This window comes from Manihot esculenta, chromosome 2, assembly GCF_001659605.2.
Source record: "Manihot esculenta cultivar AM560-2 chromosome 2, M.esculenta_v8, whole genome shotgun sequence".
In the NCBI taxonomy this organism is placed as follows: Eukaryota; Viridiplantae; Streptophyta; class Magnoliopsida; order Malpighiales; family Euphorbiaceae; genus Manihot; species Manihot esculenta.
The window spans coordinates 14,548,407-14,609,354 of NC_035162.2; the positions used below are offsets into that span (position 1 = coordinate 14,548,407).

General features: G+C 35.9%; 4 protein-coding genes across 5 annotated transcripts; 1 reads left to right on the plus strand and 3 right to left on the minus strand.

Annotated features, from left to right (window-relative positions):
• The first annotated feature begins 42,908 nt into the window (after positions 1 to 42,908).
• LOC110609686 (peroxidase 12) lies at positions 42,909 to 44,778 on the plus strand. The gene is made up of 3 exons (XM_021749453.2): positions 42,909 to 43,210; positions 43,702 to 43,896; positions 43,988 to 44,778. Exons 1-3 carry the CDS (start codon positions 42,974 to 42,976, stop codon positions 44,609 to 44,611), a joined length of 1,056 nt encoding a protein of 351 aa, XP_021605145.1. The 5' UTR covers positions 42,909 to 42,973; the 3' UTR covers positions 44,612 to 44,778.
• Positions 44,779 to 47,014: 2,236 nt separating this feature from the next.
• On the minus strand, positions 47,015 to 50,278 carry LOC110608199 (probable serine/threonine-protein kinase At1g54610). 2 transcript variants are annotated; one of them, XM_043954320.1, is made up of 9 exons: positions 50,109 to 50,278; positions 49,873 to 49,950; positions 49,222 to 49,686; positions 48,832 to 49,116; positions 48,441 to 48,758; positions 48,136 to 48,357; positions 47,948 to 48,042; positions 47,665 to 47,770; positions 47,015 to 47,511 (listed from the first exon to the last, which is right to left on the minus strand). In XM_043954320.1, exons 3-9 carry the CDS (start codon positions 49,633 to 49,635, stop codon positions 47,200 to 47,202), a joined length of 1,752 nt encoding a protein of 583 aa, XP_043810255.1. In that variant the 5' UTR covers positions 49,636 to 49,686; positions 49,873 to 49,950; positions 50,109 to 50,278; the 3' UTR covers positions 47,015 to 47,199. The 2 variants fall into 2 exon arrangements, with proteins under 2 accessions (XP_043810255.1, XP_021603109.1); XM_021747417.2 differs by lacking the exon at positions 50,109 to 50,278 and having other exon boundaries at positions 49,873 to 50,098.
• A 596-nt stretch (positions 50,279 to 50,874) lies between these two features.
• On the minus strand, positions 50,875 to 53,394 carry LOC110608221 (light-harvesting complex-like protein OHP2, chloroplastic). The gene is made up of 2 exons (XM_021747435.2): positions 52,734 to 53,394; positions 50,875 to 51,196 (listed from the first exon to the last, which is right to left on the minus strand). Exons 1-2 carry the CDS (start codon positions 53,180 to 53,182, stop codon positions 51,082 to 51,084), a joined length of 564 nt encoding a protein of 187 aa, XP_021603127.1. The 5' UTR covers positions 53,183 to 53,394; the 3' UTR covers positions 50,875 to 51,081.
• Positions 53,395 to 55,742: 2,348 nt separating this feature from the next.
• LOC110608210 lies at positions 55,743 to 59,902 on the minus strand. Its single transcript, XM_043954321.1, has 3 exons — positions 59,729 to 59,902; positions 58,081 to 58,749; positions 55,743 to 56,183 (listed from the first exon to the last, which is right to left on the minus strand). The coding sequence occupies exons 2-3, from the start codon at positions 58,629 to 58,631 to the stop codon at positions 56,114 to 56,116; spliced, it is 621 nt and encodes a 206-aa protein (XP_043810256.1). The 5' UTR covers positions 58,632 to 58,749; positions 59,729 to 59,902; the 3' UTR covers positions 55,743 to 56,113.
• Between the last annotated feature and the right edge of the window lie 1,046 nt (positions 59,903 to 60,948).

Here is a 60,948-nt window from a genome sequence, read left to right on the forward strand (position 1 = left end):
CAGATCTAGTGTTCTTCCTTCAAATCTCCACCATTTTTCTTGAGTTTTAAGCTTGCATTGAAGGTTTTGAACTTTTGAAACAAGTTTTGGAGCTTTGGGAACCCAGGAGCTCATTTTCGTGGATCTCCAAGTTTAGGTCGTCTCCCTCTCGATCTTCAAGAGGTAAGAGCCGATCTTAAGCTCCTTATATGTTTTAAGTAAGTTTTAAGTTGTTTTATGGGTAGAGATGCATGTTTAGGCTTGTTGATGAGTTTATGGGTTTTGATGTTTTGATGAACAATGTATGTTGTTTGTGTGTGTTTGAAGTGTTGTAGTTGGGGTATTTGATAGTTTGAGACCGCTAGGTGTGATGTATGGTGTTTATGCATGTTTTAGAACAAGTTTATGCATGATTGGTGAGTTTGGAGGCAAAAATACTTAAGGGAGCCAAGTTTCTGCCCTTTGGCAGAAACCAGGTTCGGCAGCCGAAGGAGCTTTCGGCCGCCGAACATGGCTTGGGAGGCAGCTTTAGGCTGCCGAAGCTTGCCCCCGAAAGTTGGAGTTTCGGCTCTGTCCGAGACTTTCGGCCGCCGAAGGTGCCGCCGAACATGCATGAGTTTCGTCTCTGTTTGGGAGTTTCGGCCGCCGAAGGTGCCGCCGAACCTACCTGACTTTCGGCTCTGGAGGGACTTCCGGCCGCCGAAGGTGCCGCCGAAAGTGCCCTTCCCAGCCTTTTCTTGCATGTTTTCTAGGGATGTTTTGAGGTGTTTTTAGGAGGTTTTTGGGGGTATGTTTAGAGTTATGTTCTTGTTGTTTGGTGCCTCATTTGAGTCCACCTGTGTAGGTTCGGACCCGAGGAACCGAGACCCCCGGTTGTGAGATAGTCGTTCAGAGTCCGTTGTTAAAGCTTCAGTCACCAGGTGAGTGGGATAACTCCCTAAGTTTCTAAGTAAAGTAATGGAATAAATGAACAAATGAATGAATCTGAAAGCATACTCATGCATCATTAATGCCATGAAATATTCCAGGATGTTTGCATTAGAAATTCACGAATATGTTGCATTGCATAATTTGATGTTGATGTGGATGGTTGTTGGGTGATCCATAGTCCTCTGATGTTATGTTATGATGATATGTTATGGAAGACCAGCGAGGCCCATTCTACGCCCCTGGCACTATGTAAGAGAAAGACCAGCGAGGCCCATTCTACGCCCCTGGCACTTTAGAATGTTATGTTATGTAAGAGAAAGACCAGTGAGGCCCATTCTACGCCCCTGGCATTTGGAGATGTTGAGGACTAATGGTGACAATACCATCCTTTATGTGATTAGCTGTGATGTGTTGCATTTCATGAAAGCATGAATAAGAAAAAGAAAAGGTTAAATAAATATGATAATAAAATAAAATAAATAATAATAAACATAAAAATGGTGAAACTAAATCACATGTTTTTATCTTTCTGCTCGCTGGGCTTTATAGCTCACCCCCTCTCCCCTAACCCCAGTCTTGCAGGTACAGAGTAGATAGAGAAGTCAGCAAGAGTAAGAGAAGTCTATGTAATAGTATAGTAGTGGACATGGTTTATTTATAATGTAAAAGTATGTTATGTAATGTAATGAAAGTTTAGAATGTGCTTGACTAGAGTTTGTTTTAATCCCTTGTGTATATGATCCAAAAATGTTTTTATGATGTTTATGTTATCTAAGCCTATCATATGTTATGTTACCCATTGGAGTATTTGATGAGGACTCCAATGAGGGGTTTATGATATGTTATGTATGCACAGGTTAGGCTTGGAAAGAAAAGTTTTAATTTTTATGTATGTTGTTGATCATGTATGGGATTAAACAGGTTCACAGGATGTATGTTTGGCTTGCTACGGGTTCTGGCGGCCTTAAGCCGACCTGAATCCTAGCGCCGGTAGCGGTCCAGTTTCCGGGTCGTTACAACCTGGAACAGCCCTACGGGGACCAGGCATAAAGACCTGGAACAGCCCTACGGGGACCAGGCATATGGTATAGAGGGAGTGTTGATCCGTCCATGCTGAGATGTGATTACTTGTGATGTGATACATTGCATGAAAGCATGTTTTATCACCTGTTCTTTATTACTGTTCTACTCACTGGGCTATAGTAGCTCATCCCTCTCCCCTAACTCCAGTTGTGCAGGTTCAGAATTCAGAGGGAAGTCAGCAGGGTACAGGAAGAGTATCTAGTTTGTAATAGTTAGTCAGTGTGGACATGTAAATGTAAAGAGATAATGTATGTGTACAGTGTATAGAATGGTGCTTGATTATAAGAGTTGTAATCCCTTTTTGTGTTTTCACATGATCAGTTTATGTTTATATATTGTTGTATGTTTATGAGAAAACCAGGCTTAACATTATGAGTTTTATCCGCCTAGAGCAATGAGGAGCTCTAGTAGGGATTGGTAGAGAACAGAGATAGTGCATGCACAGGTTAAGCCTTGGAATGAAGAAAAGTTTTATGTTGTTTTACAGAAAATATATGATCATGTATGGGATGTCACAGGTTCACAGTCAGGAGAGCAGGCTTACTACGGGTCCCGGCGACCTTAAGTCGATCTGGATCCTAGTGCCGGTGGCAGTTCGGTTTCCGGGCTGTTACATGAGTCGTGGCTGGAGCTACTGGCTGCGCTACACTACCTGAAGCTGTCTGCTGGGACTGTGCCATCGGGGCTGCTCTTGGACATTCTCGAGACATATGCCCCTCCTGACCACATCTGTAACAGGCTGTCGTCCCAAACCGACATACTCCCCTGTGTGGCTTACCACACCTTGCACAAAATGCATTATCCGCACCAGAGCTTGAGCCACCTCCAAATCCCAGACTGGACTTAACCTTGTTCCAGAACTTGTTCTTCTTCGACTTCCTAGAGCCTCTGTCCCACTTTTTACTACCTGAAGCTGCTGCACTCATTGAAGAAGAGCCTGGAGTCTTGGAACCAGAAGGCTGTGCCACTAACTGCTTGACTTTCCCCTCGATGATAGCACTAGCCTCCATCCTCCTAGCCATATCCACTATGGCATGGAAGCTCTCCCTATCTGCAGACTGGATCAAGGAGGAATACCTGGAGTGAAGCTTCATGATATACCTCCTTGACTTCTTCTGGTCTGTGTCAAGAGTTTGCCCTGCAAATGGCAACAGCTCCAAGAATCTATCGGTGTACTCCTCTACACTCATTTCCTCTGTCTGCCTTAACTGTTCAAACTCAATCATCTTCAATTCTCTTGAACTATCAGGAAAAGCCCATCCTGCAAATTCATTTGCAAACTCCTCCCATGATAGGCTGTCCAACCTCGGGCTCACATAGTTCTTAAACCACTCACGGGCCTTTTTGCATTTGAGTGTGAACCCAGCCATCTGAATGGCTCTGCTGTCATCCGCTCCTATCTCATCTGTAATTGTTTTGACCCTTTCAAGGTACACAAACGGGTCATCACCGGTTTCAAACTGGGGAGCACCCAGCTTCATGTAGTCGGTCATCTTGACCTTGCTCCCACCAGATGAGCTAGGCTTAGGCATGTGGGTTGCTGGAACTGTGGGTTCTGCTGATGGTGGAGGAGGTGCAACATTTTCTGAGGTAGGGTTAGCTGGATTTGGATAGTAGGTTGGGGGTGGATACATTGGGTGCTGTGGGTAGTAGGGAGGGTATGGCATGTGTGTGGGATAAGGGGTAAAGCTAGGGTAATCCGATGTACCTCCCATCGAATACCCGGGATTTTGTGAGAAGTGTGGGTAGTGGGGTGGCTGAGCAAATCCCGAGGCCTGAGTGCCTCCTTGGGACTCTCCCATACCCTCTTCTTACATGCTAACTCCCAGACTGCCATCTCTCCTCTGCTCTACATCCATATCATCCCCCATGTCCTCTGACATTCCTCCCTGAACTGTTCCCCTCACTGATCTGCTTCTACCCAGATCCAGAGACCTTCTAGGGTCTCTTACTGCTCTTTCTCTGCTAGCCCTACTAGACATTGCCCTAGGCAATGCAGGAGGACGGGCGCTCATGCCCTCATCCTCAGGTGGCACTCCAGTCAATCGTGCAGATCGACGAGTTCCTCTCATCCTGTTTTCTGAAAAACAGTACACATCACATAAACGTTAGCATCATATGGTTCATGTGGGCACACATGAATCCGCATCACATACATATCATTCATATCATAGCATTAATGCACATGTATATAATCATGGCATTTCACATCATCATACAAGAAAGGACTCCACATCCTATCCTAGTGGACATTACCTTTCCTATTGTGCTTGACCTTCTATAACATCTATGAGCCCGACACTCTAGGTCCGACCATATGAACCTAGGGCTCTGATACCACTCTGTAACGACCCGAAAATCGGACCGCTACCAGCGCTAGGATCCAGGTCGGCTTAAGGCCGCCGGGACCCGTAGCAAGCCTGACATTCAACCTGTAAACCTGTTTAATCCCATACATGATCAACAACACACATAAAAATTAAAACTTTTCCTTACATTCATACACCAAACTCAACCTGTACATGCACTAAACATGAACATAATCATAACCATGACCCCTCTGTGGGATCTCATTAATGCCCCAATGGGCGATACAATATATGTTGAGTTGGTTGACATAAACATCTAAGATCATGTATTAAAAGGGACACCTTACACATAGAGTCAAGCACAATCTCTAATCCTCAATATCATTATTACATGACATGACTACATAAGACATTACATTACAATTTCATCATGTCCACACGCTATCTATTACAAACACATGACTTCATTACTCTTGCGGACCTCCTGGTCTACCCTGTACCTGCAAACCTGGGGGTTAAGGGAAAAAGGGGTGAGCTACAAGAGCCCAGTGAGCAGAATAATAAAACATTTATATTAAAAGTTTATGGAATGCGTCACATCACAACTAATCATATCAAGGATGAACTTGTCACCATTTAGCCCTCTACATATTCCAATCATGACAGGGGCGTAGTGCAGACCACACCTGGTCTTTCTCTTATACATAACATAACATACATAACCAATAGTGCCGGGGGCGTAGTGCAGGCCACATCCGGTCTTTCTCTTACATAGTGCCAGGGGCGTAGTGCAGGCCACACCTGGACTTCCATATCATATCATCACGTCATAACATATGAGGGCTAATGGATCATTCAACATTCATCCACATCAACAACATATTATGCAATGCAACATATTCGTGATTTCTAATGCAAACAACCTAAAATATCACATGGCATCCGTGATGCATGAATATGCTCAAAACAGATTTATTTACTTGAAACATAAGGAGTTATTCTACTCACCTCTGGCTAGCTCTGACACTGACTGAAGCAGCTGACTCACTGCTGAGGTCCTCGGTTCCTCGGGTCCGAACCTACACAGGTGGACTCAAATGAGGGACCAACATACCATAACATGACTCTGAAAACATCCCCCAAAAACCCTCTAAAACACCTCAAAACATCCATGCAAAGACATGCAAAGGAAGGCTGGACAGGGCACTTTCGGCGGCAGGTTCGGCGGCCGAAAGTCCCTCCAGAGTCGAAAGTCAGGTAGGTTCGGCGGCACCTTCGGCGGCCGAAACTCCCAGACAGAGCCGCAATTCATGCATGTTCGGCGGCACTTTCGGCGGCCGAAACTCCCAGACAGAGACGAAAGTCCTCTTTCGGGGGCAGGCTTCGGCAGCCGAAAGGCTTGCCTCCCAGGCAGGTTCGGCGGCCGAAAATCCTTCGGCTGCCGAACCTGGTTTCTGCCAAAGGGCAGAAACTTGGTTCCTCATGCATAATCTCCTCTCAAAACCATCCAAACGTGCACTATCCTAATCTACAACATACATACACAAGCATGCAAGTTCCTAGGGGCATCAAACTACCTTAAACCCCATCTACAACACATCAAGCATCCACATTGCTCATAAACACATATGAAACCCATAAACCTAACCATGAGCTAAACATGCATTCTACCCCATAGATCTACTTAAAACTTACTTAAAACATGCAATAAGCTCAAGATCGGCCCTTACCTCTTGAAGATCGAGAGGAGAACGACCCTAGCTTGGAAAATGGGAGAGAGAGAGTTCCTTGAACCTCCAAGCTCCAAAACTTGCTCAAAAGCTCAAAACCTTCAAAACAAAGTTGCAAACTCATAAACATCATGAAGAATGGAAGGAAGAGACTCAAGATCGGTGAGGGACGGCGGAGAGCTCACCTTGGCCGAAAATGGAGAAAAAAGCTCGCCCGTTTTCGGCTAAGGGACCCCTTTATAGGTGGCTGGCCAGGCCACATTCGGGAGCCGAAAGTGCCTCCGCATGCATGCCATGTTCGGCGGCCGAACCTGGACTTCCCTCACTTATGCTTTCGGAGGCCTAAAGCACTCCCGAAGTGCATACATGTTCGGTGGCCGAACTTGAGGTTCGGCGGCCGAACCTGAGTTTTCCTCCAAGGTTGTTTTCATGCAAAAACTCATTTCCTTTTTACTTAAAATCATGAAATACATTAAAACATTTTATGAAAACATGTTTCTACCCTACTAGAGGCTTCCGACATCCGAGATTCCACCGGGCAATAGGAATTCCGATACTGGAGTCTAGCCGAGTATTACAGAAGGCTTCTTTGACTCCTAGCAATTGTGGTTATGTGGATTGTTTCGTTTTAATTCTTTTATAGGTATGGGCATTTCAAGTGAACCCCGATGAATGGAAAATAGTGGTAATAATTTGAGAAAGTAACTGTAAATTTAGAGAAGAAATTGATGCAATTCATTAATTGAGAATGAGTGTTTATATACATGTTTTGAGAGGGAAATAACAGAAAGCTCAACAAACTAACGGGTTGATGTCCTCTACACTATTTTGGAAGAATCTAGGAGACACTGTACTTATAAATAAAAATGACACATCATTTTATTTTCCCTCTACACTGTTGTTTCCTTTCCTTTGGTTTTCTCGCTTTTCTTCTGCGGCATCGTTTGGATCTTGGCTTTTATTATCTCTTCAGCCCCCCCGCAAGATGGAGATGTCCTAATTTTGGGTAATCCCATCTTGGAGAGAAGATTCTAGAAGTGCGCCGCGCCGAGAGATTTGGTGAACATATTAGCAATCTGCTGTCGGGATGGCACATGCACGATTGAAATGAAGTCTCTGGAGAGTTGCTCTCGTACAAAGTGGCAGTCGATGTCCAGATGCTTCATCCTTTCGTGGAATACGGAGTTGGCTGCTATATGTTGAGCGGCTTGGTTGTTGCAATGCAGAGGGATGGGGAGCTCCGACTGTATATGGAACTCCTTTAACAGATAAGTAACCCATTTTAGTTCACATACTGTAATTGCCATGCTTCAGTATTTGGCTTCTGCAGTTGATCTGCTAACAATATTTTGTTTTTTGATTTTCCAGAATATCAATGATTCACCAAGGAAAACGCAGTAACCGGTGAGGGATTTTCTGGTCATGGGGCAAGATGCCCAGTCTGCATCAAAGACAACTCGGATCTTGAAATCGTTTTATGTTGGAAAAAATAAGTCTCGTGTTGGGTAGTCTTTTAAATAACGAAGTATATAAAGGGCTGCATCCCATTATTGTTGGTGTGGTTGCTGCATGAACTGACTGAGATGTTATATTGCGTAGGAGAGATCTGGCCTGGTAACCCCAAGGTAAAGTAGTTTGCCTATTAATTTCCGGTATCTATCTGAGTCTGTCAAAATTGGACCAATTTCATTATCTAGTTTAAGTCCTTGCGGTAAAGGAAAGTCAGATATCTTAGCATGCATGAATCCGGTGTCTTGAAGAATGTCTAACGCATATTTTTTTTGGTGAAGGAAAAGATCAGCTTCAGAACGGGCCACTTCCATTCCCATAAAATATTTGATATAGCCTAAATCCTTGATTGTGAAGTGTAACGACCCCAAAATGGACCGTCACCGGTGCTAGAATTCAGGTCGGCTTAAGGCCGCCAGAAACCGTAGCAAGCCTGCTATATTCTCTGTGTACCTGTAAATCTCATACATGATCATACATTTTCTGTGAAAATAAAAACTCTTTTCTGAACCAAGGCTTAACCTGTGCATGCACTATCTCTGTACTCTGTACTCTGTACCCCTGACTAGAGCTTGCTCTAGATGGGTTAACTCATACCTGTTAAGCCTGGTTTTTCACATACTCTGTAAAACATAGATACATACAGATCATGTACATAACAAAAGATTTACAACACAAAATAACTAAGCTATAGATATACACAACTAATACATCTTGTAATATTACATGTCCACTCTAAGCTATTACAAATCTCTTTACTCTTTCTGTCCTCTGCTGATCTCTCCTGTACACTGTACACTGAACCTGCAAGACTGGGGTTAAGGGAGTGGGATGAGCTCTATAGCCCAGTGAGTAGAACAGTCAAACAAGTCATTAAAACATGATCGTATGTAATGCATCATATCACAGACAATTCACATCAAAGGTAAACCTGTCACCACATAGTCCCAGTAACTGTTCCGTGCCAGGCCGTAGACTGGGGTCCTGGTCTTCCTGTACTGTATATGTATACGTGTATATAACACCTGAAGAGTCCATCTAGGTAAGCTTTTACATTTGAGATGTCTTCTTCTGATTGACTTGCTATAACTATATCATCAACATACACGAGTAATGCTAAAAATTTGTCCTTTTCTGATCTTGTGAAAAGACCGTGACAAAAAAAGGATTGGCTGAACCCATATTGCTTCAAACAATTGGTGAGTTTTTTGTTCCACATTCTCCCTATTTGTTTTAGGCTGTAGATACTCTTAATTAATTTACACACCTGTCCTGGTTGAGCTTTGTCATAGCCTTTTGGGGGTAGTATATATAGGTCTTCTTCTACATGCCCGTGCAAATAGGCATTGTTGATATCTAACTGATGTATTGGCCAGTTCTTAGCAGTTGCTATGGCTATAAACATTCTTACAGTAACCAGTTTGGATACTGGAGAAAAATTGTCAATGTAATCAACCCCAGATAGTTGGTTGAAGCCTTTGGCTACCAATTGGGCTTTAAACTAATCAACAGATCCATCTAGCTTATGCTTAATCCTGTAAACCCATTTAGAATCAATAGCCCTTTTTCCCTTTGGTAGAGTAGTAAATTACCATGTATTGTTTAGCTTTAAGGCATTTAGTTCATCTTGCATGGCTTGCACCCAGTTGTTGTCCCCTTTTGCTTGAAGATAGGAATTTAGTTTATGAATCATAGATACATTTGCCACAAAATACTTGTGGCAGTATTGGGGGATGCACCAAGATTATCATGACATATAAAAGCTGCCACAAAGTCATTTAGCCATCTAGGTCTAGTTGAGAGTCTTGTGCTTCTCCTAGTTGGTGTTGAAGTTGTTATCTCTTTAATATTTCCTGTTGAGATGCTTGATGAGTCAGATGTAGTAGGCACTTCCTCTTCACATATGGGTGCTGTTACTCATGGGGATTCATGGGAATAGGTGTCTGTATGTGAGCAGGGAGTGTGTATTTGTAATACCCGGCTAGATTCCGGCATCGGAATCCCTACCTTCCGGCGGAATCTCCGTTGGAATATGGAATGTTGATGATGCCAGAGTCTTCTAGAGGGGTAAAATGTGTTTTCTAAAATGATTTTTACTGATTTCATGGTTTTAAATGAAAAAGATTTGAGTTTTGAAAAAAAAAAGAAAAGACTAAGGAGGTTTTTGCCAGGTTCGGCCGCCGAAAGTGAAGTTCGGCCGCCGAACATGAGTTGGTTTTGGGACCGCTTTTGGCCTCCGAAAGCTATGTTTGAACAAACCAGGTTCGGCCGCCGAACCTCAAGTTCGGCCGCCGAACATGGGGGTGTTTTGCATGCACGTTAGGCCGCCGAAGGAGGTTTGGCTGGCCACCTATAAAAGCCCCTCAGACCGAAAATGGGCGAGTTTTCTCCCCATTCTCGAGCTCAGGTGTGTTCATGTCCTCCTCTAGTCGTTTTCTTGCTTTTTCTTCAAATCCTTCACGTTTTATAAGCTATATGGTTGTTTTGAAGAGTTTTAAAGCTTGGATCAAGGTTTGGAGAGCTTGGAGACTTTAAGAGTTTGGGTTCTCCACATCTCAAGCTTTGGGTCGCACCAACCCTCGATCTTCAAGAGGTAAGTGTGGATCTATGCTTTTCTTTACGTTTCATGAAGTTTTAAGATGGTTTTGATGGGTAGATATGCATGTTAGGGTTTATGTGGGTTTTATACCCAATGTATGATAATGTATGTTCATGTGATGTTTGTGTTGGGGTTTAAGTTAGTTTTCAAGCCCCTTGAGCATATGGGAGAGAGTATGCATGATTGGGAGAGAGTATGTGAGGTTTGGTTTGTTTTGATGGTTTTGGCCTATGTGGGTCATAAACTATCTATGTATGCTTTAGATGTTGTTTTTGGGAGTTTAAGCTTGTTTGAGCTCCCTTGTGCATGGTTGAGGATGTATGCATGTGTTTGAGAAGTTGGATGCTTGTTTTGGGGTGTTAGGAAGGTTTGGGAGGCTTGAAATGCACAAAGGCTGAGTTCTGGATGAACTCAGGTTCGGCCGCCTAACCTGCCTGAGGATGCAGGGATTGGCCGCCTAACCTTGCCCCCGAAAGTTGAGTTTTGGCTTGAAAGCAGACTTTCGGCCGCCGAAGGTAATGTTCGGCCGCCGAAAGTGCCTGACTTTCGTCTCTGGAGTGAGGGTTCGGCCGCCGAAGGTGCCGCCGAACTTGCCTGACTTTCGTCTCTGTCTGGGACTTTCGGCCGCCGAAAGTGCCGCCGAAAGTGCCCTGTCCAGCTTTTTCTTGAGTATTCTGTATGCATGTTTCTTTGATGTTTTAGGGGGTTTTTGGGGAGTTGTTTATGAGTTGTTTAGAGTATGTTTGGCACCTCATTCGAGTCCACCTGTGTAGGATCGGACCCGAGGGAACGAGGAGGCCACCAGTGTTAGCCGTTTCAGAGTCGGCCCTGAGCTAGTCACAGGTGAGTGGAACTAACCCTTATGTTTTAAAAATTAAACGAATGTTTTAGTATGATCCATGCATCATAAAATGCCATGAAATATATAATAGGTTGTGCTGCACTAGTACTCACGAATATGATGCATTGCATATTATGTTGTTGATGTGGATGAATGTTGAATGATCCTCTAGCCCTCACCATGATAGTATATGATAATGATGATGATGATATGATATGAGATGAAGAGACCAGGTCACCCCTGGTACTATGTTTATGCAAGCGAACACTAGGTGAGGCCTAATCGCCCCTGGTGTAGTCGGACATGTTATGATATGAGTTATGTAAGCGAGCACTAGGTGAGGCCTAATCGCCCCTGGTGTAGTTGGACATGTTATGATATGTAGAGGGCTAGTGGTGACAAATTCATCCTTGATGTGATATGTTTGTGCTGTGGCGCATTTCATGAAAGCATATTGTTGGACCTAAATGTCCTAATCCTTGTTTTGATGATTAATAAACAATTGGTGTGCTACTAATTATCTTTAAAGGTGTTTGTATTGAGCTTGTAGGTCCCCTATTGAAATAAATGAAATTACTTCTGTCACAAAAGTGAAAAGTGCCTAATATGGAAGCATACCACAAGAAAGGGATAAGAAATTATTTTTGTTTATGCTTTGTTATATTCTATTCATTGTGAATTTCAAGTAATTGATTGTGATGGCTCAAGGTTCCTTCTTTTCTAAAAGTTCTTTTAGATATAGCCTTTTTTCTAAGTACTTGACTTTCAGGGATCAAAATGAAATTTTCCAAAAGAAGTGATTTTGAAATTATTTTTCATCAAAATGAAAGTTCTAAAAATATAGGTTATAAAAATTCAAACGGATTGAAAAATGGATTTTTGTAGCATAAGTTATGATTTTTCAAAGTTTTAAAGAAGGATTTTTTGTGCCCCCTAAACTCAACCTTCGGCTTCCGAAAGTTAGGGACAGAAACGAAAGTCCCCTATGTTCGGCCGCCGAACATTGACTTTCGGCCGCCGAAAGTGGGTTTTTCAACCAGCCCCCAAAGTGTAACCTTCGGCTTCCGAAAGTGAGGGACAGAGACGAAAGTCCCACACTTTCGGCCGCCGAACATTTAACCTTCAGCCGCCGAAAGTGTGTTTTGGGTCTGCCTCCGAAGCCTAAAGTTCGGCTTCCGAAAGAGAGGAACAGAGACGAAAGTCACCCAAGTTCGGCCGCCGAACTCTGACTTTAGGCCGCCGAAAGTTCTTTTTTAAAGAAATAGTTTCTTCACCTCAAATGGTTCGGCCGCCGAACTCTAAGCTTAGGCCGCCGAACCTGAGTTTTTCTGGGCACGGTTGATAGCGGTTGTCGAAGCCGTCAAAAATAAACCTATTAAACAATCAACAATAAACTTGCAGATAGTGGCAATAGGGTCGAATCCACAGGGAATTGATACTTACTTATTTTCCTTGTCAAGACCAAGTAAAGAAACAAACAATAAAAGTAAAATGGGGGTTTTGAGGTTTGATAAACTAAACTAATATTGAAAGCAATAGAGAAAAGCAAATAATTAAAGTAGAGAAATTAAATAATGAGAAAGGCCTAGTTGAAGAGTTGGATCCACTTTAGTTGTTGGGATTGATCATTGAAACTTATATTCTCTTATTTAACTCAATAAATTAGTTATGGAGGTGGAAGACGCTTCTCACCAACCATATCCCTCCTTAAGCATAGATTATTTAGGGAACGACCTCTAATTAATCACTAATTAACAAGTTGCCAAGGAACGTCCTTGGGCCTTTGGCATCTAACAACTGTTAATTGCATTAAGAAATAGAGAGACCTAATTCTAGCTACCCAAACGTATGGTGATATTGCTAGATTATGCAATTTCCTAGGTTTTTACACCAAGGGTTACTTGTGTTTGAATAATTCCAGCAATTACGGACTAAAAATTATCCAAACTAACAAAGAATTACTTTGCAATCAAGAATCAAGTGGCCAATTTGATCAAAACAACAAAGCAACAATGAATTAAGCACAAAATTGCATAAATACTGATTAATAAAAGAATAACATAAAGGTTCAGATCTCCCAATCCATAAACAACCAAAATTTCACCTTATTCTTCAACTAGAAAAAGGGTTTCAGCCACTCATGGCTGAAACTAACATAAAAGAAAAGAAAGAAAACAAAAAGAGATGGAGAAGGGCTGGCGCAAGGGGCGCGCAGCTGCTGGAGTGGTCCTGCCGAGGATGAGTTGATCCAAAGATGATTCAATGATACTTGATCTGCTGGTTTGCATGCCCTTTTATAGCTGAAGAGGCTGCCCTAGGTTTCCTTGTTGAGATGGGACTCCTTTTCCCAATTGGAGTTGAATTCTTGGAAGGTAATTGTATTTTGATGAGATTTGCCTTCCTAAATATGTGGGATTGAGTGCTGAGGTGTCTTTAGGGTTTGCTGAGCTGTCCACACGTGTTTGAGAGGGAAAACACTTCTTGAGCATTTGAATTTTGATTTTCCCGCAATTTACTGTCTGCTGGTTGCTGGTGCTGTTTGCCCGCGTTGTTTGGGCAAACAGCTCGGGCAAACAGTCGGTTTTCCCTGTTGCCTGCGCACTGCTGGCCTGTTTGCCCAGTCTGTTTGGGCAAACAGTCTAATTTTTGTGCTCTGCTTCTGCCCTGCTAATCTGTTTGCCCAGTCTGTTTGGGCAAACAGTCTGGTCAAACAGCAGATTGTTCCTCTTCCATTTCAGCTTCAACTTTGGTTTGGGCAAACAATTTGGGCAAACCATGCTTGTGCAATTTTGCTCTCTTTTGGGCAGATTTCAGGCCATTTTTGCCAAATTACCATTTTACTCCATTTTCTGCAAAATAAGGTTAAAACCACAAAATTAGGTAGAAAATGTGTAAATTAACATAAATATTAATATGGAAAATGGGTCTAAATTTGGCTCTATCAACGGTATAACGGTTATTTCTGAACATAAACGGCTCTATTTGCATTTAATGCATCCCCAACGGCCATATTTATGATAGAACTATAAATACAACTTGCTTTTGATGTGAAGAGGTTACAACAACCATCTAAGCAAATATTTATTGAGATTACAGCTTTTTTTAATTCTCTCTCTCTCAAAACCTTGAGCCAAAGCATTGATTTCTTGAAAGCTTGTTTTGAGTTGTAATTGATTAGCTTCTCTGAGTGAGTAAAGGTTGATTGAGAGATTCTGTTGTTGTGAGTGTGGCATTGAGCAAAGAATTGCTCTTGAGTGGAAAAAGAGATTTGTAAAGAGCAAAGGCTTGCTCTAAGATTGTAAGGGTTTTGATCTTCACCCAAAGAAGATTTGATAGTGGAGTTGAACTCTCAAGTGGACCTTGAGGAGAGGACGTAGGCTTGGATAGCTGAACCTCTATAAATCTTTGTGTTGATTTTTCTCTTCCCCATTCTCTTCTAATTTCTTGTCTTTGCCATTAAATTTTTATAAACCCAATTCACCCCCCCTCTTGGGTTGCCTCAAGGGACAACAAGTGGTATCAGAGCTAAGTCTCCCTTTCTTGAAGATATAATTATCTTGGAGTAAAGATCAAATGGCAGCCCTCAATTCTCAAGAAGGTCAATCGGTTGTGAGACCACCTTTCTTTGATGGAAATGACTTTCTATATTGGAAAAATAGAATGTATTATTTCCTTAAATCGGAAGGAGTTGATTTGTGGGACATTGTAGAGAATGGGCCTTTCTTTCCCACAAGATTCATTGATGGAAACCAAGAGCAAAAACCTAAGAGTGAATGGAGTGAGCTAGAGAAGAGAAGGGTAGCCCTCAATGACAAAGCCATTCACATCTTGTTTTGTGCTCTTAGTAGAAGTGAGTACAACAAAGTATGCATGAAGTCCACTGCCAAGGAAATTTGGGATGCTTTGGTTGTCACTCATGAAGGTACCAATCAAGTCAAGGAAAACAAGATGGAATCCCTCATCTATCAATATGAGTTGTTCAAGATGAAATCCGATGAAACTATTAGCCAAATGTATGATAGGTTCATTGAGATCATTGGAGGGATGAAATCTCTTGGGAAGACATTCACAAATGAAGAGTTGGTGAAGAAAATCCTAAGATGTCTACCTAAAGAATGGCTATCAAAGGTAACTTCCTTAAAGGATGCCAAAGACTTGACCAAAGTGCAATTGGATGAACTCTTGGGGAATCTCATTGACTATGAGATGACTCTAAAGAGAGAGCAAGTGGAGGAACCTAGCAAGATGAAAAAGAACATTGCTCTAAGGGTAGCCTCCGAAGATACTAGTGAGGAAGAAGAAGAGATAAGTGAGGAAGAATTGGCCTTGGTAACTAGGAGAATAAGGAAGTTGCTTCTCCAAAATAAAAGGTTCATCCCAAGGAAGAATTTTAGAAAGGAAAAGGGTGAATCAAGCAAAAAAGAAGTAGTCATTTGCTATGAATGTAATAAGCCGGGTCACTACAAAGTGGATTGTCCCAAGTTGAAGAAGCCTATCAAGAAGTTCAAGAAGAAGGCCTTCAAAGCAACATGGGATGAGTCAAGTGATTCCGAAGAAGAGGAGGTTGGTGATGAAATTGCCAACATGTGCTTCATGGCTCTAGAGGAAAGCTCCGATGAGGTAACTACTCTTGATGACTTTACTTTAAATGATGATGATGTTGAGTTTTCATATGATGAACTTGTAGGTGCCTTAAAATTGATGAATGATGAGCTTGAAAAGAGTCATAGGAAAAATAAAATTTTGAAATGTGAGTTAGCTAGCTTTAAAAAGGAAAGTGAGAACTCACTTAAGGAACCTTTACCCTCAAATGATTCTTTACAAAAATCCTTAGATGAGCTCTCACTAGAAAATAAAAATTTGAAAAATGAAATCCTTGAGTTGAAAAATTCTCTTTCAAAATTTTTAAAAGGCAAGGACAAACTTGATGAGATTTTAGACTCTCAAAGGTCTCCTAGCATCAAGTATGGCCTTGGCTATGATAAATCAACTCAAGCAAATTTTTCTAAAACCGTTTTTGTTAAAGCTACCAACTCACATGAACCTAAGGTTTCTAGCTCAAATGGAAATATGCCTAAAGATTCTAGTAGTGATTTGTCTATGAGGAATGCACCTACAAGGAATGCACATGTACACCAATCCACTAGTTACAACACTCATATAAGACACACACCTAGGCAAGTTGCATATAAGAGAAATGATCATTATAGAACACACACTTATAGTTCACAAAATCACCACTCCAATCATATCTCTTGCTCACATGCTTTTAATAAGCAAAGGAGAAATGGCCACATGAGAACTCAAACATACTCACTCACCTATGGACCTAGAGTAAGAAGGTTCAATGGTCATTGTCACTATTGTGGCAAGTTTGGTCATACCAACTATAAGTGCTCTATTAGAAAATTGCATCTTGGATATGGTAGCATATGGAAATTGGATAGTGGAATGACTAACCCCCAAGGACCCAAGTACATTTGGGTACCTAAAAGTGTTTGAATTCTTTCTTTTAGGTGTGCTTGAAATCCTCAAAAATTGAAAGCAAATGGTATCTAGATAGTGGATGTTCAAGGCACATGACCGGAAACTCAAATCACTTCATCTCTCTTGAAAAGAAAGACGGAAGTGGACAAGTAACCTTTGGAGACAATGGAAAAGGTAAAATTGTTGGTATAGGTAAAGTCGGTAAGGAAAACTCTCCTATTCTTGATAAAGTTCTATTAGTTGATGGTTTGAAGCATAATTTGTTAAGTGTGAGTCAATTATGTGATAAAGGTTGTAGAGTTATCTTTGAGCCAAAATCATGTTTTGTGTCTAGAATGTCGGATAACAAAATATTGTTTGTTGGTGAAAGAGTTGAGAATATTTATCTTATTGACTTACAAGCTATGACTAACCAAGATATGAAGTGCTTTGTGTCTATTAGTGATAACTCTTGAATTTGGCATAGAAGGCTTTCTCATGCTAGCATGGATCTCCTCAAAAATTTGAGCAAAGATGAGCTAGTTGATGGTCTTCCAAAGATCAAATATGAAAAGGACAAAGTATGTGATGCATGTCAAATGGGTAAGCAAGTTAAGAGTTCCTTTAAAGCTATTAATAAGGTAATCTCTTCTAGACCTTTGCAACTCTTGCATATGGATTTATTTGGTCCAACTAGAGTAGCTAGTCTTGGTGGCATGCATTATGGGTTTGTTATAGTTGATGACTACTCTAGGTATACTTGGGTTGTGTTCCTTGCTCATAAGGATGATTGTTTTGATGCTTTTAAAAGTTTTACAAAGAAAGTTCAAAATGAAAAGGAGTTTCAAATTTCTTCAATAAGGAGTGATCATGGTAGAGAATTTGAAAATGAAAAATTTGAAGTCTTTTGTAATAAGTTAGGGATCACTCATAATTTTTCATCTCCTAGGACTCCCCAACAAAATGGTGTTGTTGAAAGAAAAAATAGAACTCTTTTAGATATGGGGAGGACTATGTTAAGAGAATATAATTTACCTACTTATTTTTGGGCGGAAGCCATAAATACGGCTTGTTATGTTTCAAATAGAGTTTTAATTAGACCTCTCTTAAATAAGACTCCTTATGAGCTTTGGAATGGAAGGAAACCTAGAGTTAGTTATTTTAGAGTTTTTGGTTGTAAATGCTTCATATTAAACAATAAGGATAATCTAGGCAAATTTGACTCCAAAACCGATGAAGGTATCTTCTTGGGATACTCTATCTCTAGTAAATCATATAGAGTATTCAATAAAAGAACCTTGATAGTTGAAGAGTCAATGCATGTTGTTTTTGATGAATCTAATCCCTTTGCTCCTAGAAAGGAGGTCTCTTGTGATGATGATCTTGTAGGTAACCTTGATGAGTTGACCTTTGAAGATCCTCAACCTCATGGAGATCAAAGTCAACCCAAGGAGGATTCAATAGAGGCAAAGGAAGATGAAGTTGGACTTCAAGAGCAACAAATGCAAATTACACAAAGTCAAGGAGTCCAACATGACTTGCCAAAGGATTGGGCCTACAAGAAAGATCATCCCAAGGATCAAATAATTGGTGATACATCACAAGGGGTAACTACTAGATCTTCTATTAGACATGTATGTAATAATATTGCATTCATATCTCATATAGAACCTAAGTCTATAGATGAGGCTATTAGTGATGAGAGTTGGGTTCTTGCTATGCAAGAAGAACTCAACCAATTTGAAAGAAACAAGGTTTGGACCTTAGTTTCAAGACCAAAACATCACCCCACTATAGGCACCAAATGGGTGTTTAGAAATAAGCTTGATGAAGATGGCAATATCATTAGAAACAAAGCTAGGTTGGTAGCTAAAGGCTATAACCAAGAGGAGGGCATAGACTTTGATGAAACTTTTGCCCCCGTAGCTAGATTAGAAGCCATTAGAATCTTGCTTGCATATGCATCATACATAAATTTTAATCTCTTTCAAATGGATGTGAAAAGTGCCTTTTTAAATGGTTTTATTGAGGAGGAAGTTTATGTTGAGCAACCTCCGGGGTTTGAAAATCATGAATTTTCAAATCATGTTTTTAAATTGTCCAAAGCTTTATATGGTTTAAAACAAGCTCCTAGAGCTTGGTATGAAAGACTAAGTAATTTTCTTTTGCAAAATGGTTTTTCAAAAGGCAAAGTGGATACAACTCTTTTTGTCAAAAATCATGGAAATGATATCCTTGTAGTGCAAATATATGTTGATGATATTATATTTGGTGCTACTAATGTATGTTTGTGTGAAGAGTTTTCAAAAGTTATGAAAAGTGAGTTTGAGATGAGCATGATGGGAGAACTCAAATTCTTCCTTGGGCTTCAAATCAAACAAGCTAAGGATGGAATCTTCATCAACCAAGCCAAATACACAAAGGAGCTAATCAAAAGGTTTGGAATGGAGAATAGCAAGCCAAGTAGAACTCCAATGAGCACAAGCACCAAGCTTGACAAGGATGAAAAGGGTAAGCCTATTGATGAAAAGCTATATAGAGGTATGATCGGAAGCCTTTTATATCTCACCGCATCTAGACCGGATATCATGTTTTCCGTATGTTTATGTGCACGTTTTCAATCATGTCCTAAAGAGTCTCATTTGCATGCCGTTAAACGCATTCTTAGATATTTACATGGCACATTGCATTTGGGGTTATGGTATCCTAGAAGTTCATCCTTTACTTTATGTTCTTACTCGGATGCCGACTTTGCCGGAAGCATTCTTGATAGGAAGAGTACCTCGGGTACTTGTCAACTTCTAGGACAATCTCTTGTTTCTTGGTGTAGCAAGAAACAAAATTCGGTTGCACTATCAACCGCCGAAGCCGAATATGTGGCGGCGGGTCTTTGTTGTAGTCAAATCCTTTGGATTAAACAACAATTAAGAGATTTTGAAGTATCTCTTGATCACATTCCTATTAAATGTGATAATACAAGTGCAATCAATCTAACCAAGAACCCCATTCAACATTCTAGAACTAAGCATATTGACATTAGACATCATTTCATTCGTGATCATGTGTTAAATGGTGATGTTGTTCTTGAGTTTGTGGATACAAACAACCAACTAGCTGATATTTTCACTAAACCTTTAAATGAAGAAAGATTTAACTTCATTAAAAGGGAATTGGGAATGCTAGATGGTGGTTGTTGAGTGTATATTTTTTTTTGTGTGTATCTTTTTGAAAGCATGTCAAAATTGTTTGTTATAGTTTCATTTTTTTTAAAACAAAAAGGGGGAGGGGAAGCCCAAAAATTCCAGGTTCTGAGGCACTTTCGGCCCCCTAACCTTCAATTTCAAGGGCAATATGAAAAGCGGAAAATTTTATGTCTTTCTGTCTTTATCCTTTTCGACCGCCTAACATTCTATTCGGCCGCCGAACATTGTGAAGTTCGGCCGCCGAAGTTTAAGTTCGGCCTCCTAATCTTGCCCAGTTTCGGCCGCCGAAGATTAGTTCGGCCGCCGAAAATGCGCGTCCCTTAAAAACCCCCCGCGACAGCTCATCGTCTTCCTCGCGCGCCCTCTCCCTCTCGCCGAAGCTCTCTCTCTCTCCCCGACGCTCCCTTCGTCTCCCTCTCAAAAACCTGCCTTTTTGAGCCTCTTTTCCCCCCAAAACCTCCATTTTTCTTCCTTCTCTTCACTCAAACGCACAAAAACAGTTTCTTTTCTCCACAAAGAACCCATTTCAAGCTTTTTCCATTTGGGTAAGTTTTGTTTTCTCTCTCTATTTTTCTTTATTTTTGTTTATTATTTTCTGTTGATTTGATCTTTAGGGTTGTGATTTTATTGAGTTTTGTTGATATGAGTATTTAAAATCTGCTGGATTTTTTTTTGTTTGTTTTGTTGCTCTCTGTTAGCTGGGGTAATTTTTTGATAGCTGGGTATTTGTATACACACTGCCTGATTAATTTTCTGTTAGCTCTCTTTATATTCCTTTTTGATATCTGGGTGAATATAAACTCTGTTGGTATTTTTTTAAAAAAAAAAAACAAAAAAAAAAAATCTGCTGAGTATATTTTCTTATACATGCTGTTAGCTGGGTTGATTTGTTTGATTTTGTTAATGGTCTTGGTGCAGTAACTGATTATTATTTCTGTTTTTGAATGTGGGCATTTTGCAGTAACTGATTAGCTGGGTTATTGATAGCTGTGTTTATATTTATTTTAAACTGCCTATCTTTTGCTCTCTGTCAGCTGGACAACAAGTAGCTGGTTATATACATATACTCTGCTCATTTTTTTGTTGCTCTTTGTTAGCTGGGACTTTATATATCAATGCATGACTGTGCTGCTTACTGGTTGAGATTTTGTGTTGATTATGGGCTGAGTTTTGTGGTATTGCTGCTTATGGTTAGTTCTTTTATTTTTTTTTCATTTGCCTCTGTAGCTGTTGTTTGGGTAACATGGGTAGAAAAACCACAGCCCGTAGACATCCATATTTTAGAGGTCAATCCAGTAGACAGTCTGAGGCTCCTAGGTCCCCCTCCTCTGACCCTCCTACCTCTCCACCCTTTGAGTTCCCTGTTGTTAGAGAGCATGATCCTGCTTTTCAGCCTTTCTCTCTCAGGTTTGTTCATCCTGGGAGAACCATTCATGCTAACAGTGTTCAGCTCTTTCGTTCTCATAGTTTTTTACAGCCATTCATTGTTCAGGGTTAGGAGCACCTTCTTATCACTCCATCCGACACCCATCCTAGGCTTGTTAGGGAGTTCTATGCAAACCTACACACCTTCACCCGTCACACTCCCCCTCACCTAGTCAGTTTTGTAAATGGTCAGAGGGTTTACCTCACTCCTGACATCATTGCTCGTCACCTAGGTATCCCCAACTCTGGGGCTGTTGTATCCACCACTCATAAGTGGATCACTGGTGAGGTCTCTTCCCTTCACCAGACTAGGGTTGTTTCAGGAGACGCAGACCGTGAGGCGCCCTCTAGGCTTAAGGCCTGTGACCTCAACACTCTCCCTAAAGTTGTTCACCACATAGTCACCTATGAGATTCTCCCTAGATCGGGTCATAGGACTGCACTCTCCTACTCTGACATGTTTGTAGTATCTTGTCTGCTAGAGGGTCGAACCCTTAACCTGCCACATATTATGATTCACTCTATAGCAGACTCCCTTAGGCTGAGTCGAGGTTGTCTCCCCTTTGGCCGTCATCTTACTCTTCTTCTCCGAGCCCTAGGGGTTGACCCAGGCACAGAGTCTGCCTTACCATTGTCTAGTGAGTACATCCCCTACACTGAGGCTACCCTCCACCATATGTGTCTGGTTAGAAGAGGCAATGAATTTTATAATTCTAGGAGAGATTTTGCAGCCCGCAGGGCAGCCCACGAGGCAGCACAGCCACATGATAGTTCTGATGAGGAGTCAGATGATGTTTCTCCTGCTGACCTTGAGACAGAGCGAGCTCCCAGAGGCGATACTAGTACCGGGCGGTCCACCGAGCAGGGTACATCTTCTCGGACTGCATCTGATCTGTATGATGCCATGGGTCGTCTGGAGTTGCAGGTTGCTCAGATGTCTGATCGCCAGACTCAGATGTCTGATCGCCAGACTCAGATGTCTGATCGCCAGACTCAGATGGAGCAGCAGTTAGCACGCCTTACAGACCAGCAGCAGATCTTGATCGAGCAGCAGAGACAGATTTTGCACTTCATTCAGCAGTCATCTGGAGTGCCACCTCCTCAGCCGCCTCAGTGATATTTTTTGTTGTTTATGTAGTTGCTGTTGTTCTTTCCCTTCTGATATTGTGGTATTTTTTTGATGATGTCAAAAGGGGGAGAGAAGGTATTACTTATGTATACATTTGATAACTTTTATGGATATTGACTATATTTGGTTATTACCTTGATTTTTGTTTGACTCTTTTGGATTAAATTTTTTTTTCTCTCTCTTGGATTGTGAATATTGTGTGTATTTACAGCTCCTTTATTTGAGATGCATTTTTATTGGGACTCATTCATTCATATAGGATCCATCACATCTCATAGCATTGCATTGAGTCAAAACCTCCCTTATGTGCCTTCTCACTTTTTAAATATGGCATAAAGTATTTTTGACAGGGGGAGCACATTAAGGGGGAGAAATTTTTCAAATACACACACTACACTTATGATTATTATCCTACTGTTTACCAATTGTTTGTCATCATCAAAAAGGGGGAGATTGTTGGACCTAAATGTCCTAATCCTTGTTTTGATGATTAATAAACAATTGGTGTGCTACTAATTATCTTTAAAGGTGTTTGTATTGAGCTTGCAGGTCCCCTATTGAAATAAATGAAATTACTTTTGTCACAAAAGTGAAAAGTGCCTAATATGGAAGCATACCACAAGAAAGGGATAAGAAATTATTTTTGTTTATGCTTTGTTATATTCTATTCATTGTGAATTTCAAGTAATTGATTGTGATGGCTCAAGGTTCCTTCTTTTCTAAAAGTTCTTTTAGATATGGCCTTTTTTCTAAGTACTTGACTTTCAGGGATCAAAATGAAATTTTCCAAAAGAAGTGATTTTGAAATTATTTTTCATCAAAATGAAAGTTCTAAAAATATAGGTTATAAAAATTCAAACGGATTGAAAAATGGATTTTTGTAGCATAAGTTATGATTTTTCAAAGTTTTAAAGAAGGATTTTTTGTGCCCCCTAAACTCAACCTTCGGCTTCCGAAAGTCAGGGACAGAAACGAAAGTCCCCTATGTTCGGCCGCCGAACATTGACTTTCGGCCGCCGAAAGTGGGTTTTTCAACCAGCCCCCAAAATGTAACCTTCGGCTTCCGAAAGTGAGGGACAGAGACGAAAGTCCCACACTTTCGGCCGCCGAACATTTAACCTTCGGCCTCCGAAAGTGTGTTTTGGGTCTGCCTCCGAAGCCTAAAGTTCGGCTTCCGAAAGAGAGGAACAGAGACGAAAGTCACCCAAGTTCGGCTGCCGAACTCTGACTTTAGGCCGCCGAAAGTTCTTTTTTAAAGAAATAGTTTCTTCACCTCAAATGGTTCGGCCGCCGAACTCTAAGCTTAGGCCGCCGAACCTGAGTTTTTCTGGGCACGGTATAACGGTTATTTCTGAACATAAACGGCTCTATTTGCATTTAATGCATCCCCAACGGCCATATTTATGATAGAACTATAAATACAACTTGCTTTTGATGTGAAGAGGTTACAACAACCATCTAAGCAAATATTTATTGAGATTACAGCTTTTTTTAATTCTCTCTCTCTCAAAACCTTGAGCCAAAGCATTGATTTCTTGAAAGCTTGTTTTGAGTTGTAATTGATTAGCTTCTCTGAGTGAGTAAAGGTTGATTGAGAGATTCTGTTGTTGTGAGTGTGGCATTGAGCAAAGAATTGCTCTTGAGTGGAAAAAGAGATTTGTAAAGAGCAAAGGCTTGCTCTAAGATTGTAAGGGTTTTGATCTTCACCCAAAGAAGATTTGATAGTGGAGTTGAACTCTCAAGTGGACCTTGAGGAGAGGACGTAGGCTTGGATAGCTGAACCTCTATAAATCTTTGTGTTGATTTTTCTCTTCCCCATTCTCTTCTAATTTCTTGTCTTTGCCATTAAATTTTTATAAACCCAATTCACCCCCCCTCTTGGGTTGCCTCAAGGGACAACACATATGTTAAAAATGAATTGTTTTCTTTATGGTTTCTGCTCACTGGGCTTTTTAGCTCACCCCTCTCCCCTAACCCCAGGTTTGCAGGGTCAGAGATAGTTAGGAGATCAGCAGGTTACGTCCATGGTCATGTTTATGTAATAGAATAGTAGTGGACATGATGTAATATAAGATTATGTATTGTTGTAAAAAGAGTTGTATTGTAATATGACCTTATGTTATATGTTCAGAGTTATAGTATTGTGCTTGGCCCGAGTTGGATAATCCCTTTGTACATGAGTTTTATTTTATGTTGTTTCATGTGATGGACCGAGTTTGACATAGGGTATGCTGACCCTAGGGGTTCTATGAGTTCAGTCATAGTGCATACACAGGTCAAACGGGTTAAAGAAAAAGTTTACAGTTTTATGTTTTAAAGTTTATGCTTATGTTGGGTCATGTTTGGGATTATACCAGCTGTACAGGATGCATAGTAGGCTTGCTACGGGTCCCGGCGGCCTTATGCCGATCTGGATCCTAGCGCCGGTAGCGGTCCGGATTTTCGGGTCGTTACAGAATGGTATCAGAGCCCTAGGTTCACATGGTCGGACCTATAGTGTGTCGGGCTCATAAAGGTTATAGTAGGGCAAGCACAATAGGAGAGATCATGTCCACTAGGATAGGATGTGGAGTCCTGTCTTGTATGATGATGTGAAATGCCATGATGATGAGCATGTGCATTAATGCTATGATATGTATGTTATGTATGTGATGCAGGTTCATGTGTTTCCACGTGAACCATATAATGCTAATGTTTATGTGCTATGTTATGCTTTCAGAAGTCAAGATGAGAGGGACTCGTCGATCTGCGAGATTGACTGGAGCTCCGCCAGAGAATGAGGGCATGGATGCCCATTCCCCTGCTCTGCAGAGGGTAAGATCTTGTAGGACGATCAGGGAGAGTACATCAAGGGACCTTAGAAGGTCTTTTGATGCAAGTCGGAGGAGATCAGTTCATGGTGGTATATCAGTGGATGTGATGGAAACAGAGGAGGATAATCAGAGAAGAGATAGCAGTTTGGGCAGGAGTATGTCAGTAGAGGATATGGGAGAGTCCCAAGGAGGCACTCAGGCCTCGGGCTTTGTTCCACCACAGTATCCACCCTACCCGCAAGGGCCAGGGTATCCGATGGGAGGTACATCGGATTTCTTTAGCTATAACCCATATCCCACCTACATGCCCTATCCTCCCTTTTACCCACAGTACCCCATGTTTCCACCCTCATCCTTCTACCCAGGTCCAGCAAACCCTAACCCCGGGAATGCTGCACCTCCTCCTCCACCAACAGAACCAATAGTCCCTGATGTCCAAATACCCAAACCTGGTTCATCAGTTGGGGGTAAAGTAAAGATGACAGATTACCTCAAGTTGGATGCCCCCAAGTTCGAAGCAGGCGACGACCCTTTTGAGTACCTCAGAACGGTAAAGATGATAACAGATGAGCTAGGAGCAAGTGACAGTAGAGCCATTCAGATGGCAGGGTTCACATTGAAATGCAAGAAGGCAAGGGAGTGGTTCAAAAACTATGTGGACCCAAGGTTGGAGAGCTTATCCTGGGAGCAGTTTTCCAATGAGTTTGCAGGATGGGCTTTTCCAGATAGTTCCAGAGAATTGAAGATGATTGAGTTTGAGCAGTTAAGGCAGACGGAAGAGATGAGCGTAGAGGAGTTTACGGACAGGTTCCTGGAGCTGTTGCCGTTTGCAGGACAAGGTCTTGACACAGACCTGAAGAAGTCTAGGAGATATGTTATGAAGCTTCACTCCAGGTATTCCTCGTTGGTTCAATCAGCAGAAAGGGAGAGCTTCCATGCTATAGTGGATATGGCGCGGAGAATGGAGGCTAGTGCCATTGTCCAGGGGACAGTTAAACAGTACGTGGCACAGTCTTCGGGTTCCAAAATCCCGGGGACAAGTGATGTTGATCTCTCCCCTCTAAACGAGGCTGTCACAAAGAGTAAGAAGGGAGGCAGAGGCCTCAGAAGATCGAAGAAGAGCAAGTTTTGGGAACAGATAAAGTCTGGTCTGGGTTTAGGTGATGGTTCGAGCTCTGGTTCAGGTAACTCCAGATGTACACGGTGCGGTAGGCAGCACAAGGGAGTCTGTTTGATTGGGACAACAGCATGCTTCAGGTGCGGACAGGAGGGGCATATGGCACGTGAGTGTCCCATCGCGACCTTGGTGGCACGGTCCCAGCAGACAGTTTCGGGCAGTGTAGCTCACCCAGTAGCTCCATCCATGTTTCAGGGCAGTGGTAGAGGCGAAGACAGGGGGACAGCCCCTTCTTCAGCAGGTTCCCGTGGGGAAGGTCCATCAGCTCCAGCGCGGATCTTCGCCATGACTCAGCAGGAGGCTAACACATCGAACCCAATGGGATCAGGTAATCTCACTCTGGTATGTTCTGGTGTGTCTGTTTCATGAACCCTGATGTTTCTCTTTTCTTTGTTTGCTTGTGAGCCCTTGTGAGGATGGGTTGATAGCTTATGGGTTAGAGTATCCCCTTGGGGTCAGTACACCCAAGTGTGATCCATCTGTGGCAGAGTCAGTCTGCCGGTATAGTCAGAGTATGTGTTGTGAGTAGATGCCTTCCAGCTGACCTAGCGGTTCTAGATTTGACTGTTTGACGTCATTCTAGGGTTGGATTGGTTCTTCTACTAGTGGTACTACCTAGTCTGCAGAGACAAGGTAGTCAGGTTCAGAGGTCAGGATGGATCAGAGGTAGTCCTTAGAGGGGACAGGATAGGGATACCTAGAGGTTTAGTATCAACCCTATAGGCTCGTAGGTTGTTCAGGAAAAAGTTGTCAGGGATTCTAGCTCTTCAGAGAAAGTATAGCAGTCGGGTCAGGGAGCCCGCCTCAGTGCCCATTGTTAGAGAGTTTAGATGTTTCCCCAGACGAGTTCCCAGGACTATCACCTGTCAGGGAGATAGAGTTTAAAAATAGAAGTAATTCATGGAATTGGACCAATCTCTATCCCTCCCCACAGGATGGTATCAACAGAGTTAAAAGAGTTATAAGGATCAGTTGTAAGAGTTGGTAGATAAGGGTTCCCATCTGACTGAGCACTTCGCCTTGGGGTGTTCCAGTGTTGTTATGAGAATGAAGGATGGATCCCTAGGACTTTGTGTCGACCACTAGTCGTTGAACAAAGTCACTACCCAGAATAAGTGTTTGTTACCTAGGATCGACGATCTATTTGAAATCAGCTAGCAGGAGCTGGTTGCCTTTCCAAGATAGATCTGAAGTCTAGGTACCATCAGTTAAGATCAAGGAAGAAGATGTACTGAGAACAGTGTTTAGAATCAGATATGGGCACTATGAGTTTCTAGGAGTGTCGTTCGGGTCAATGAACGCCCCTACAGCATTCATGGATCTCATAAGCAGAGTTTTAGTCGGTTTCTGGATCACTCTGTTATTGTCTTCATTGACGGTATCTCGGCGAGTTCCAGAAATGCAGAAGAGTATGCCCATCATCTGAAATCAGGATTGCAGACCCTGAAAGAACATGGCTTGGATGCCTAGTTCTCCAATGTGAGTTCTGGTCAAGGAGCATATCCTTCTTGGGTCATGTGTGACGGAGAAAAGAAAAGTGAAGTAGACCTGAGAAAGTTGAAGTTGTAGCTAACTAGCCCAGGCCCCTTGTAGTGACTAAGATCAAGAGCTTTTTGGGTTGGGCAGGTTACCTAATGGAGGTTCATCTAGAACTTCTCTAGAGTTGCCGCTCCTATGGCCAGATGGATCAAGAAGAACCAGAGGGTGTGTGGTTTACTCAGTGTGAAGAAGGCTTTGAAGAGCCGAAGGAAATGTTGATGTCAGTAACCGTGGTGGCTCTGTCCACCAGTAATGAAGATGTCACAGTGTCCTGTGATGCGTCCCGTGTGGGACTAGGTTGTGTGTTAATGCGAGTGGTAGAATGATTGCTTATGCTTCTAGGTAGCTGAAGAAGCATGAGTTGAATCATCTTACACACAATCCAGAGATGGCAATGGTAATACTTGCACTCAAGATGTGGAGGCGATACCTGTATAAGGTATGTGGACAGATCCTTACAGATCGAAAGAGCTTGCAATACATCTTGAGTCAAGGGAGAAGAACAGGAGGTATAGGAGATGGGTAAAAACTGCGTGGTATTCGCGACTTCAAGGTTCGGTATATTCGGCTGAGGCAGATATTTCGGTAGATGCCCTCAACCGAAAACCACTTGGCAGCTTACCCCATCCCTTAGTACAGTAAGAAGAAGGCCAACAGTCAGAAAATGAAGAGAATCAGAACTGCTGTGAGTCAGCAGGAGAGTTATGAAGTTGTCCGCAAGAGGCATGTAGAGTTTCAGAAGGGAAGAAGAGTTTTGTCAGAGTGCGCAACGGAAGCGTGTTGAGGTTCTCGAGGAAGTTGAGGGTTGCTGGAGGTGTCTCTTAAAGAGAGGGTGATTCGTTATGGGCAGAAAGGTAAATTAGCTCTCAGATACATTGGACCCTTTGGAATCCTGCAAAGGATTTGGGAATGTATCCCACGAATCAGATTTACCTACTTCAAAGGAAGAGCTTCATCCGTTTTTCCATGTTTCCACGGTATATGAGTTCGTGTCGGGTCCGAGTGAGGTTCTTAAAGGAACCAGAGGTGGGGACCGTAGAGGATCTCACCTATGTTGAACAGTTAGTACGGACCGCAGACACACAAGTTAGAAAGTGTGGAAACAGGGAAATCCCGATGGTGAAAGTCCCTTAGAATCACCTTAAGATGAAAAGTGCACCAGGGAGACCGAGAGTTTATACTCCAGCAATGACCGTGTCTCTCTTTTAAAAGAGAGGTTTTTAGGTTTTGCTTGCTTGTTGCTTGCTTGTTGATGTATGCTTGATACATGTTTGATGTTTGAACATTCGAGGACGAATGTTCTTAAAGGGGGGAAGAATGTAATACCCGGCTAGATTCCGGCATCGGAATCCCTACCTTCCGGCGGAATCTCCGTTGGAATATGGAATGTTGATGATGCCAGAGTCTTCTAGAGGGGTAAAATGTGTTTTCTAAAATGATTTTTACTGATTTCATGGTTTTAAATGAAAAAGATTTGAGTTTTGAAAAAAAAAAGAAAAGACTAAGGAGGTTTTTGCCAGGTTCGGCCGCCGAAAGTGAAGTTCGGCCGCCGAACATGAGTTGGTTTTGGGAGCGCTTTTGGCCTCCGAAAGCTATGTTTGAACAAACCAGGTTCGGCCACCGAACCTCAAGTTCGGCCGCCGAACATGGGGGTGTTTTGCATGCACGTTAGGCCGCCGAAGGAGGTTTGGCTGGCCACCTATAAAAGCCCCTCAGACCGAAAATGGGCGAGTTTTCTCCCCATTCTCGAGCTCAGGTGTGTTCATGTCCTCCTCTAGTCGTTTTCTTGCTTTTTCTTCAAATCCTTCACGTTTTATAAGCTATATGGTTGTTTTGAAGAGTTTTAAAGCTTGGATCAAGGTTTGGAGAGCTTGGAGACTTTAAGAGTTTGGGTTCTCCACATCTCAAGCTTTGGGTCGCACCAACCCTCGATCTTCAAGAGGTAAGTGTGGATCTATGCTTTTCTTTACGTTTCATGAAGTTTTAAGATGGTTTTGATGGGTAGATATGCATGTTAGGGTTTATGTGGGTTTTATGCCCAATGTATGATAATGTATGTTCATGTGATGTTTGTGTTGGGGTTTAAGTTAGTTTTCAAGCCCCTTGAGCATATGGGAGAGAGTATGCATGATTGGGAGAGAGTATGTGAGGTTTGGTTTGTTTTGATGGTTTTGGCCTATGTGGGTCATAAACTATCTATGTATGCTTTAGATGTTGTTTTTGGGAGTTTAAGCTTGTTTGAGCTCCCTTGTGCATGGTTGAGGATGTATGCATGTGTTTGAGAAGTTGGATGCTTGTTTTGGGGTGTTAGGAAGGTTTGGGAGGCTTGAAATGCACAAAGGCTGAGTTTTGGATGAACTCAGGTTCGGCCGCCGAAGGTGGTTTCGGCCGCCGAACCTGCCTGAGGATGCAGGGATTGGCCGCCTAACCTTGCCCCCGAAAGTTGAGTTTTGGCTTGAAAGCAGACTTTCGGCCGCCAAAGGTAATGTTCGGCCGCCGAAAGTGCCTGACTTTCGTCTCTGGAGTGAGGGTTCGGCCGCCGAAGGTGCCGCCGAACTTGCCTGACTTTCGTCTCTGTCTGGAACTTTCGGCCGCCGAAAGTGCCGCCGAAAGTGCCCTGTCCAGCTTTTTCTTGAGTATTCTGTATGCATGTTTCTTTGATGTTTTAGGGGGTTTTTGGGGAGTTGTTTATGAGTTGTTTAGAGTATGTTTGGCACCTCATTCGAGTCCACCTGTGTAGGATCGGACCCGAGGGAACGAGGAGGCCACCAGTGTTAGCCGTTTCAGAGTCGGCCCTGAGCTAGTCACAGGTGAGTGGAACTAACCCTTATGTTTTAAAAATTAAACGAATATTTTAGTATGATCCATGCATCATAAAATGCCATGAAATATATAATAGGTTGTGCTGCACTAGTACTCACGAATATGATGCATTGCATATTATGTTGTTGATGTGGATGAATATTGAATGATCCTCTAGCCCTCACCATGATAGTATATGATAATGATGATGATGATATGATATGAGATGAAGAGACCAAGTCGCCCCTGGTACTATGTTTATGCAAGCGAACACTAGGTGAGGCCTAATCGCCCCTGGTGTAGTCGGACATGTTATGATATGAGTTATGTAAGCGAGCACTAGGTGAGGCCTAATCGCCCTAGGTGAGGCCTAATCGCCCCTGGTGTAGTTGGACATGTTATGATATGTAGAGGGCTGGTGGTGACAAATTCATCCTTGATGTGATATGTTTGTGCTGTGGCGCATTTCATGAAAGCATATGTTAAAAATGAATTGTTTTCTTTATGGTTTCTGCTCACTGGGCTTTTTAGCTCACCCCTCTCCCCTAACCCCAGGTTTGCAGGGTCAGAGATAGTCAGGAGATCAGCAGGTTACGTCCATGGTCATGTTTATGTAATAGAATAGTAGTGGACATGATGTAATATAAGATTATGTATTGTTGTAAAAAGAGTTGTATTGTAATATGACCTTATGTTATATGTTCAGAGTTATAGTATTGTGCTTGGCCCGAGTTGGATAATCCCTTTGTACATGAGTTTTATTTTATGTTGTTTCATGTGATGGACCGAGTTTGACATAGGGTATGCTGACCCTAGGGGTTCTATGAGTTCAGTCATAGTGCATACACAGGTCAAACGGGTTAAAGAAAAAGTTTACAGTTTTATGTTTTAAAGTTTATGCTTATGTTGGGTCATGTTTGGGATTATACCAGCTGTACAGGATGCATAGTAGGCTTGCTACGGGTCCCGGCGGCCTTATGCCGATCTGGATCCTAGCGCCGGTAGCGGTCCGAATTTCCGGGTCGTTATAGTATTTGAGGTGGGGCTGGTGGATTAGGTTTTGAATCTGGTTCTGATATTGTGTTTGGTAACATTATTTTATGAGGGTAATGGATATCTTGTTGGAAATTGAAAGAAACTATGTTTTCATGGAAAATGACATCCCTGGAAATTAGTATTTTGTTAATATTCAAGGCATACACCTTGTAAGCTTTCATTCCAGGGATATAACCAAGAAAGATGCACTTAAAGGATCTTTTTGCAAATTTTGTCTTTTGAGGTAGGGTATTGGTTGTAAAACATAAGCAACCAAAGGTTTTAAGTAAGTCAAGGTTGAGAGGTTTTTCATGTAGGCGAGCATAAAGTGTTTCCTAGTCTAGAACTGTACTAGGAAGTCTGTTAATAATATGGGTGGCTGTGAGTATGGATTCTCCCCATAATCTTTGTGGTAATTTTGACTGGAACACCAATGCTCTTGTAACTTGCAGCAAGTGTTTGTGCTTTCTTTTTACTATTTTGTTCTGTTGCAGAGTATATGGGCATGACTTCTGGTGAATGATACCTCTTTCTTTAAACTATTTGTTACAATCTTGATTCACAAACTCTGTTCCATTGTCTGTTCTTAATTGTTTCACTATTTTGTGAAATTGATTGTGGATCATGAAATGAATTCTTTCAATATGGAAAACACTGACTGTTTATGTTGCAATAAGTAGGTTCAGGTTGCCCTGGTATAGTCATCAACAATAGTCAGCATGTATCTTGCACTTGAGATTGAAGGTACTAAGTATGGACCCCAAAGGTCCACATGAATTAGCTCAAAAGATGTTGTAGTAGTAATATTGCTTCTATTGAAACTCAACCTTTGTTGTTTTGCAATAGGACAAATAATACATACATAGGAATTACAATCACCAGACTTTATTACATTTAGATGTAACAATTTATTTTTGGATACATGACCCACTCGTCTGGTAATTGTGTCTAATCTGCTTTCTTGATAGCCAAATGATTCTTTATTTAGTTTGTATAATCCCTGGTGCATCCTTCCAATAGCCAGCATGTATTTAGTCACTAGGTCCTGCAAGATGCATTTATCGTGAAGAAATTATACAAAAATTTTGCCTGCTTATGTAATTTGGCTTACAGACAACAAGTTATATTTGAAGGTAGGGATATAGAGCATATTTGATAACTGCATGTTATGGTTAAAAAAAACTATTCCGATTGTGGTAATAGATTTCATACTGCCATCGGGTAATGTAATAAATTTTAATTTGGTTAGAGTTTTGTAGCTTGAAAAAAGGGATAAATCATTGCACATATAAACTGTGGCACCCATATCTACAATCCATTCCCCTATATTTCTAATCTTATAAGCATTAGAGTAGCAATAGGATGACGTACCTGCAAAGCCAGTGTAACTCGCACAACTAGCATCATTACTGGCAATAGTACCTTGGCCGTGAGTTTTCATGTATTTCATAATCTCCTGCATCAATGATTCCATATTTCAGTCTATTTTGTTCTGAGCACAGTTATCATCACAACTCAAAGGTGTTTCATATATATGTGCTGCAACATTGCTCTTTCCTTTGGCCTTTTTCTGTTTGAGCTCATTAAACTAGTTTGGATATCCGTTGAGCTTGAAACAGGTCTATTTTATGTGTTATGTGGCCTTACAGTAAGTACATACCCTATCATCTTTCTTTTTGTATTTTGTTTTCCACGTTCTCTCTTTAATGTTTTTTAGAAGTTTTGCTATCATTGCACTGTTTCCAAATTCTTCATTATGGGCTTCTCTCTGCTTTTCAATTCTCAAGATCATAGAATAAGCTTTGTTCACATTAGGTAGGGGTTCCATGATGCGGATTTGATTTCTCACATGGTCATATGTTTCATTTAGACCCATTAAGAATTGTATCAATCTGTGTTTGTATTCTATATCAGCAAATAATTTTGCTGCACCACAATCACATACAAGAATTGGTTCCAAACATGCATACTCATCCCATAATTTCTTTAATTTTGTGTAATACATCATAAGAGAGTTATTTGCTTAATTGACATTGTTAATCTCTTTCATTAACTGGTATATTAAGAGACCATTGCTATCTCCAAATCTTTCTTTTAATTCTTCCCACAATTAATAAGCATTTATAACATAAAGAAAAGTTTCGGCTAAATCTTTCGAAAGAGAGTTTAGAATCTAGGACATTACCATATTATCAGCTTTCTGCCATTCTTCATAGTTCTTGTCATTCAGCTCTAGCATTTTGCATTTACCGTTTATGAATCTTAGTTTTTCTTTTGCCTTTAACGCAATTATCATTGATCTGCTCTATATTAGGTAATTATTTCTATTCAGAAGTGAGCTGACAAGAATCATGCTGGGAGAATCATAATTCAATAGCTGGATCATCTTGTCTTCTTTCTCAACAGTTCTTGGTATGATTTCTTCAGTAATTTCGGCCATAAAGTAAGATGTATAGAATGAGATGAAAGGTGAATTATTCCAGATCTAGATCTGGTTTTAACACAATAGCTCACACAGAATGAGTTCTGATACTATGAGAAAATAACTGTAAATTTCTAAAGAATTTAGAAAACACTATATTTATAAATAAAAACGACATTCTTTTATTTTTCCTCTATGGTGTCGTTTCCTTTCCTTTGGTTTTCTTGCTTTTCTTCTGCAGCGTGGTTTCAATTTTGGCTTTTATTATCTCTTCACAGTCTCCTTATTATTGGCTTCGTCTTAAATTTAAAATTTATGTTTCTTGTGGCATCGAGTTTTTTATGCTTTAGCTTACATATTCCTCAACGCTAAAAGATTTGTTCTTCCTTTTTTAGTTTAGATGGCTCCTGCTTTGCTCTTTTGGCTGCAATTTGGCCTCCTAATCTTCAGACTGTTAGTATGGCTTCAACAGCATTTTCTAGAGTCCAACATTCTCAGTAAGCTTCCGTTGATAGAGATGATCGGAGTGATCAGAGATAAGGAAACAACGTGACTAATGTGTTGTCTGGATTTTAGTTTCGGGTCATATATTTTCAGATCTTAGGGTTTGTACTATTTAATGGATTTTTATTATTGTGGGCCATAAGTCTTTTAAATTGTTTTGTAAAAATCATAGGCATGCTTTTACTTTTGGGGCTTTTTATAGTCTCCTTTAACGATATTCTCTTTAAAAGCTAAGAAAAATTGCTGGATAGAATGTTATGTTATGCTATATTTAGTTTATATTTGGATAGGATTAGGGGTTATCATTCGGTCGGTTCGAGTTAAAATTAAATCGAATTGAATAGACTGAAAAATAAAATTTTAGTATTTATAAAAATCAAACCGAATTAATTTTGATCAGAAATTAAATCAAACTAAACCGATTTGATTTGGTTCGATTTGATTCTGTTTGATCGATTTTAATTTTTAATAAATTTTTTATTTTTTATACTTTATTTTTAATATTTTAAAATTTAATTAAAATATTTTAATTTTAATATGATATAATTTTTCTATATTATTGAAAATAATATATTATTATCACTAATCGATTCAATTCAATTTTTTAAATTTTTTTCGATTAAAACCGAATCGAATTGAAATAATTAAAATTTTTAAAATTAAAAATTAAACCGAATCGAAATAAATAAAAAATTAAATTAAAATTTTAAATTAATTTAATTTGATTGATTTTTCGATTTCAACTAAATATTTTTTCATCTCTAGATAAGATTGAAAGTAGAGAAAAAGGAAAATAATGGAAAAAAATTTAAAAAAAACCTTGATTTTCAATGGTATAGATTATTATTTGATAAAAGTATAAATTTTGTTAATTACAATAACTTTATAGCTATAAAAAAAAAAAATTTGGCTTTTCTATATTTAATTCTGTAACACTTAATAATTTATATATTATTAATATTTTGCTTTTCAAAATTGATCCTGCTCAAAATGGCAAAAGGCAGGACATTTAAATACTAAAAATAATAATTTTATTTTCATTTATTAATTATATTTTAAACATAAAATACATTTTTAATAAGTTTATTTATTAAATATATTAAATACAATAATTATTATTCTTTAAAAAAAAATAAAATGTCAAATTTTGACTCTCAAATTACTCTATATTGAATAACTATTCTTAATTTAAAATAAAATTATTATTATTAAACCTCCTAAATATTTTTAACAATATAATTTATTTTTTATTATTTAATTTTAATTTAAAAAATAAAATTATTAATAAATTTATATATAAAAACTTTAATAAAAATGTAAAAAATGATTTTTTTTAAAGAGCAAGTCATTTTTTTTAAATGATTTATTTTTTTATTTAAAAAAATTATTTTTATTAATTAAATTTTTTAAATATTAAAAAATATAATAAAAATATTTTCCATGAAATAAATTGTGATGCATACATTCTTTTACACCAAATAATAACTAATTGATAATTATGATATAATTATTTCAATCCTCAAAGTCAAATAGAGCATTGATTTCAAAAGCTCTTAATTATTTCATTAATAGCAAATTCATGATAGTGATTTCTTTTTGGTTGGTGATTTCATGATCATTTTCAAAAATAAATTTTCAAAATTATTTAATTTTTTGTTACATATCATTTTTTTTAAAAAAAAAAAGAATTACTACCATATTTAATGAGTAATAAATTATTTGGTATTATATTAATATTTTAGTATTTAATGAGTAATAAAATTATTTTAACCTTTTCAATCAAAAATAACTGAAAAAAAATAAAAAATATAGCTATGACATTTCCTTATGATTATTATTTTAGATAATTGGCAAACGGTTAATAATTTATTTTAATGATATTTTTTTATAATTTTTATCTTTTTAATTTTTTTACTATAAATATTATTATAAAAAACTTTTTACATTAATAAAATTAAAATTATTTAATAATATAAAAAATTTATAAATATAAAATAATAAATAATTATATTTAAAGAGAATTACTATTTAATTTTTATAATATAGAAAAATCTACTAATCAATCCCTTAATTTTAAAAAATACATTAAAATATTTTTAATATTTTAAAAAATTTACTAATTAATTTTTCTATTAATTTCAATTATTAAATATTATAAAAGAAAATTTAAAATATCTCTAATAAAATTAATTAATTAATAAATTTTTAAAAATTTCAATTAATAAAATTTTTAAAATTATAAAAATTAAATAGTAAAATATTACACTTTTTCAATTAATAATTTTTCTTGTCTAATATTACACTTCTTGAAAAAATGGAATAACATCATCAAACAGTAAGATCACATAGCATCATCAGAAATAAAATTTCAGCTTGTTTTCCTCCATCTTCTCAAATAAATAAATAATTATGTAGAAAAAAATAATGGAAAATGCAAATTAAGAAAAAAAATGCAAATTATTTAAAAGAAATTTTTTGAAAATTTTTAAAATAAATAAATTACTTATTTTTTATTTTATTTTCATAAAATATTAAAATCACGAAAATAATTTTAGTTGTTTTTCATAAAATTTAATTTTAGATTACATTAAAACATAATCAAAATAGAAATTTTTGTGAAAAATAATTTATATTTAAAAAATATTTTTTATGAAAAATATATTCTAACGAGATAATTTTTTTATTATTTAAATTTAATTTATAAAATAAAATTTATTAATAAATTTATATATAAATATTATAAATAAAAATTTTAAGGGTAAAAAATTATTTTTTTAAAAGGAAAAGTTATTTTTTTTAAAATAGTTTAACTTTTATAATTAAAAAAATATTTTTTATTAACTAAATTTTTTTAATATTTCAAATAATATTTTTTAAAAAATATTTTTGATCAAACAAACGAAATCTAAAAATTTTAAAATTATATGAATTTCAATTATACTTTAAATAATTAAATATAATTTTTTAAAAAATTAAAAATTAAGAATATTTGTGTCCATTCATAAAAATAAAACTATAAGTACATAATTAAATTATTAATTACTTCAATAGTAAACAAAATCATATATTATTTTACTTTCATCTAAATTATTATCAGTCGCATATATATTTCATATGTTTTTATAAAAATAATAAAAATTTAAAAAATTAATTAAAATTTTAAGCCTTAAGAGAAAAACTGAAAATATTTTAAGTTTCAATTAAATGTTACGTAATTTTTTTAGAACATAAAAAATATAAATACAAATTTCTTATTTTTTAAAAATTTCTTTATACAAATGAATCTATTACATATTAATCCATTATCTGAAAATATGAAACTTTCATTTTCTATGAAAATAAGCAAATTATTTATCATTTTTTTTTTAAAAAAATGATGAGATGCTTGAAAAAATTAAAGTCACGAAAGTAATTTTAGTTTTTTTTTTTAATTGGAGAGTAAAATATGAAATCTCACAGATTTATTCAAATATATTTATTACCGGTTTAAAATCTATAAGTGCTAATTTTAATTATTTTTAAATATATTTTTTGTTTAGTTATTTTTATAAAATTTTATTTTAAATAAATAGTAAAATATAATTATATAGAATTTGAATTGTTAAAATAGTTCTCTACAATTTCAATTTAAATAAAGTGCGAATATAATTAAATAATTAAATTAAAAAATTTTAAACAAAATAAAACAGAATAATTTTGCAATTATTAAATATACATAAAGGTATATTTAGAAATCACAAAATTTTCTTCTCACATTTATATATATTATAGATATTCAAATAAAAAATTAAAATACGTATTGTTATTTTAAGTTATATTTATTTTTTTATAAATAAAATTAAAATAAATTATTTTCTTTTATAAAAAAAAGTTATTTATAATAGAATAAATAATTATTGTAAAAATATTGAGATAATATAATAAAATTATAACGGTTAAATTTAATATTAAATTTATAATAATTAAAAAATTACATAAATAAAATTTTCATCGACTATAAAATATTTTAAATCTAAATTAATTTTAGAATAATTTTAATGGTAACGATGCAATCACTCATATTGCAATTATGTATTTGGTATAAATAATCATGAAGATTTCAAGTCCAACACATTGATAAATTGACTGGACCAACTTTATTGAATTTTTAAAAAAATTAATATTATTATAATAAGGTTTTAGTTTAGTAATAATATAAGAAAATTGAAAAATAAACATTAAATTTTATATATTTGATTTTTCCATTCTGCCACAGAAGAAACGTGGTAAATTGAGTCATTGACGATTCTCATCCCTACAATTCCTTCCTATAAGCTATAGAATCCTCCATAACCTTTTGGAATAAAGAGGACATACTTGCTTTATTCCATTTCTTTTTTTCTTTTTAGAAAAAAATTAATAGAGCATCTTAGTGTAGAAATGCCTTGTTCTTATTTATTAAATATTAAAAATTATTAAATAAAATTTTTAAAATTAACTGAATATTAAAAATTTGGCTTTTATCTAAATATTTTTTTCAGAGAGAAAAAAGGCAAGAAGTAAAAGTTTGGTCATAATTGATGGCTGATGGCTAATGAAGAATATGGTAGACATTTCATAATGTAAGAGAAAGGACTTCATCATGAAAAAACACAATTCTTGTGGGATTGTCCCATGATTTAGTAAACATCAAAATGATTAAGATTTGAATGTGAAATCATGAATAATTTTAATATGTGAAAAAAATAATATTTTAGATAAATTATTATAATTTTTTTAAAATTAATTTTATTAATTTGAATATACGGAAATCGTATTCACGAGAGACAGATAATAAATTTATTTAATGAGGTTAGGCAAGAAGGTTGTCTTCAATGTTCATGAATTCATTACATACAGGTGTAGTATTGATGACCACAACCTCTTTAACATGTTGCAGTAGATATGGCAGACACACAGAAACTCTTAAAATAGATAATCTCCTCATCTTATTTAATCAATACTACCACCAACTACTAATAAAATAAACCTTATATAATAAATTTAATAATTATTAAATTAAAATTTTCTATTTATTATATATTTCTAACTGGTAGTTAATGTCTTGCGGACCGTCGAATTTCTTACACTTGAAATAAAATTGAATTTTAGAGAAAAATACAGAACCAAAATCTATCGAAATCTTTAAAGTAGATCGACTCAATTAAGACAAGCCAGACTAACCCACATATAGATACATAAAGAAATGGCCTAATTCGGTGATATGATAAAAGGTAGAATAGTAAACTCAGTTATTTCACAATTCTGTCTGTATCCACACTAGAGATAATTAAATGGTCGCCTAGCAAAGCGAAAAATACTGTCACGTTCATATGTACGGATTTAAGTAACAATAACATATGGTACTGAAGAAACGTGATTTTCACATACTAAATTTAGACTCATACTGTAAACTCTATTTTCTAGTCAGTTAACATATAAAAAATATTATATATTATTTTTTATTTTGAACGATTAGCTTATTCATCTTTGATCTACACCATTCGGATTAAATAATTATAATTTTTAATTCAACTTTCTTTATTAAATTAATACATATGTATTATTTATTTTTTTGAATAAATTATCATACTAACAACTAATTATAAATTAAATATAGAAGCAGTTGCACAAAAGAAAAAGACATATGGGTATTAGTTATACACAAGAAAAAAAAAAGACATAAGAAAAGCAACAAAATTCCACCATATATAAAATAAAATGGGTCATCCATAATACCCATGTGTTGAAGACACAGACATAAAACTTTATTTTATTTATAAAAAATAAAAAATATTATTCAATAAAATAAATTATTTATTTTAGAAAATATTTTCTATAAAATAAAATAAAATAAATCCTTAATTTATTAAAATTTTCATAATTTTTAAAAAAATTACTATTTAGATTCTCAAATTTAATAAAATTCATTAATTAATCATTCAATTTTAAAAAATACATTAAAATATTTTTAAAATATTAAAAAATATATTAATTAATCACTTTATTAATTTTAATCATTAAATATTAAAAAAAATCTAAAATAAAAATTAATTAATTTAATTTTTATAAAAATTAATAGATCAACTAATAAATTTTATTTATATTATAGAGAATAAATAATAAAATATTTAATGTCTAAATTTAAAGGATATTTTAATAAAATTTTTAAATTAATAAATTAACTGATAAATTTCATTAAAAAATTAAATAATTATTTCCTCTAAAATATATAAACATAGAATTAGAGTTTTTTTTTTTTTTTTTTTTAAATTTCAACTCACATTATAAAATTATAGGTTTGTTTGTTTTTCTCTATAGACCACGAGGGCTAGCTGCTTTTTGAATTTGGATAGCACAAGACAATAAAAAGTTGGGTGTTTTACATCTCTTTACAGTCTGTTTCAACCGGATAAAATAAAATAAAAATCTAATCTTTTATACTAAGTTTTATTTTTATATATTATATTTTAAATTTTCATACGAAAGGAAAACTTTGTAATGATATTTAAAATTTTTTAAAAAATATTTTTAATCCATAGCGTGCTGAAAAATGAAGGAATTTTCTTTATATATTCACAAATTCATTTCAAAATAAAATAAAGGTTTTAATTTATTTTTTAAAAAAATTCTTTCCAGTGTGAGTATTAATTTTTAAAATTATAAATTTTTTATAATTAATAAATAAATTAATAAATTTCTCCGATAATAATAATAATAAAAATTATTATTATTATTATTATTATTTATTGTGGTTGTGGCTGTGGGTGTGTGCCGCCGGTGGCAGGTAACAAATTGTACCTACTACACGTGACTTGACTGTATGGATTATGATATTTTCATCAAGGATAAATTATTATTTTCACGTTGTGTGTTTTATCAAAATAATTATTTAACTTATAATTTCACTCATAAATTTTTATTTTATAAAATTATATTTTTTAGTGATTATAAATAAAATATCAATCAATTTATTTTAACTTTGATAAAAATTAAATAATATAAATAATTAAAATTATTATATTAAATGATAAAAAGATTTATTATTAAATCTCTAAATATTATCATTATTAATAAATTAATCTTTATATTTTTAAAAATTTATTAAAATGTCTTTATTTTTTTTTTTACAAAATAATCTTTCCGTCTATTTTTTTGTTAAAAATAGATAAACAATGAGAGAAAAAATTTTTAAAATTCAAATTTACCATCAAATAAAACTTCTTATTTAATAATTGAATATTGCTATTATTAACAAATTAGTCCCTATATTTTCAGAAATCTATTAAAACGTTCTTATTCTTTCTCATATCCATTAAAACGTCATTATCGTTTCTTTTTATCAACAAAATAGTCCTCCTCCTCATCAAAAAACAAGAGAAAAAGAAGAAGATGAAGAAAAAGAAGAAGAAAATGATGATAATGAAGGAGAAGTAGAAGAAAAAGAAGAAAAAAAAGAAGAAGGAGAAGAAGAAGACGATGATAAAGAAGAAGAAAAAGAATTGCCTCCTCCGAAAAAAAAGAATAAAAAGAAAAATTGAAAAAGAATTAAAGAATAAGAAGAAGCAAAGAAAAAGAAGAGGAGGAGAAAGAATCGATGAGGAGAATAAGAAGGGAGTAATTTGATCTTTTGCTATATTTTTAACGACAGAAATAAATAAAAGGACTATTTTGTAGATGGAGAAAAAAAATAAAGATGTTTTAATAGATTTTTGAATGACTTATTATCTATTCATTAAATTGTAAATATTTTTAAATAATAATAATATATATATATATATAATTAAATTAATATATATTAAATAATATAATTAATGTTCGAGATTAAAACAACGTGACAAACATTGTCTTCAACAGGAAAAACAAAGGCTTTAATTTCAGAAAATACAAAATTTTGTTAATTGAATAAATAAAAAAATAGAAATTTAAAGTATTAATTTTAATAAAATATGTAAAACTTATAGAAATCTCCTTTCATTGATAAAAGTAAATAAAGTTGGCAGAGTCCATCATTTAAACTTGAAATCAAATTTAGATTAAAATTAATAAATTGAAATTAAATAATTTTAAATTAAATCAAATTAAAATCATTTACAGTATAACCACTGAATAACACTAGTGTCTAGTGGGCATGAAATTGGGAACTAATAATGAGAGAAAATGAAAAGGGACAATGGGTGTCAAGTTTGACGAGGTTAATGAACAGTACGCTTCCTGTCTTCTTCTCCTTGTCAATTTTGTTCTTTTACCCCTAATTATGCCTTGTCATCCACTAGATAAGATTTCATTCTGATAATTGATTTTTTTACAAGTGGGGTTTTAATACATTTCCAATTTCTCAACTATCCAAAGGTCAAATTTTCCCATAAGAATAATTAAGAAATAAAATAGATAGCCCAAGTATTGGCTATAAATGAACACCATCTCTGTGCTAGACACACGACACAACACACACCAGCCATGGCTAGAATCTTTTCTCTCCTTTTGATCTCTTGTATTTTGGTTGCTTCTTGCTTTGCTGCCATTGAAGCACAAAAGAGACCTCCTATAGTGAATGGTCTCTCATGGAATTTCTACAAAACTAGTTGCCCTAAAGTTGAATCCATCATAAAAAATGAACTCAAGAAAGTTTTCAAGAAGGATATTGGTCAAGCTGCTGGCGTTCTTCGTATACAGTTCCACGACTGCTTCGTTCAGGTAACTATCCTTTCATTCTTCTTCTCAATAGCCTAAATCTTCTTGATCCATCCTTCAGTAAGTAGATCGAACTAGTTCTTGATTTTTAGCAGTTGATTCTTCCCTTTGCCAGTTTCTAGTACGTACATGCATGGCTGTCCAATAATTGCTTTGTTTAATATGAGCTGTGAAGCATGATGCTTCCTCTTTTGTTAATTTTGCTGATTCTTTACCCAGTTTTGCTTTCCTTTTCTGGCCTGGCATGTTTTTTTAACAGAGGCTCTCTCTGCTTAAGCTTGCCTTTTGTTTAATGCTTTTGTTAATCTTTTAGATTTTTTAAAAAAAAAGACATCTTCGATCGTGATGTGCTAAGCATGACATGACTGTCTCATAATAAAAATCAAAATAATAATATGATTATATTTTAATAATTTAATATTTTAGATCTAAATACATAATTTCTCTGTGTTGCTTTAAAAAAAAAAAAACTCTGATCGTTGTTAACGTCTCAGGGATGCGATGGCTCGGTGCTGCTTGATGGATCAGCAGGCGGACCAAGCGAGAAATCTGAACTTCCGAACTTGACTTTGAGAAAAGAGGCATTTAAAATCATCAACGACCTCCGCGATGCTGTCCACAAGCAGTGTGGCCGTGTCGTTTCTTGCTCTGACATCGTCGCCATCGCCGCCCGTGACTCCGTTGTCTTGGTAAATTGTCCAGCTTTTGTTAATCTATCAGTCTTAAAGTCTAAAGTTGTTTTCCATCGTCTGATCGTTTCGTTTCTTTTGTGGGTTGCAGACCGGCGGTCCTGACTACGATGTCCCCTTAGGAAGGCGAGACGGTGTCGTATTTGCTCAAGTAAACCAAACTTTTATCGACCTGGTAGGACCTGATGCTAACACTACTACCATCCTCACCAAGCTTGCCCGGAAAAATCTTGACGCCACCGATGCGGTGGCCCTCTCAGGCGCCCACACCATCGGCATTGGCCACTGCACATCTTTCACTGACCGTCTTTATCCAACCCAAGATCCTACCTTGGACAAAACATTTGCCAACAATCTCAAGCGAACTTGTCCAAAAGTAGACACCACCAACACAACTTTCTTGGATCTTAGGTCTCCTAACAAATTTGACAATAAATACTTCGTTGATCTCATGAACCGTCAAGGTCTTTTTACCTCGGACCAAGATTTGTACGAGGATAGGAGAACAAGGGGCATTGTCACTAGCTTTGCTGTTAATGAATCATTGTTCTTTGAGAAATTTGTGCTTTCCATGATCAAGATGGGGCAACTGAACGTGTTGACAGGGAAACAAGGAGAAATTCGTGCCAATTGCTCTGCTAGGAATTCTAACAAAGAGTATTTGGCGTCCGTCGCAGAAGAGGAGAACATGGGATCATCTGCTGAAATGAGATAAAGAAGTGCATTACTGTAACGGGTAGCTGTTTTTTTTTTTGGTGCCGTGACTTGTTTTTGTACCAAACATGTTGTCTTCTTGTTAGTAAACCTGCTGTCTCTGTAACAATAAAGTATTGAATGACTAATTAATAATATTGGAGACCAAGAGCCATCGATCTTATTTTATCAAATGGTGAGATGGAATAGTGTAAATTTTTATTCGGTGATTAGAAGTATTCGATTTGAATTTTGGATATGGAACATTTTAAAATTTATCTAGGAAGGAGCGTTTGCTCTTTAATAATTCTATTAATATAAATTAATTAAATTAATAAATTTTGAATATGAAATGATATGTAAAAAAATAAAATTGTTGTTAGGTCTAATTTTTTATTTATATTTTAAGAATAAGGATGTCGTTATCCTCAACTTGCTACAATTTCTGGAAATTACTCATGTATCGAAAATCCTTGGACAGTCTATTGAAAGGGTTAATAATCAGTTTAGTCTTTATATTTATTGAGAAATTTTTTAATTTAATTTATTTTTAACTTTTTATCTAAATTAAATAAGGATTTTCAAAGTTAAAATTCTCTATTGGATTCGATTGTTAAAAAAAAAGACTTAGATTCATTTAGCACTATTCTCTATTATTTCCTTGCTAAAAACATTACATTTATTATTATTAAAAAATTATTATTTAGTTCTTTAATTTTTTAATTTTGAAAAATATATTAAAATATTTTTAATATTTTAAAAAGTCTAGCAATTAATCAAATTATTAATTTAATTGTTAAATGTGTTATTATTTAGTTTTTGTAATTTAAAAAAATTTATTAGTTAACTTTTTAATTTTGTAAAATTTTTTATATGGAAAATATTTTAAATTTTTTGAGCAATAATTAAGTTTAAAATTAATAAAAGGACTAATTAATAATTTTTTTAAAATTTTAAAAATATTTTAATTTATTTTTTAAAATTAACTAAATAGTAAATTTTATTATTATTATTATTATTTAGTTTCGGTAAAATTTATTAGTTATTTTTTTAATTTTAAAAAATATATTAAAATATTTTTAATATTTTAAAAAGTCTAATAATTAATTATATTATTAATTTAACTGTTGAATATATTATTATTTAATTTTTATGATTTAAAAATTTTATTGATTAATTTTTTAATTTTATAAAAAATCTACTAATTAATTTTTGGGAATATTTTAAATTTTTTTAATTATAATTAAATTAAAAATTAGTAAAAATACTAATTAATAGATTTTTTAAAAATTTAAAGATATTTTAATTTATTTTTAAAAAATCAACTAATCATTATCTTTATAATATAGGAATTAAAAAGTAAATTATTATTATTGTTATTATTATCAAAACTTACCCTGTTTAACGCGGTAACAGCTTCACCTCATCTGGGCCGCCATCCCCAAGCCACTGGGCCCTTCTTACCACGTGAAACCCTTTCTATCTTGTCCCTGATGAAATTAACATCTTTGTATTCCCAGGCCCCAACCCACCATACCATCGCCGCTGGCCCTCATGATTCCTCCCCAAATGAATCTTCCCAGCACCATCACATGGTCTGCTGCCACACTGGATCATGGTTCCGTAAATCACCACCCTCGTTGTTTTAGAGATAAAGTCCATTCTTCATCTTATTTAAAAAAGTTTTAGGGTTTAGCTTTTGAAAAATCTTACCGAATAAGTGTATCGAATATTTTACTTTTATAAATAAAGTATTTATTTAAATTATAAAATTATTAAATTTTATAAATAAAATATATATTTAAATTATTAAATTTTAATTTTATAAATAAAGTATATATTGATTTTAATTTTCCTTTTTTAGCACGATTTGAACTCAAAACCTTATAGATTTTTTTTAGGGGAAAAAATAATTTCACTTAAGATTATTTATATTAAAATTATTTAATTAGTTTTTTCAAAAAAAAATTTCTCATAATTATTTGTTTTTATATTTATTTTGATTTTAAATTTATTTTTGCTTTTTTTAATTAATAACTACTTTTTAAAAAAATTAATTTAATTTAATATTGAATATTAATATTTAATGGATTTATGATAGATATTAAGAAATTTTATTAAATAATTTTGTTAATTTTGAAAAAGAGAGTCCATTTTACTTTGTATTAATTTTTTAATAGTAAAAGATATGTAAAGTTTAGATTTTAAATATCATTAAAAATATTAATAATTAATAGTTTTTAAAAAAATCTTTTCAATTCGATAAAAATATTATTATTTATAAAAATAAATATTTATATTTAGTTTAAAAATATAAGGATGATAGAAAAAATAAATCAATTTGAATTTATTATTAATTTATTTAAAATAAAAAATCTCAATTGATTTATGTTATCTTAAAATTTATTTTAAGTAAAATAAATTATTTTATAAATTAAAATGAATTTAATTATTTTCTGATTATCCAAAAATAATGAACTTGGAAGGAAGACAACCATTTCCATTCCATTTGCAAAGTGAGAAAAAGAAAAGAAAAGATAAAAAAGTCTGAAAGTACAGCAAGTGTGATATAACTTGAAAGTTGAAACCAAGATTTTCTTTGCAGCTGGCCTAGTTCTCTACTGCATAGACTTGGAAATGTTCCCTTTGATTTAATTTTCTGAATTCTCTTGTAGAAGCAGACCTATTCACCTGATTTAATCTGTACATGCCATCATTATTGTACTTCTTGCTGATGGCTGTGTAGGCAGGTAATGGAGGCAGCCCTCTGGTTCTCGGCGACATTATTGTTTGCTTAGAAGATGGAACTGGTAAGGCCAACAATGGTGGGCTTTCTGCTTGGCGATGGCGAGGCGGCTTTGTTCCAGATGAGCTGCTGCTAGTACTGCTGCCAGGCTCCTGGATTTGCACCCTCTTTGGCTCCTGAAATAATGTATATTCAGCGACCTCACAGCTTCATTACAAGTTGAACTCTTTAATTTAGAGCCTTTTTTAGCATTGTTGTTAGAGCCGTTGCTATAAAAAAACTTCAAACTCAATGCCAAACAGGCTCGCAAAGATGAAGAATTAGTCTACCTGTTTAGTCTCATTAGAATCTTCATTTGGTCTTTCAGCTAGTAGATCTTTTCTTCTCTGCTCACGATATGTTCGAGACCTTCGTTTCATCTTAGAATTCTTATGCCTACAAGGGATGATCAGGAATATTTAGTTGTTCAAAAAATGAAAAAACTGCATTTAATCTTCAATACAATCTACTACAGCTACTCTGACTATTGAGCTACAAGATCAATGGTGAAAGGAGATGAATTTGATATTGTACTTCACTTCTTTTAGGTTGCTAATCGTCCTGAAAACTTACTTTCTCAGTTCACTAGCTTCAGCAAGATCATCTTCCTCTCGCCAAATTACAGGCAGGCCTGATAGTTCGCAGGCCAAAGGGCTTGTGTAAAAGAACTGTATAGAAGACATATGAATGTGTTCAGCCTGTGTATTCAGAGAAGGGAATCCTGAAGCAGAATGGAATGAGTCTTCTACTCAACTACTTACTTCATTCTGGAGAGCCGAAGACGCAGAGCCACGGTATGCAGGATCTAGAGCAAGAAGAGTGCTTAATAGACCCAAAGATGATTCAGGGAACTCCCCGAAAGCTTCAAAAAGACTGGGTTTGTAAGACTTTGGAGGCCGGAAAGTTGTAGACAGCTTTAGCTTTCTCCAATAATCTTCAGAAGGAGTGCCACATAGCTTAAAAATCCTATGTAGCTGCTCAACCTAAATGTGTTTGTCTGACATTAGATTCAGCAGTATTATATTACTGATTAATTTCCATTTTCCAACCAAACAAGAATTGTTACCTCAGTTCTTCCAGGCAAGATAGGCCTGCCAGCAAACATTTCTGCCAAGAGGCAACCAGCACTCCAAAGATCAATACCGACTCCATAATCAGTGGAACCCAGCAGCAGCTCAGGAGCTCTATACCAAAGTGTCACAACTCTGCTTGTGAGAGGACGTTTGTGTTGAGGAGAATAAAAATTTGCAAGCCCAAAATCAGCAATCTTTAGCATCCCACTTTTATCAACAAGTAAATTAGATCCTTTAATGTCTCTGTGCAGAATTCCTCTTTCGTGGCAGTGCTGAAGACCTGAAAGCAGCTGATGCATATAACACTTGACCTGCACTGGTAGAGAAGATTAGCTTCCAAGCCAAGAAGAGACAACCACTTAATGACAAGGGTCAATTTTCTACCTGTGGTTCAGTGAGCCTCCCTTCAGGATTGGTGATAATCGAAGCTAAATCTGACTGCATGAAATCGAAAACTAGATAAAGACTGTACTGCATTCTGGATGTGGCAAGTCCTTCAAGCTTTACCACATTGGGATGATCTAACTTCTGTAGAATCATTATCTCTCTAGCCATAAATTTCACACTCTCAGGCTCTGATGTTTCGAAACGAACCTTCTTCAAAGCTACAATTTTTCCTGTGTCCCTGTCTCGAGCTTTATACACATTGCTGTAAGTTCCCTGACCTACCTATATAGACAAGCAAAAGAGAGATTTATTTATATTCTATAGCAGCTTACAAATCTGATCTACCAATCAAACCTTAATAGAAATCAATGTTGAGAAGAAACTCACCTTATCAACCTTATCATAATTTTCAGCACTTTTTGGAACTAAACCAGCCAGAACTTTTTTGGGAACATTATCAGTGAGCCACTTAGGCCACCCATCAACCAGCTCCTCCCCATCAATAAGCAAAGCTCTCTGGGAATCCTTTCTACTCTTACCATCAATGTCTTCTTTATCTCTGCTTCTGTCGCTCAATTTCTTGTCTCCTCCGCTGCCTCCTCCGCTGCTACTACTACCAAAGCCACCAGTGTAGTTCTTGGGCGGTGGGTCTGTATTATTCAGCCTACCAGATAGTCTCTGCCCAGTGGACCTCCGATGACCAGCATACTCGTTTTTTCCCATGTACCCATTTTCCATTTTCAGCTTCTCTAAACCTGTCGACGGTGAATTTGTTGAAAGCTTGCCCTGTGCACAGCCCATCGCTTATCTGGGTCTAGTCCAGTTTTGGAATGTTACCGATCACTTGCGTGTCTTTAATCAATAACATGGCAAACAATGGACAGAGTCACAGAGACAATATCATAGAGAAAAGACAGTAAGACACATGGTGAAGTTTCAGCGATAGAGAGAGAGATAGAGAGTAAAGAAAATGATTGTAAAAGGAAGCGACAAAAGAAAGTGCCGGCCGCAGCCGGCCTTTTCTTTTTGGAGGATTACTGTGTTAGAAGAAAAAGCAGGGTCTTTTCAGCTGTATATTCCATGAGATCTTTGAAATCTTCCTCCTTGTTATCTCCGCTAGAAAAGATAATTCAAGAAATTGAATGTATGAAGTCACAAAATCATTTGATCATCAGCAATCAATTCTTTAATCTTTTGATTATGCTTTGTTCCGGCGAGAAACTGATTTTATAATTTTTTTTTCTTTGTAAAATTTTGGAAGAGGCAGAGCAGACCAATTGGGATGTCGCCACGTGGGGGACTGAAAATGCATTGAGTGGATGAAGTGGATTAGTGATCTATCGGGCTGCCAGAATCTTGCCATGCCTTCAAATGGGTATGCTCTTGTCTATGCTGACAGATATTGTTGTGTTCCATATAATTCCTGACACAAAAATGACTCTATTGCATCTTTTCTCCCTGTTTTCACTCTGTTTCTAAAATAAGTAATGAACCTTTAGTTAGGCAGGTTCATGTTAATTTTATGTTAGATTTCGATTTCTTTCAGTAGTTTTGCCATGATGGCTGTGTAATGTATCTTGTTTTAAGATCAACACCCATGATTTAGTTGTATTCTTATGCATTTAAGTTCACTGTATCAATAACACTGAAAAACCTTTCATCTATTATCGCACCATCAGCAAGATGATCCATCACAAGTTGAAGATTCTATATCCGTGGGAAATGGCCGTCGAATGTGTCGATCAGATAGCTGATGTTGAAGCTCCATGGAAGGGCTTGAGGTGAGGATGTTATATTTGCAGAAAGGAATGTATATAGTGTATGGCTTGTTTCTGGTCAATCTTGGATATTCTATGTGCAAGTGAATGAGATGATGATTTATTAGTTGTAGGCCTGTAGTTTGCTACTCATAACTAGATGTATAATCTGAGAGGTTCTCTGTTCGCCTTTTTTAGCGACAGATTACACCATTCTAAACTAATGTCTTCCTTTTTATCTTCATAGAACACTAGTTGAATCGACTAATGCTACGATATCAGCTAATCAAAATGAAAAACTTGTATTCTTGCGAAGCAAGGGAACATCAATGGTTCAGTTTATGATAATCCATCAAGAAAGCATGTTGTTGTAGAATACAGGTTATGATACAGCAATTACAGAAATTGAAAATGTATTTATGGGTTTGAAGATCAAGAAGGCAATTACAGAAGTCAAAAAGTATACAGCCACCGAGGATGATGATTCCAATCATTCTAGATCAACTATCCCGAAATTGGAGAGAAGAATCTTTACTTGATCAACAAAGTCTGAGCCTGTAGCGTACTCTGTTAGCATCCCAACAGCAAAACCAAACATTGCCCATCTGTTCAACCATAAACAGTAAAAATCAAATCAGTATGCCTTATTATGATCATCAAATTATAGCTCAACATAATCTAAAAGAATTTTCAGTGTAATTACTCGCTGAGATGAAATTTTTTCATTGAGTTACATAATTTTCATATGTTTCGTATATTTTCAGTATTTCATAATGAGTACAACTTTCATATATTTTGTATTTTGTTATTCACTTTATATATTTCATAGCAATCGTTATATATATATATATCATATTGCATAATTCATGTCAGATTCCTATCCATCCAGTCCAACACAGAAACATTCAATTATTATATTTCAAAGGAACAAATATATAAGCTGGAGTGCATTTCCTTTTCTACCAAGAGATAGAGTTCATTTTTGCCAGTAACTGAGCATTCACTACTGGTCTGCACAAGCCTCAGGCATTTTATTTGATGTTCCTGGATCCATCTTCGCTTTTCTAAGGCATAATGAAAGTGAATCTAATATTTTGAATCAACAATCCCAATAATGGATTTAACTTTAAGCTATGTAGGAGATCCATTTGTGATGAAACAATGCAGAAAGACAATGCAACTTGAATAATAATAATAATAATTTATGCCAGGACAGGGAAGTCATGAATTGTTCAGCTATTAGAAAGAACATGTTGAGGTTAGTTTCAATTTCTACTATGGAATCCATAGCTGTTCATTCAAGCATAAAGCTTTATCTATTACTGAAATATTTCCTGGTCCAAGCACAGATAATTGCAAGTAAATGACCAATCAAATTCATTCTCTTTTGAGTTTTGACCCTTAAATGAGCTCCAACTTAAAAAGTTAGAATCCTTAAAACTATATTCCTTATGGAAGACCAAATCAGGAAACCCTATTCAGCTATCCTTTCAGAAAGTAATGCATTTTTTTTAGCCCAAAGCTCTAAAATACTAGTGGGTTTCGACCACTATTGCTATACTTCTAGGATTTGCTAATAGGAAAGGCCCTAACAGCTCCCTAACAGGAATAAAGTCTAGAAAAAAGAACATCAATAGAATGACATTGTAGCAAGACAAAAGAGCAAACAGTTGCCGTGCATAAGGTGTAAAACTGTCCAAAATCCAAGGCCTCCCCAAAGAAGAGAGGGAGAGAAGTGAGGTAAGGGTTGAGAGCCACCTGCCACTAATTACATTGATATTGAGTGAAGACTGGAGAAGGGTCATTGAAAGCAATGTCTAAAATTGGTAGAGAAAATCTTTTTGAGTTCATGAATAAGTAAAACTTCTCAGGATTCTCATTAGGGCTAAGAATTTTGGTTGAACATAGGTGGGTTTCCATGTTAAGGCAGAGCTCATGTTAATTGGCTTTTCTCTCCTTCTATTTTGTGAATCACACTATATATAAGAAGCCATTCAATTTCAACAATTAAACAAGAGCAAAAAAAAATCTACAATAAAGCTTAACTTAGCAAAATCAAACCAAGTAATCCACATAAACCCAGATAACCAAACTTGACATTGGAAACTCTCCAATAATTTCAGCGTGTCCATGAAGTATTACCTTCCATTGGCAATCTCATTCTTGCCAAGGAACCCAAAGAAAGGGCCTTGATCAGTCTCCTCAAGCTTCTTTTGCTTAAAATAATCCTGAAGCTCCTTAGCCTTTTGCCTCTGAAACTCTAAAGTGATAACATTCTTGTCCCCCACAGCCACCTGAGCAACCGGCTTAGGTGGTGGAGCAACCGGAGAAGATGGTGGAGAAGGAGGGACAGGCTTCAAAGGAGGTGAAGGAGCTGGTGGAGAGGGTTCTCTAAGAGGAGGAGCAACAGGTCTCCTTATAGGTCCTTCAGCTTGAGAGCTCCTGATGGTGAAAGAATAAGGCTTTGTTGCTGTCGAAAATCTAAAACAAGAGGAGGTGGAGGTTGTTGATGAAGATGAACACGGAGGAGATGAGCAAGACGATGATGAGTTTGGGATTCTGATGCAAGGTATTGAGGATGCCACTGACATCTTCCCAGTTCTTTCCTTTGTCTTTCCAATTTCCAGTCTTTCTAAAATCCCTGTTGGATTTTTCTCGGCTTCGGCTTTCAGGGGGGTTTTGGGTATGTTGGTGTTATCAGAATCAGAAGGTGGGTGTGTGGATAAGGTGTGGCCAAGTCTCTAATGGCGATGATGGTCCAAGTTAGATTGTCTACGGAGGAGAGATGATTTTGGCGCCTCACGGCTTCTCACTGCGCGTGAAGTTTAAACAATACAATTCGTCAAATTGCTTTTTTCCAATTAAACCAAACCTGAATTTGTAAAAAAAAAAAATTAAAAAATTTAAAAAAATTTAAAAATTAAACAATACAATTCGTCAAATTGCTTTTTTCCAATTAAACCAAACCTAGCCCAGAATCTCTAAATTGGAGCTCCATCTACCATTCACTTCTCTAGAGAGATTGTCCTGCCCTTACATCACTGGTCAAGCTAGATTGAGAATAGGTAAGAAGAATTGGAGGTTTGAAATGGTCGCCATTTTAGAAGCTTAACCCAGAAAAGATTAAAAAAAAAACACACACTAAATCTCAAGGCCCAACCACATCTTTAGTAATAGAAAGAGTGGAGGAGCGTGATAGATCAACTAAAGAAACGACATAAATATTGATTAAAGAACTCTTTAACGTCAATTAAAATAAAATATAAATATTGGCAAAAAAAACTTTTTAATATTTAACTCGTGATTTTTATTTTTTTTGAAATGAAAAATGAGAATTGAAAGAGTAAAACTTGAGATCTCTTAGATTTACTTAAATGCACTTACCACCAGGCTAAACATGTAAGTGTTAACTCGTACCTTTTAAAATTATTATCATATTAAGAATAATGATATACTAGGTTAGATTGAGAAATTAAGATTATAAACTCCAAGTTCTTTAAAATCTATAAAATACCTTACCTTAATCTAAACCCTTCAAGGGTTTGAATACCAGGAGTTTTCAATATGAAAAAAATAACTAAAGAATCTTACATCAATATAACTATTTATATATAAAAGATATGAATTTTGTACAAATCATATATTGTAAATAGAGATCAGCATTCAATCAGTTTGATTTTGACAGAAATTAATTTAAATTGAACTAATCTAATTCGGTTTGATTTCATTTAATTGGTTGAATTTTTAGTGAATTTTTTTATTTTTTACACCTTATTTTTAAAATTTTAAAATTCAATTAAAATATTTTAACTTTAATTATGACCTAATCTCTTATATTATAAAAAAATATATCGTAGCCGACTAATCAATTTAGTTCGATTTTATCAATTTTTTTTTAATTAAAATCGAACTAAATCAAAATAACCTTAATTTCTGAAAATAAAAATTAAATCAAAATAAAAATATAAAAAATTAAATTAAAATTTTAAATTAATTCGATTCGATATTTTTAATTTAAAATGAATACCGCTCACAAATAATACTTGACCTCTATTCTATTTCTACTAAACAATTTAGGATTAAGATAGATTCCATAATAAATTCTAATCTAAGAAGAACTCAAACAGCAGTAAATATAAAACGAGACTGATAGTTTTCCTATTTTGCAGATCTATATTAGCAGAAAGTGAAGGACAATATCAAATATATTATTCTAAAATTAAATGGTTAATTTGCTTTCGGGGTATTTGTCAGTATTTATTATTTTTTTAATAGAATAAAAAATTAGTCGTTTAATTTTTAAATTGGATAACTAATTTGAGTTCCATTCCTTAGAACAATAATATATTATTGAACCAGACCGAACCGCAAGTTTTGGTCTAGATCAAGATTCGGAGAGACCAAGCCAATCCCTTAAAGATCCTGATTTCTAGCTGATTCAGCACCCACGAGCCAATCAACAACCCAAAGCCTGGATAGCCTCGATTACAAATCAGTCCCTGGTTGGATTGCCTCACGCTCAAGCCTATTTGTTAGAGATTAATATTAGCAAAAGATTCTACCAAAATAATAATTGTAAATCTACTTGACAATAAATCATCCAAACATTATTTTTTAGGATGAAGAAATTTGACTCCACACCTGTTGAAATGAGTCAAGTTTTTACCGAATTTTGAATAATTTAATTAATTTACGATTTGAATAAATTTTATATTAAAAATAACAAATTTAAAAATTAAAAAATTTTAATTAATAGATTACAAGCCAGCTCATAAATCTTTTTTAAAAATAAGCTATTGAATCTTAATAAATATCTACAAATTCAAAGTTTAACTTGTTTAATAAATAAATTAAAATATTAAACTCAAAATCATTTCATTTAGAAAATGAATAAATAAATGAGCCTAAAATTTAAATTTAATTTTAATTTATTTAAAAAATAATCAAATTAAACCGAATTTTTATAGCTCACTGAGTAACTTGATTTATTTACAACAGCAACTCCCCCACCTTTTGACCTTAGGATCCTATCTAAGGCATCGGTTGAGAAATTAAAATCAATGTTCAACCAAATAAGCACAACTTTTTTTTCTTTCTTTTTTTGATGTTAAAATAAGACAAAAAACTAGGAATTGCATCAACTACCAATGATAAGACAAAATTAATACAACACGTTGATTAAGATTAGAAAAGGGGGGAAAAAGAAAAAAAAAGCAATACAATCACAAATAAGAAAATAATTTAACAAAGCAAAGGGAAGGTCAGAGTAACAAAATTGAAATACTCATCAATTAATTATAGACACAAATGATCAGTCCAACAGGGATGGCAGGCCAGGCATAGAGCTCCATGGCATGGTTGCGATGTCCTTTCGACTCAATTTACTTGCTTTTTTTAGCTTCACCAAGAAATCAGTTGATGCATGTAGAAAGTAGATGACCTCTGTTAGTAGCAATTTGCTTGTTGCATCATCTCTTGCAAGGAAAAATTGAGCCCATATAATGTTCTAGTAAAATGGACCATCACATAATCACACACGAACAAGTTCTTTCATTTCCATTCTCAAATTCGTCCTCTGAACCAGCGGTTTCACTGCCAAGGGACCAAGCAGCCATTTCAGCAACATTGTAGGTTATTAATATGACATAAAATTCTAACCAAAAGTTTCTTCTAACAAGATTTTGAAAAGAAAATGAATACGAGGGATTTTGAATAAAAGAAAGCTAGATTTCTGCATAAGAAATGCATGCTACGCCACAATTGCCAGATGCACGTAGGACAAGAACGTTTACATGTGAACAGTTCATATTTCACAATTTGCAGAGAAAATTTTATTTCATATTTGCTTTCTAAGTGGAATTGGTAATTATAGATGTCTGATGCTGGTCATCAGCATCTCATGCTAAATCCATCAGTATGTACTTGAATTTTATTTCACTACTGCTAATCGAAATCATTTCCTGGATAAATCCACTGCAGAATACACTAAGAATCCCGATTAGAAACCAGATTAAAAAAAAAAAACAAAAAATTGTACGATCACAGAAACTTAACAGACCAGTAAAACATTCTCAACCATGTACTGTGTTCCTAATTCACCTTAAGGAGTGAAAATCAAAAGAATAGAACTAAAACTGAAAAATACTCCTGAAAGCACCTAACCAAATGAACATAAAAATAATAACACGAAACAAGACAAAGCCACTTGCAGCAATTTATGCACCTTTATACATATTTCAATGGGCAGCTGTGCAATAAGAAAACAAACAAAAACTTGTTTGCCATTTTGTTGTTGCTGGTAATCACATCAATCTCCCCAAAATATTTACTATTACTAATTTATAATACATTCAGTCTATGTTACTTGACCCTTAAGTTTTGAATTTCTGTTCTAAGCTTTAATTATCCATTCAAAGGATGAAAAGATAACTGTTCACAATCCATATATATAAAGAATCTTCAAATGATAACAGCAGAAATGAAAATACTAAAACATTTTCTGAAGGATTAGCAAAAATACTGCAACAGACATCAAAGAGCTGACTGATTTCTCAATACTGAATGTAAAATGACCTCCGCTCAGCAAAAACTGTGGTCTCTTCTGTTAGCAAATCAGCGTGTGAATTTAAAAAATCAGGAAATATGACCCTGGCGAGGGCCGGCTGGAGGGGGGAAGGAGGGAGAAGTAAAAATAAATAAAATAAAACATAAACCAAATAAACCCAAGCATAGTCAACACTATAGTTATAGAAAGTAAATATTTCATATACAACCCAGACACCATAAAGTCATGAAAATAGTCCATGCATGCATCTTAACAATTTAATGAATATACACAAATACATTGAACAACTTCTATGCTGAAGACATTCTCAGTATTCTTGATCCAATTTTGTTTCAAATTTAGGATGCAAGACCTCTGACATTATAATTTGCGTTTACATTACATGTAATCTGACAGTTTTACCACAATTTCAAGACCCCAATCCCATCCCAAATCTTCACTGTCATGTAAAGGCTGTTACAGCCATTACCAGAACTTTTTTTTCCCTTTAAATAACAGGTTCAGTAATGAGGGGCTAAAAAACCTGTAAATGACATATCAGCCATTGTTTAGAACCATGTGAGACTTAAGATTGTATTAATATCATTAGATATGTCTAAGTCCTCAAGTAGCATCTAAAAGTACCAATTTCTTGTTCCCAGTTGAACAAGGATGAAGTCACTAAGACTTTCTGAGAAAAAAGTCATTTGAACATAGCGGAAACTAATAACAGGACGCAAATTCTTATGCAGATGTACATCCAGAAATTAGGAAAGCATAGTCGTATTACTATGTTTACATATATAACTTGAGCTCGTGACTCATGCACAATAATGCACAACTAAAAGAGACACCAAAGCAACTCTCCTTCATATACTAGAAATATGAACTAAATATAAATGCACTATATATAACAATTCAATTTGGACCACAAGGTTTCCATACCTTGGCTCAAATTCCCTGATTTCAGCAAGCTCACTCCCGCAAACATCTGTCCACTGCACTTTCCTCCTTTCTGTAAGACCAGAGACATCACTGCTTTTGTCACCCAATGCATCGTGTTGATTGGCATCCTCAACAGGAACTGGAATGCTATTTGATGGCTTCTTCAAGCTACTCTTAAGATTAACTCTTCTTGTAATATTATCACCTTGAACTTCATTTGGATGGTTTTTGCCCTTGTCAGTAACAAGAGACTCTGGCAAGACATCCTGCTGTTGGGCAGGACCTACTTTGAGATGTGATGGGGAATCAAGACCTGCGGAAGCGCGACCGAAGCAAACAAGGGAAGCGCACCCGCGGGAAAACCGGTTCTTCAAGGAAGCCAGCTGGAGGTTAGGGTCTGGTTCGTTATCCACCAACTGGTACTGATTCCACGGTGAAACTCTCATGGGTTTATCTTCGTGCTTCTGACCCAAGAGAAGAAGGGTCAGGCCCTTGCTATACCCAGAAGCTGAAGCAGAGAAGAACCCTCCTCCTTCCACTGCCAATAACATCAGTTCTAATCATCTGGGCACAAAATATACTTTCAGTGTAGCTTCCCTTGCCCTTCTGCAGTAACAAAGATACCAGCCCTTCAGACACCCATATCTCAGAGTCGGACAGCCTACGAGACTGCAAAAAGACGTGAAAAAGAAATGCAATATCAAGAGAGAGAGAGAGATTGATAATGGCAAAGAAAAAATCCGACTTCTGCAGTTCGCAAGGGCTGCTATGAACAAGTTTTGGCTATTGAACTTGAGATGGCGGGTGATGTGCCACGAATAATTATAAATATACACCCCACCAACCATCTCACTAGCTGAAACATCAAACCACAAAAAAATAAAAGAATGAAACAAGAAGACTAAGGGGAAATTTTATTTTATTTTTTTTAAAAGGTGGCAATAAAAATTGCACTAAATTCAATTAGTCAGAGAACCAATCTGCCGCAGGTTTAAGAGTACTTCAAATCTACTTCAAGTCATATCAGACATGGTCAACAAAATTTTTGACCAGGAAAAATTGGCAGGGATTGACAAATGATAATTGATCATGGAAAGCGTCAAACAATTAAATATATGCATCCCAAAGCTCACAAACATGCAACATAACTTAACATGATTATCAAAACATGATACAGAAACAGAAAATCGGAAGAAGAATCACAATCTGTGGAAGAACTACACACCATCTTTTACCATTAATTACCTTCAAATATACTTGAAAAAACTTAACAATAATGGCAGAACCAGACGCTTTCGACAGCTGATCCAAATGCAATAAAAACAAATATTGAAACAAATAAAACGTCTTCAATAGTTTCGAGATAAACAGAGAATTCCTCTAAATCACAAAAAATTTTAAGTATAAATCCTCATTTCGCAAGGGAAAAAGGAAAGTAAAGATCTGTTTATTCGAAATAGTAACAATTAGCCAACATGCACCGCTTCACTTCACATAATCCTCACACCCCTGTTTGGCCACATAGAAAACAAATCAAAAAAGGGGGGAAAAAAAAAAGCAAAAATCCTTTTGAACTATTTTTCTCACTGCCACTGAAAAAAACTGATAACATAAGATTTTCTCGGGAAAGTAAGAGAAAATCAAATACCTGAAAAGGACGACACAGATCTGAGATAGAGATTCTCAGAGACTAAATCGGCGGCGCCGGCATGTCGGCTCGAATAAATCGGCGATAAATTGGAGAGAGGAAAAACAAACTGAACGAGAATAATTATTTTAAAAAAAATGGAAAACAGAAAACACGGGAAAATTTCAAAAAGATTGGGATTATTTCTGGTTCGAATTATTTAAAGCAAGATAGGGATAGTGACTCCATGGCGCATGATAGCGATGGCCCCCTTTTTATATTATTATGTTTTTATTTTTTTTAAAAAAAATTTTAAAGTAAATTTTGCTTTTTTTTTTGTCTTTGATAAATAATTTTGCTTCTCATTCACTAATCACTTTTTGTGAAAGTAATTATAAAAGCAAAAGTTTGCTTTTGTTGGCTTGCCTATCATATCGTTAATTCCACTCTTTTTTAATTAATTAATTTAATATTATTATACATATATCTCTCTAAATTTTTAATATTATTAATTATAATTTTTATATCAATAAATTATTTAAAATTGTAATAAACAATACATAAATTAAAAATATTATAAATAATAATTAAACTAATTATAATACTCATTATTAAACTATAAAAATTATAAATATAATTAATTATTATATATATTATATGATAAATTATTATTTTCATATTTACCTCATTAACATAATATATTTATCTCATTAATATAATAAAAATATATCTTTTATTAGTTATTTCAAGAAAATAATTTATTCTTTATTGCTTGATTGCAATAGTGAAAAATATATATACAATGCATTGATTCTTCCCCAATCTGTCTTCAGCTTCTTACTCCTGTGCGAAGAAAATGTGACTTTTTTCTTCATTCTCCTGGGTTGCTGTGTAAAGCACCCATATAATTTCTACAAAGCACAGCACCAGAATTTTCAAGTAGAATCTGAATCTTTGAAAGGCAAATATAAATGATATCTGATGATCGTCGGGCCTCATTATTTTTGGGTAAGATCGGACCAAAAAATAGTACTGGCTCAAAATCCTTAGAGCCTTCCTCGATCGCCCGGTTCAATATCTTAAGTCTCGACCCAGGTGTGCGGGGCAGGCTGGGTCGGTCGTGAGCCCAAGTCCGATGAGAAGAAATTCGGTCCGGTGATGTGACATGGTGAAGGATAGCAAGTTCAGTCACTTCGCAGTTCTGCCCGCATGTGCGCCGGGGGAATTAAATGGCCACCTAA

Bases quoted from the DNA above. Each gene is read 5' to 3' on its own strand.
- LOC110608221 (XM_021747435.2), bottom strand. From the start codon at position 53,182: ATGTCAGTGGCATCCTCAATACCTTGCATCAGAATCCCAAACTCATCA. The intron at 51,197-52,733 runs GTAATACTTCAT...ATGGTTGAACAG, and splicing joins AATGAGATTGCCAATGGAAG to ATGGGCAATGTTTGGTTTTG.
- LOC110608210 (XM_043954321.1), bottom strand. From the start codon at position 58,631: ATGTTATTGGCAGTGGAAGGAGGAGGGTTCTTCTCTGCTTCAGCTTCT. The intron at 56,184-58,080 runs GTATGGAAACCT...GTCCCTTGGCAG, and splicing joins ATCAGGGAATTTGAGCCAAG to TGAAACCGCTGGTTCAGAGG.
- LOC110608199 (XM_043954320.1), bottom strand. From the start codon at position 49,635: ATGGGCTGTGCACAGGGCAAGCTTTCAACAAATTCACCGTCGACAGGT. The intron at 49,117-49,221 runs GTGAGTTTCTTC...TTGTCTATATAG, and splicing joins ATTATGATAAGGTTGATAAG to GTAGGTCAGGGAACTTACAG. The intron at 47,512-47,664 runs GTAGACTAATTC...ACATTATTTCAG, and splicing joins ATTCTAATGAGACTAAACAG to GAGCCAAAGAGGGTGCAAAT.
- LOC110609686 (XM_021749453.2), top strand. From the start codon at position 42,974: ATGGCTAGAATCTTTTCTCTCCTTTTGATCTCTTGTATTTTGGTTGCT. The intron at 43,211-43,701 runs GTAACTATCCTT...TTAACGTCTCAG, and splicing joins TCCACGACTGCTTCGTTCAG to GGATGCGATGGCTCGGTGCT. The intron at 43,897-43,987 runs GTAAATTGTCCA...TGTGGGTTGCAG, and splicing joins CCCGTGACTCCGTTGTCTTG to ACCGGCGGTCCTGACTACGA.